This window comes from Otolemur garnettii, unplaced genomic scaffold, assembly GCF_000181295.1.
Source record: "Otolemur garnettii isolate 467f Iridium unplaced genomic scaffold, OtoGar3 scaffold00030, whole genome shotgun sequence".
In the NCBI taxonomy this organism is placed as follows: domain Eukaryota; kingdom Metazoa; phylum Chordata; class Mammalia; order Primates; family Galagidae; genus Otolemur; species Otolemur garnettii.
Genome location: NW_003852425.1, coordinates 8783181 through 8855269, shown reverse-complemented (window position 1 = coordinate 8855269; position 72089 = coordinate 8783181). Strand labels below are relative to the sequence as shown.

The 72089-nt window shown below is 37.3% G+C and overlaps 1 long non-coding RNA gene across 1 annotated transcript; it reads right to left on the bottom strand.

Moving 5' to 3' along the window:
• Positions 1-42344: 42344 nt before the first annotated feature.
• On the bottom strand, positions 42345-67634 carry LOC111725024. Its single transcript, XR_002773191.1, has 3 exons — positions 67606-67634; positions 51647-51832; positions 42345-42446 (listed from the first exon to the last, which is right to left on the bottom strand). It is a non-coding gene; the product is annotated as an uncharacterized LOC111725024 (long non-coding RNA).
• Between the last annotated feature and the right edge of the window lie 4455 nt (positions 67635-72089).

The following is a 72089-nucleotide window of genomic DNA, read 5'->3' as shown; positions in this document are numbered from 1 at the left end:
GACTGCTCACAGCTGTCTGTGTAGCACTGGCTTTGTTGTAACTACATTAAGCATTTGTTTTCTTGATTAGGTACAAATGGTTCCGTATTTTTATCCAAGAATTCATGAATCCATTCAGAATTAAAAAAAAAAAAAACACTTTGGATATTTATCAACCGAGATTATGTAGGACATTTGCCTGATGATCTTATAGAACGGAAAAGATTACTTTGCCAGATCTTGAGATAGTCAGGTGTGAATTTGCTTTTAAAACTTATATAAGCAGGTAAAATCTCTTGGTCACAATTCACACTGCACTAGAATTGAAATGATACTTAAATGTTGGCATTTCTGTTTTTCAAGTAGTTGTACATAAGATCTCTCTCACACACATACACACACAAACTGAATGTGTAATGTTCTAAAGTTTGACTTATTTGATATCATTGATATGGTACCAAGTTGTATAGCAGAGTAACAAAACCTTGTGATTTGACAATAAATCTTACACAATATTACCTCTGTAATATTGTTTTGTCTGTATATCTTTTTTTTAAGTTGCTTTTGTCTCATTGCTACTTTAAATGTTTTTGGTAAAATAGTGTAATATGAAAAGTTCAATAAAATGTTGAAGTAAAACCAGTATTTCCCCTCCTTATTGATGTTGGAGGACTACTCAGGCTGGTGATAAAAGATAAAGTTTATATTTTAGGCAGAAATATGCATGTAAAATTAAACTTTTTTGCCGACCATTTGAATTCTTCTCTAGCATCATAAAAGTGATGTAACTGTGATGTGTAGAAAACAATTTCTTAAAATAATTCTTTGCTGTGCATTATATGTTATAGAAGTCGTACACACTGCTATATTTGATACAACAGCCATGTGACATTTTTGGAGTTGTGCTTTTTAAGGAGAAACTAGATACAAAGAGGTTTTGACTTCTCCCACATTAGTCAACTGGGAGAGTGACAAGAACAGAAGCGAGTAGGCAGTTACAAACTCTGTCCCTCCATAGAAAAGAAAAAAACAACCAGAAACTGTCAAAACCACCTTCATCAGAACTTGGGAAAATAGTCAAAGGTCTGCAGCAACCAAGTAACTGCTGACTCAAGAAAAAAGACCATTTATTGGTAGCAAAGCCATTTATTTCTGGCTTTGACTTGCCTTGACTCCCACCTCCTCCCAGGATCCGTGGCATGACCATCTTGAAAACAGCAGCTCATGTGCCCAGTGCAAGGGCACTGTCCCAGATGGAATAGAGCAGACATTGCCAGAAGACAATAAAATGACATATTTATAGTGCTGGAAATACATGTTTTAAACAAGGTTAAGCAAAGCCAGCTGTGTGGCTCATTCCAGTAATTCCAGTTACTGGGGAGGCTGAGACAGGAGGATCACTTGAATGCAAGAGGTGGCGAGAACTCAGCTTTAAAAATAAAAGATTAATTAAGAAGTCTATAACTAGCAAAACCATCCTTCAAGAATGAAGTAGAAATTAAAATATTCCTAGATAAAGCTAAAAGAATTTATTGCTCCTAAGAAATAGAACTTCCTCATAAGAAATATTAAAAGGAGCAAGCTAATATGTTCCTTTTGGAACAAAGTTTGGAGAACGCTTAAGGAACTAAAAGTTGACCTGCCATTTGATCCTGCAATTCCTCTACTAGGTATATATCCAGATGCCAAAAATCATTTTACAACAAAGATATTTGCACCAGAATGTTTATTGCACCCCAATTCATAATTGCCAAGCCATAGAAGAAGCCCAAGTGCCCATCAACCCATGTATGGATTAGTAATTGTGGTATATGTATACCGTGGAATATTATGCAGCGATAAAAAAAGATGGAGACTTTATCTCTTTCATGTTTACATGGATGGAGCTGGAACATATTCTTCTTAGTAAAGAATCTCAAGAATGGAAGAAAAAGTATCCTGTGTATTCAGTACCATTATGAAACCAATATATAATCACACACACTTTCATATGAAAGCTAAAACACAACTATAGCTCAGAATAAAAGAGGGAAGAGGATGGTGAGGGGAGGGGAGGGTAATCAGTGGGACCTCACCTATAGTGCATATTGCAAGGGTACATGTCAAATCTATTAAGAGTATAAATGTCTTAACAACAATTAAGTAAGTGAAGTGAAGGCTATGTTCACCAGTTTGATGTAAGCATTACAAGTTGTATATAAAATCAGCACATTGTACCCTCCTCCCAAAAAAAGAAATGTTAAAGGGAGTACTTTAGGCTGCAAAAAATAAATAGACAGTAACTTGAAGCCATATAAAGAAATAAGAACAGAGGTGAATGTAGCCACATGGTAGTAAGTACAAAAGTCAGTTTTATCATGTGTAAGTTTGTAAATCTTCTTTCCTATTTAATTTAAAAAACAAATGCATAAAGATGTAATCTGCTGACAAGAACAGTATAAAAGGAGAGAGATGAAGATGTATAGAAGAAAAGTATATATCATTAAAATTAAGTTGTTATTCAGATTTAAATGTTACATGATTAAAATGTGAATTATAACCCCTAAAGTAAACACTAAAAACAACTTTAAAAATATACAGGAAAATGAAGAAAGGGGAATAAAAATGGAACATTATAAAAATATAACTTAATGTAAGAAAAAGACAGTTAAGTAGTGTAGGAATTGAGGAGTAAGAAGCATATAAGACACACAGATAACCTATAGCTAATAACAGAATTCTAACTTTATAATTATTTTAAATATAAATAAACTCTCCATTTAAAAGGCAGAGATTGGCAGAATGGATTTAAAAACTGGTATATTTGTAGTATGTCTACAAGAGATTCACTTTAGACAACAGACACAAAGAGGTTGAAAGAAAATAATGAAAAAGTATATTCCATATAAATAACTAAAAGAAAGTTGAGATTATTTCTTCAGTATTGTCAGAGACAATAGATTTTAAATCAAAAGTGGTTACAAGAAACAAAGAAGGACATCCAACAGAAGGACAAAAGGGCATGGCTCTTCTCACTATCTAATGAATTGCTTCCTAGCTTACTTTATATCAGGGACCTAGGAGGGAGAAATTTAGGTAGGTCCTTCCATAAGTCTTTTGTGTAGCTTTCCTTTCTCCAAGTTGGAAGCATTCTCTCTCTTAATTATTTCTTGCAACATAGGGACCTTGTAGTTATCCGCGGACATCTCTTAAGTTCTCTACATATTATACCAGACATTGTTTTCCTCTACACTCCTTCTATACATACCTAGACACAAACAAATAAATTAACATAGGCATAATGTTGAATAAATGAATCATAAAATTGTGCACTCATGCTTTTCTACATATTTTGGAATTTGTTCCCTTTTAGCTAAGAATTCCAAAATTTTCCAGTGACTTTTGGAAGTCCTCTCCATTTAATCTTTCATTTCACAAATTTGTAAACTGAGTCCTAGAAATGCTGTGATTTTAATAACATGTCAAAGAATGACAGAGCTGGTATTGCAAGTCAGTTCTTTCCACTCTCAGATTGCTCTTCCTCCATCCCCCAGATAGGGCTCTGCCTTTTATCTTTCATTTACACCAACTTCCTCCTTTCTAACTATACATATCTATGCATATCACACCTGAAACTGTTTGTACATTTCTATGTCACTTGCTACTTTCTTTGTTCTATCTTTTGTCTTTTTCACTTTTCCAGTTTCTGATACTGTCCTTAGAATTTTCCAAGCTTTTACTTTTTCCAGCCTTTACTTTTCTGTACCTTTACTTTTTTCTACTATCCATTGCATCAGTTGATTTCTCAATGTTTGTCTTCAGTCCCAATCTCACCTCTAATCTTCAGACCCATATCTCTCATTATTTCATGCACATTGGCACTGTATTCACCAATTCAATGTATCGAAACCTGAATTTGTTATTTTTTGTAATTTGGTTCTTCCTTCTCCATGGTGGCATCATTTTCCAATCATATGCAATCAGAATTTGAAATCATCTTCAGTTTCTCCCCAGATCTTTCATAGTTATTCAAGTATCAAGATTTAAAAAGATCATGTCAACAAAGAACTCAAGCAACTCAGCAAGAAAAAAACAAACAATATTATTAAAAAGTGGGCAAATGACATGAACAAGTATTTTTCAAAAAATGATATGTAAATGACCAACAAACATATGAAGAGATGCTCAACAGTACTAATTGGCAGAGAAATACAAATTAAAACCACAATGACATACCATCTTACTCCAATCATAATGGCCATTATTTAAAAGTCAAACAATATAGATATTGGCATGGATGTGGTAAAAAGGGAGAATGCTTATACACTGTTGATAAAAATTTAAATTAGCACAATCTCTATGGAAATCAATATAGAGAGTTCTCAAAAAACTAAAAGTAGATCTACCATTCTATCTGCAATCCTCCTAGTAGATGTCTACCCAAAAGAACACAAATCATTGTATTGAAAAGATACATGCACTTAAATGTTTATCACAGCACGATTGGCAATTGCAAAGTTATGGAATCAACTTAAGTGACCATTAACCAATGAGTGGATAAAGAAAATGTGGTGTGTGGTATACACACAGCTATTTTTTAAAACATGAAATAACGTCTTTTGCAGTAACTTGGATGGAACTCAGAAACAGAAAGTAACTCAGAAACAAAAAAACCATGTTCTCACTAGTAAGTGGGAGCTCTGCAAAGTCACACAAAGTAGTATAATAGACAGTGGAGACTCTGAATGGGGGAAGATGGGAAGAAATGAGCATGGCAAATTGCCTATTGAATACAATGTACGCTATCTGGGTGATGAATATACCTAAAGCCCAGACTTCACCCCTATACAATATATCCACATATCAAACTCTACTGTACTCTCTAAATCTATAGAAATAAAAAATGACAATTTTTTTTTAAAAGAACCTGCCTTTGGAGACTTTAGAACCTGGTTTTTAATTCTGGTTACATGCCACACTAACAAGTGATTAGTATCTCTGATACTCAGTTTCCTCACCTGTAAAATGAAGGTAAAGCCTTCTGTACTGAAGATTAAAAGGAATAATATCTGTAAATAACCCAATATTTTGAAAATCCCCCCTCTTCAATCGCTTCTTTACCACTTCAGTTCAAGTTCTTATCCTGTCATTATGTGAGTAATAGGTTTTCCCTATAGCATGACCTTTAAATGATAACACAACACTATGACACTATTCTTCTTACCTATCATTTTATTAATATGGCTTCCTGCTAAGCTACTTTCAGTGACCACTCAATGCCTATAAAATTTAGTTATTAGGTTCATAATACCCCCTCCAGGTGCTGATGCCTTCCCCAATGCTTGCCATCTCTTTCCAGCCTTTCTCTGACAACTGTCATTACCACCCTCCATACACAGTGGCTAGTTTAATGACTGCTTCCTCTGTGCTCACACCACTCCCAATCCTGCTTTCACATCTTTGCTAAATTTCTACTCTCACCAAGAATGTATCCTCTCATCTTATCTCTGAAATCCTACCCAACTTTGGTGTTCTTAACGCAAATCTTAAGTTACTCAAAGGGCAAATGTTGATTGAGTATATATACATACATATATATACAAATGTTGATTAGTATATATAGAGATATATATACACACACACATATATTGAGCATTTGACTTTTTCTTCAGGCTAGCTAGAGAGTTCTGAGCCAGCATAAAAGATCTATGGCCTGGATCTTGGGAAAAAGATAAACTTGGCATGATCAAGCTTAGAATAATAAAAGAGGCCCATTCTCACAAAGCTTGCTATAATTGCTACAGAAATATCCACGACACTGACATCATTCTCAACCTTTCATAAACCAAAGAGAATGTAAATAGAAAACTATGCCTGTTGCATAACTATATATATAAAAATATGTTTATATATTTATATATATATATAAAGTACTGTGATGACATAGCCAGGACGGAGCTATGAGAGAGACACTATCATATGCACAAGAAACTTAGCCTAGCTTTCCCCAGCTACTCCTACACTCCTCAGTCTTTCCTTCTTTGAAGGCTTATAGAAACCATCACCTTCATCACATCTTCTTACTTAGTAACTATGTTTATCATTCTGACAAGACTGTTCAATAGGTTTTTTTTTTGGAGAGGTAGTTTCACTCTATCACCCTCAGTAGAGTGCTGTGGTGTCACACAGCTCACAGCAACCTCCAACTCCTAGACATAGGCGATTCTCTTCCCTCAGCCTCCCGAGTAGCTGGGACTAAAGGCACCTACCGCAATGCCCAGCTATTTTTTTATTGCAGTTTGGCAGGGGCCGGGTTTGAATCCGCCACCCTAGGTATATGGGGCCAGAACCCTACCCACTGAGCCACAAGTGCTGCCCAACTGTTCAATAAGTTTCATTGACTATCAGAAGTGTGAAAAACACTGTCCTAAATGCTTTATAAGTATTATTTATTTATTATTTTAAAATGTTTTAAATATCATTTCATTTAATTCATACTTGGACACCATGAGATAGGCATTATCCTCATGCTATGTTATGTATTATGTTGTTATAATAATTGCAATAATCTAATTTAATATTACAATTATAATATAAGAACAATATACCACCCAACCCCATTAGCACATTTATTGGTATATATAAATATTCACATATACAAAATGAAGGCTGGGCACTATGGCTCATGCCTGTAATCCCAGGACTCCGGGAGACCCAGGTCAGTGGATTCCAAAACAGTCTGAGCAAGAGGAAGACCCTGTCTCTACTTAAAAAAAACAAACAAACAAAAAAAAAAAAACAGCCAGGTGTTTTGGCAAATACCTGTAGTCCCAGCTACTTGAGAGGCTGAGGCAAGGCCAAGAGGCAAGAAGTCTGCTTGAGCCCAAAAGTTTGAGGTTACCGTAAGCTATAATGCCCTGGCACTCTAGCCAGTGTGATAGAGTGAGACTATGTTTCAAAAAACAAAAATAATTTGTTTACCACAAACAAGTAGCTTGTTAAAAGATTATAATTTTATAAACAAAAGTGAGGCCATTTTGTTCATCCAATTCTTATATTTAGAAAATGAGTTTAGAACTCTAAGACTTGCCAGACAAAAATCCAACTTGACCCTAGAGACCAGCTAGAGATTTCTCTCAAGGAATGGCTCACAGCCTCAAAATAAACCTACAAGTGATAAGACTACTTTGAGAATCTCTCTACCCCCAATCAGATTCTATTGGAATCTGAATGAAACTACAGTAGAACCTCCATGGTTGACTACCTCCCTACATTGACCACCTCCTTAAGTTGACTTAATTTTCATAGACCAGACATGCACCCCAAGTATGTATAAATACAGTAGGCCTAGTTCCTTATGTTGACCACCTCAGTATGTTGACCAGTTTGTTAAGGTCCCTTGGGTGGTCAACTTATAGAGGTTCTACTTTATTTTTAAACAAACTTATAAAGTGTGCTAAGCAAACCGTATTTAGGGATATTGTAAAATCTTACTCATGTGATGTGACCTATTGATAGAAAGAAACTTTCCGTGCCACCCTCCAACATGCAGTGCCCACGGAAAATACGGGTTTGAAATAGCAACTTCTTTAATTACTGGTTCAGTCACAAGATTCCTGCATCCAACAATGGAAATGTAGATGTGCTGCAGCTGGTGAGCATCTGACCTCTTAGGGCTAGCTGAAGCGTTCTGAGCCAGCAGGAAAGATCTATAGCCTGGATCTTGGGAAAAAGATAAACTTGGCATGATCAAGCTTAGAATAATAAAAGAGGCCCATTCTCACAAAGCTTGCTATAATTGCTACAGAAATATCCATGACATTGACATCATTCTCAACCTTTCATAAACCAAAGAGAATGTAAATAGAAATCTATGTCTGTTGCATAACTTTGAAGGTAGCATTTTCTTAAATTAGATCCTGAAGCTAAATTAGGTTCTTTCTAAGGACAACAAAAAGCCTCTATTTATAACGGTTCTATCAAAAATTTCTAACCTCACTTAAAATAAAATTGGAATATTTATAGTGGCATATAACTTTGGACATCGTTTAGCTTACTAGAGGCTAAAATTCAAAATACTGACAACACCAAATGCTGACAAGGTTGTGGAGCTCTCACTCATTACTAGTGGGAATGTAAAATGGTACAGCCCTTTTAGAAGATGGTTTAACAGTTTCTTACAAAACTAAACATAGTCTTATCATACAATCAAGAAATCATGCTCCTGGGTATTTACCCAATTAAGGTGAAAATATGTCCATGCAAAAACTTGCACACAAATGTTTCTAGCAGCTTCATTCATAACTGCCAACACTTGGATGCAGCAGAGATATTCAGCAATCAGTGAATGGATAAACAGACTGTAGGACATCCATAAATGGGATACTATTCAGTGATGAAAGAAATGAATTATTAAGTCAAAGTTGTTAAGTAGAAGAAACATAAATGTAGATTTCTACTGGAAAGAAATTAGCCTGGAACACCTATATACTAGGTGATTGCAGTTATATGACATTCTAGAAAAGGTAAAATTGTAGAGACAGTAAAATGGTTGATGATTACCTGGGTTCAGGAGCGAGGACTAAGAAGAGCACAGGTGATTTTAGGGCAGTGAAACCATTCAGTGCAATTCTGTAATGGTGAATACGAAACATTATAAATTTGTTGAAAACCATAGAATTGTACAAAACAAAGAGTAAAAGTTAATGTAAAGCACAGTCTTCAGTAAGTAATACTGCATCAATATTGATTTGTTACATGTAGCAAATATACCACATTAATGCAAAATGTTAGTGGGGAAAACTATGGCAGGGAGGGGGACAGTATACAGGAACTCTCCATACTATTGGATTAATTTTTCTGTATATCTAAAACTAATCTAAAAAAATTAAATTTCTTTTTTTTATTGTTGGGGATTCATTGAGGGTACACAGAACCAGCTTACATTGATTGCTTTTGTTAGATAAGGACCCTCTTATAATTGTGTCCCGCCCCCAAAAGGTGTACCACACCCTTTGTCCCCCCACCCCCTACCTCCTTTCTCAGCTCTTCCCATCTCCCATCCCCACCATGTACTAGGACATTAATTATCCTCATGTCAGAATCAAGTACATAAGACTCTTGTTTCTCCATTCTTGTGATGCTTAACTAAGAATAATGTGTTCCACATCCATCCAGGTTATTATAAAAGATGTAAAGTCTCCATTTTTTAGTGGCTGAATAGTATTCCATGGTATATATATACCACAGCTTGTTAATCCATTCCAGGGTTGGTAGTCACTTAGGCTATTTCCACATTTTGGCTATTGTAAAGTGAGCTGTGGTAAAAGGATTATTTTTCTTCTGGGTAAATGCCTGGGATTATAGGATCAAATGGGAGGTCTAGCTTGAGTTATTTGAGGGTTCTCCATATTGTCTTCCAAAAAGGTTGCATTAGTTTGCAGTACCACCAGCAGTATAAAAGTGTGCCCTTATGTCCACATCCACACCAGCATCTGCAGTTTTGACACTTTGTGATATGGGCCATTCTCACTGGGATTAGATGATATTTCAGGGTTGTTTTGATTTACATTTCTCTAATAATTAGGGACGTTGAGCATTTTTTCATGTTTGTTAGCAATTCATCTGTCTTCTTTAGAGAAGGTTCTGTTCATCTATCTTGCCCAGTGATCAAAGGGATTGTTTGCTCTTTTTATGTTTATTAATTTGAGTTCTCTGTAGTTCGTAGTTATCAAGCTTTTGTCTGATTCAAAATATGCAAATATCCATTCCCAATGTGTAAATCATCTATTTGCTTTGGTTGTTTTCATCTTAGCTGTACAGAAGCTTTTCAGTTTCATTAAGTCCCATTTATTTTTGTTGTTGTTGCAATTGCCATGGAAGTCTTCCTCATAAAGTCCTTCCCCAGGCCGATAGCTTCCAGTGTTTTCCCCACACTTTCTTTGAGGATTTTAATTGTTTTGTGCCTTAGATTTAGGTCTTTTACCCACCTTGAATCAATTTTTGTGCGTGGAGAAAGGTGTGGGTCCAGTTTCAGTCTTTTACATGTAGATATCCAGTTCTCCCAGCACCATTTATTGAATAGGGGTTCTTTCCCATAGTGTATGTTCTTATTTGGTTTATCAAAGATTAGGTAGTTGTAAGATGTTTATTTTATCTCCTGGTTTTCTATTTGGTTCCAAATGTCTATGTCTCTATTTTTGTGCCAATACCCTGCCATTTTGATAACTATGGCCTTGTAATATAGCCTAAAATCTGGTAGGCTGATGTCCCTGGTTTTGTTTTTTTATTACTATTAAGTTTCTTAATTAAGAAAAGATGCCATTTATCTTTCAACACACATTCTCTCTCTCTCTCTCTCTTTTTTTTTTTTGAGACAGAGCCTCAAGCTATTGCCCTCAGTAGAGTGCCATGGTATCAGAGCTCACAGCAACATCCAACTCCTGGCTTAAGCAATTCTCTTGCCTCAGCCTCTCAAGTAGCTGGGACTACAGGCTACAATGCCTGGCTATTTTTGGTTGTAGTTGTCATTGTTGTTTGGCAGGCCTGGGCTGGATTTGAACCCACCAACTCTGGTGTATGTGGCTGGTGCCTTAGCCACTTGAGCTATAGGCACCAAGCCGCACATTCTCTTATGTTAAATACTGTATATAACCTCGGTAAAATTAACAAGAATAGAAAATTACTTTTGGAAATACACTATTAACTACATACTTTATTTATATTTTACAATTATCCCAACATCCTTTTTCTGTTCCAATATCCTATCCAAGATCTCCTATTGCATTTAATTATAAAAGTTCCACAGTATAACTTTGTCTTTCTGAAGACAATGGACAATTCTGAAGGTTACTAATCAGTTATTTCATTGTTTGATCCTCAATTTGGATTTTTCTGATGTTTCCTCATGCTTGAAATAATGTTGTGTGTTCTTGGTAAAAATGCCATGTCAGTGGTATTGGGTCTTCTTTCTTATTATCCAGAGATTTATAATGTTGCTGTGTCTTATGATTAGGTATGTCAAGCTTGATTACTTGGGTAAGATGGGGTCTGGTGAGTTTCTCATCTGAAAAGGTACTATAACTGTGGTTAATATAACTATCTTAAAAGAAATACCTAGAAACTAAAAATTCTGTAATATTTATCCTCAAATTTTTACCCATTAGTTTTAGTATCCATTAGCAAATCTTGCCTACAAAAATTCTTGCCATGATAGTAATTCTTGCCCAATAGTAATTCTCTATTTCCAACTTTTCTTTTAACTATATTTGTTGGAAAATTATAAAAAAGAATTTTTCCTATTCTGTTGTTTATCTATTACTTATTTATACTAGTCTAAACTTATGCATAGAAGGGTACATTTAAGTATTGAATAAAATTCATAAAAAGATATGATTCTTATGAATATCCATGTAACAAATAATATAACAATGATTTATGAAGCAAAACCTACTAGAGATGCAAACAACAGCTACAGATAGAATAATATAGTAGATCATTGTCAGTATAAGAAAAATAAAGTAGATAAAAATAAAAATTGAGAGAGGGTGGGGCAAGATGGCCAAATAGAAACCTCCAGTAATCATACCTCCATATAAATACTCAATTCAACAACTATCCATTCATTAGAACCAAAAATCATGTAAGCAATAATGATACTTGATTTTAACATTATAGCAAAGAAAGAAGCACTAAAGGGAACAGAAAAGTGATCTTGCATTGTCTATGTCATCCCTTTTCCACTCCCCCAGAAGTAGTGAGCCAGCATCCGAGAGAGAGAATTGTTGTGCCTAGGGAAGGACAAGGGAACACAGCATCGGGCATAATTCTGCTGGTGCCTATAGAAGGAGCATTTTGACCAGCCTGGCCAGAGGGAAATCCTTCATCCCCAAACCCAAATTCTGGCTAGTCCCACCATTGGTTGTCAAAAAGAAGCCCAAGGCCCAGATTAAATTACTAAGGCAGTTGGGCTACAAAGGCTATAGTCCTTGTGTAATTCCTGTAACTGTGCTGGCACAGTCAGTAAACTTGGGGTGCACATAACCTAGCAAGACATGGGCAGCTGCAGTCAGATCAGTGCCTTGTCACCCCTCTCCCAACTATAGATAATGTGGCTTGGGGAGAGTCTTCTTTCACCTAGTGGAAATAGAGAGGAGAACTCAGAGGCAGAGGACATTATCTTACAACTGGATTATCAGCTCAGCCACAATGAGACAAAGTACCAAGCAGACTCCTGAAGCCCTTGAATGCAGACTTTAGTTCCTGGATGTCATTTATGGACCCACCCTGAGTCAGAAGGAAATATGTGGCCCTGAAGGGAAAAATTTAATCCTAGCAAAATTTACTACTGCTAACCAAAGGCCCCTAGGTTTCAAATAAACATCAGAGGCAGCCAGCAACAGTCACTACTGGCTTTTGGTGAGACTAGGATGGCTTGAGGAATGGTGTGGTGGTGGTGGCCATGAAGGAATGCTCATGTCATTCCTTCCAGTAGCCCAGCACAGACAGTTAGGGAAGACAGAGACTTTGCCTCGTAAGCCAGAGAACTCTCTAGTATCTTACCCAAGTCCACCACAGGTGAGCCCACCAGGAATCTATAAGGGTTACCCACATTTGTGGGTTCAGAGAACCCCATTGCTGATCTGGCTATAGTGATCAAAGACTTAGGGCACAGCATTCAATTCTCTTTAAATATCTGGAAGGTCTTCTCATGAAAGATGTGTTCAAACAAGCCCAGAATATGAAGATTAATATCAATACCTAAGTCTTCAATGCCCAGATATCAATGAACATACATAGGCATGAAGAACATACAGGAAACCATGACCTCACCAAATGAAATAAATAAAATACCAATGGCCAATCCTGGAGTGATGGATATAAGTGACCTTTCAAACAAAGAATTCAAAATAGCTATTCTGAAGAAGCTGAGTGAACTTCAAGACAACACAGAGAAGGAATTCAGAAGCCCATAGAAAAAATTTAATAGAGATTAAATATTGAATATTGGGGAAAAAAGTAGAAATTCTAGAGTTTAAGAATTCAATTGACAAACGGAAATGCATAAGAGTCTCTCAATAGCAGAAATGACTATGGAGAAAAAAGAATTGGTGAGGCTGAAGACAGACTGTTTGAAAATACATAGTCAGAAGGGAGAGGGGGGAAAGAATACAACACACCCACAAGAGCTAGAAAATAGCCTCAAAAAAAGCAAATGTAAGAGTTATTGACTTTAAAGAGGAGGTGGAGAGACAGACTGGGATAAAATTTTACTCAAAGAAATAATATCAGAGAACTTTCCTAACCTAGACAAAGTTATCAGTAGTCAAGTAGAAGATGGTCATAGAACACCAAGTAGTATTAACTCAAATAAGACTACCTTAAGGAATTTAATAATTGAATTCCCAAAGATCATGGACAAAGAAAAGGCCCTATGGGCAGCAAGAACACACACACATACACACACGCACACACATACATAGAAACTTTAATGTGTCTGGCAGCAGACTGCTCAGTGGAAGCCTTGTAGTCCAGGAGAAAATGTCATGACACGTTCAAGTGCTGAAGGAGAAAACATTAAACCCAGAATATTACATCTTGTAAAAATATCCTCCAAACATGAATAAAACTTTTGGCTCAGCGCCTGTAGCTCAGTGAGTAGGGCGCTGGCCACATACACCAGAGCTGGCAGGTTTGAGCCTGGCCTGGGCCTGCTAAGCAACAATGACAACTGCAACCAAAAAATAGCCTGGCGTTGTGGCGGGTACCTGTAATCCCAGCTACTTGGGAAGCTGAGGCAAGAGAATTCTTAAGCCCAAGAGTTTGAGGTTGCTGTGAGCTGTGACGCTACAGCACTCTACCAAAGGTGGCATAGTGAGACTCTGTCTCAAAAAAGAAAAAAGAAAGAAAGAATTTCCCAGACAAATAAAAACTGAGGGACTTCATCACATCAGACCTGTCCTGTAAGAAATGCTAAAAAGACTTCTTTAATCTGACAAAAAAAGCTAATGAACATTATGAAGTCATCTGAAGGTGTACAACCCACTGGAACAATACGGACACAAATACAGAACACTCTACTGATGTAAGTATGGCTTACAAACCACTTATACCATCAGTAGAAAGACTAAAAGACAAATCTATCAAAAATAACAACTTTTTGAGAGATAGATTGGATTAAAAAGTATGGATGGAAACAACAAAAAGTGAAAAAGTGGAGAAGATGAAGTTAAAGGGCAGAATTTCTGTTAGATTTCCCCTCGCTTATTTGTTTGTAAGCAGAGTTGTCCTTTGTTTAAAATAAGGGATTACATAATATTTTTCCCAAGCCACATGGTAACCTCAAATCAAAAAACCTACAACAGGTACATAGAAAATAAAAAGTAAGAAATGAAAACATGCTGTCAGAGAAAATCAATATAAACAAAGAAACACAGAAAAAGAAGAACACAAAACAACAAGAAAACAAATAACAATAAGGCACAATAGTCCTTACCTATAAATAATAGCATTAAATGTGAATGGATTGTTAAATTCTCCAATCAAAAGACAAAAGACAGAGAGTGGTTGAGTGGATAAAGAAATAAGAGCAATTGTATTAATATGTTGCCTACAAGATACCCACTTCACCTACACAGGTGCACAGAGATTGAAAATTAAGGGATCTGAAAAGATATTCTATGCAAATGGAAACCATAAAAGAGCAGGAGCAGCCATACTTCTGTCATGTAAAATAGATATTAAGACAAAAACTATAAAAAGAGACAAAGAAGGTAATTATGTAAGGATAAAGGGGTCAATTCGGAAAAAGCATGTAACAATTCTAAATATATATGCACCCAACACTGTACCAAATATTATCAAAGTAGATATATAAAGCAAACAGTATCAAGGCAAAATAAAGTGGTAGATGTCCATGTAATAATCAGTGGAGACCTCTGCACTCAACTTTCAGCATTGGACAGCTCATCCAGACAGAAACATTGGACTTCATCTGCACAATAGACCAAAGGGACATAATAGATATTCACAGAACGTTTTATCTGATGGCTGCAGAACACAAGTCCTTCTCCTCAGCTCATGGATCATTCTCAAGTACAGACCACACTTTAGGCCACAAAACAAGTCTCAAGAAAAAATTAAAAATTTAAAACCATATGAGTATTTTCTCTATAATAAGACCAGAAATAAAAAACAAGAGGAACACTGGACACCATAAAAACACATGGAAATTAAACAATATGCTCCTGAATGACCAGTGGATCAGTGAAAATGAAAACACAACATATCAAAACCTGTGGAATACACCAACAACACCAATAAGAAGAAAACTTATACCAATAAGTGCCGACATCTGAAAAGTAGAAAAGCTTCAAATAAACAACCTAATGATGCAGCTCAAAGGACTAGAAAAAGAAAAGCCATCAAGCTGAAAATTAGTAGAAGAAATGTCAGTAATAAAGATCAGAGCACAAATAGATGATATTGAAACAAAAAATACAAAACATTAGTGAAACAAAAAGTTCATTCTATTAAAACTAAATGAAATTGGCACTTTTAGCCAGACTAAGAAAAAGAGAGAGACCAAATAGGTGAAATCAAAAATGAAAAAGAAGGCATTATAACTGATACTGCAGAAATCCAAGGGATAATTAGAGACCACTATGAGCAACTATATGCCAAAAATTTGGAATACCTAAAGAAATGAATAAACTTCTAGCCACATGCAGTGTACCAAAATTGAACCAGAAAGAAATCCAAAACCTGTATAAACCGGTAACAATTAACATCATAGAAGCAATATGAAAAAGTCTTCCAACAAAGAGCAGCAGCGTAGAACCTATGTCTTCATTGCTGAATTCTACCAATTATTTAAAGAAGGACTAATACAAATCCTACTTAAACTATTCCAAAACAGCCAGGCGGAGACGTGCTTCCAAATTCATTCTACAAGGCCTATATAACCCTGATAACAAAACCTAAGACATGATTTTTAAAAAGAAAGAAAATTATAGGCCAATATCTCTGATGAACATGGACGCAAAAATCTTGAACAAAATATGAGTGAACAAAATTCAACATCACCTAATAAAGATTATTCCTCATGATCAAGTGGGCTTCATCCCAGAGTTGCAAGGATAGTTTAACATACACAAGTGATAGTGATATATCATATCACTAGAACAAAGGGCCAAGACAATATGCTCATTTCAACTGAAGCTGAAAAGCATTTTAAAATATTCAACAACCCTGCATGATAAAAACTCTTAAAACCTGTGAATAGAGGAACTTAACACAATAAAAGCCATAAATGATAGACTCATAGCTAGTGTCATATTGAATGGGGAAAAAGTGGAAGCCTTTCCTCTAGGATCTGGAACCAGACAAGGATGCCCACTTTCACCGCTAATATTCAACATAGTACTGAAGTTCTATTTGTAGCAATCAGATGAGAGAAATAAATAAGAAAATAGAGGAATTTAAAAGAAGTCAAATTATCCTAGTTCATAAATGACATAATCTTATTGTTGCAAGACTTCACTCAAAAATTATTAGAACTAATAAACAAATGCAGTAAAGTTGCAAGATAGTAAATCACTGTATGAATTTAGTAGCATTTCTATATGCCAAGAGTAAACAATCTGAAAAATAAAATAAGAAAGTAATCCCATTTATGGTAGCTACAAATAAAATATGTTGGAATAAGGTTAACCAAAGTAAACAAACTCTATCATAAAAACTATAAAACACTGATGAAAAAAATTAATGAAAACACAATAAATGGAATGATTATTCCATGCTCATGCATTGGAAGAGTCAATATTGTCAAAATGTCCATACTACCCAAAGCAATCTATAGATTCAATGCAATCCCCAACATAATACCAATTACATTCTTCACAGAAATAGAAAATAATAATCCTAAAATTTACACAAAATCACAAAAGACCCAGAATAGCTAAAACTATCCTGAGAAAAAAAGAACAAAACTGGAGGAAATCACATTACCTGACTTCACATTATACTACAGAGCTATGGTAAACAAAGCAGCACAGTACTGGTATAAAAACTGACATACAGACCAATGGGACAGAATAGAGAACCCAGAAATAAATCCGCACATCTATATTTAACTTATCATTGACAGAGATACCAAGAACATACAGTGGTGAAAGGATAGTCTCCTGGGAACATTGGATATTCATATGCACTAGAATAAAAGTATACACTTATCTTGCCATATGCTAAAATAAAATCAGAATGAGTTAAAAACTTTTAAGACCTGAAAACAAAAGAAAACGCTGGGGAAATGCTTTAAGACATTGGTCAATGCAAGGACTTCTTGAGGAATACCCCCCAAACGCAGGCAAGATTGGACAAATGGAATCATATCAAACTAAGAAGCTTCTGCACAGCAAAGGGAACAATCAGCAAAGTGAAGAGACAAGCCATAGAATGGAAGAAAATATTTACAAACTACTTGAAAGGCATAAGCTGAGGCACCCAGAGATGAGACCGGCCAGGAGAAGTTTAGGTCAGATTTACTGAAAAGGGAGGACGACCCTCCTGGACAGGGCAAAGATGGCATCTATGCGCCGGGGCAGTTAGAGACCCCTTTTATATGTGGCCCTAGGGAAGTGGGCAAATGTGCCTGAAATGCTTTGGTGGATTAGGGTCCTTTGGAGCAAACTTCCTAGAGGATGGGGCTAACTAAGTCCTTCATGTTCTTTGTTTCAGGAGAAGAGAAGGAGGATAGGAGGAGGGCAGAAGGGTTCATATAGGGATGTTTGTCAGGCCCCCCAACACTATTCATTTCAAAGGTATTAAAAACTAGAATATATATAGAGCTCCAACATCTCAATAGGAAAAAATTTAAATAATCTCATTTAAACATGGGCAAAGAATCTGAATAGACATTTCTCAAGAGAAGACATAAACATGGTCAACAAGTATATGAAAAAAAGTTCAACATCATTAGTCACCAGAGAAATGCAAATCAAAACTATAATCATCTATCACCTCACCACAGTTAAAATGGGTTTTATCAAAAAAGGCAATAACAAATGCTGGCAAGGATGTGGAAAAAGGAGAGCCCTTGTACATTGTTGGTGGGAATGTGAATTAGGTCAACCACTATCAAGAACAGTATGGAGGTTCCTCAAAAATTGCAAATACCATGTGACCCAGAAACCCCACTGCTGGATGTGTATATAAAGGAGAAGAAATCAGTAAATCAAAAGCCCATGTTCATTGCAGCATAATAGCCAAGATATGCAATCATCCTAAGTTTTCATCACTGGATGAATGGACAAAGAAATTGTGTACACACATACAAGGGGATATTATAGAGCTACAAAAAAATGCTGCAATCCTGCCATTCGCAACAACACGGATAGAACTGAAGAATACTATGTCAAGTCAACCAAGCACAAAAGGTAAATCTCACATGTTCTCACTCATATGTGGGAGCTCAACATTGAACACAATTGATTTCATGGAGACAATAGGAGGATGGTTTCCAGAGGCTGAGAAAAACAACTCTGTGGAGGAGAATTGGGCAATATTTAACAAAAAATAAACATGCATTTACTATTTGACCCAGTAGTCTCATACGTAGTAATCTACCTTAAAGGTAGAGCTCCAGCACAACGCGCACATGTATCTTCATGGTTAGTTATTTTGGCCTTGTAATTTAAAAATATTGAAAACACAAAAATGATCTTACAACAAGTGTGATTGAATAAACTATAATATGTCCATGTGAGTTCTACATAGCTATAAAAAATGAGAAATTCCTCCATGTGGTCTGATTTTTATATATGTCGGTAAGTACAAAAATCCTAGTTATATAAGGAAATGGAGTAAATGTGTGGACATATTTGGGGAAAGAGGAAATACCTGTCATTGAAATGTTTTAAGATACAGTATTTTAGCTATTTAGTGAGCTGAATCCATACCTGTTCTATCCATCCAGAGCTATTCAGACAGCTTTGGGTGCCTCCAGGTACTGAGCTCAGGATACTCTCATGAGAGCTATCTTAATCTTTCACTGCATCTCAGTAGCCTATCTGGAAATGAAGAAATTGAAGGGGACCCAGAATGGATCTCATTCATGATCAAGGGGAAGGAAATCCTCAGTTTATCTCTTCACTTTATCTTCACCCAGGGTCTGCAGATAATGACACGCCTTGAGAAAAATCTTTGAAGTGTTATATTGAAAATTTCAACAGAATTTATCAATCAATTCAAAAGAAAAATTTACTGAGCACTAACTCCATGTCAATCACCATCCTACTGCCTGTAAGATATCACCCAACAAAAACAAATTCCCTGTGCTCACGAGGCTTATCATCCCACAGTGTGGGTTTATCTATATATATACCTACACCTACATCCATATCTAATCTACATCTACATCTACATGAATGACAACTTGCATTAGTTTGGTTTGGATGCCATAGGAAAGTATCATAGACTGAGTAGCTTAAACATCAGTAATTTACTTTCTCACAGTTCTAGAGACAGAAGTCTAAGATAAAGGTGTCACAGGATTGGTTTCCTCAGCAGCTTCTCTCCTTAGCTTGCAGATGGGATAATTGCCTCCTGTTTTCTCACAAGGCCTTTTTCTGGGCATGTACTTCCTTTAGTGTCTCTCTCTGTCTCTCTCTGTCTCTCTCTCTCTCTCTCTCTCTCTGTCCTAATCTCCTCTTCAGTATAAAGACACTTGTCAGATCATACTAAGGCTCATCCTAACACTCTTTTATTTTTTTAAACTTAATTTTCTCTTTAAAGGTCTTATTACCAAATACAGTCATATTCTAAGGCACTGGGCTTAGAACTTCAACATATTAATTGTATAAGGGACACAATTCAGCCCATTAACGCAATCAGAGGTGAGCTATAATTTAAAAGAAGACATTCAACATACCCCACTTAACTTGTTACATACATATAACATTAATGCACAATTTCTCAATACATTTCTAAAACCTCTCTTTTCATTTGTAACCTATGGGGAGAATATCTTCTTTAATAGGTATGGTATTTTAATTTAATAATGTCTTAATTAATCAACTCTACCTGAAGAAATTAATGTGGTTATGAACAACTGTTAGAATTTTCCAAAATGGGAAACATTTGTAAGTGTTTTGTAGTTTTATCAGTGGAAAATATTGGATGCAAGAAACAGATTGACTTGGCCAAGAGTATATTAAATAATAATAACTATTTTTGTCTATAATGTGAAGCCTGGATATAGAATTGCAGGGCTAGGAGAGAGGGAAAGGAGGGGATAGGGGAGGATGGGTGCAGGGAGGGTGATTGGTGGGATCACACCTATGGTTCATCTTATAAGGGTACATGTGAATCTTTCTAATTGTAGAATATGAATGTCTTAACACAATAACTAAGAAAATGACATGAAGGCTATGTTAACTAGTTTGATGAAAATATTTCAAATTGTATATAAAAACAGCACACTGTACCCCATGATAGTATTAATGTACACAGCTATGATTTAATTTAAAAAAAGAAAGAAAGAAATTGCAGGGCCAGACCAACAGCTCTTTCTTTCTTTCTTTCTTTTTTTTTTTTTTGTAGAGACAGAGTCTTGCTTTATTGCCCTGCGGTATAGTGCGGTGGAGTCACACAGCTCACAACAACCTCCAACTCCTCCGTTGCCTCAGCTTCCTAAGTAGCTGGGATTATAGGTGCCCACCACAACACCCAGCTATTTTTTCATTGCAGTTTGGCAGGGGCTGGTTTTGAACCTGCCACCCTTGGTATAGGGGGCTGTATATACCTGAGCCACAGGTGCCACCCACCAGCAGCTCTTTCAAATTTACCATCTTTAACATGTGTGCCTTCAGCCACGTGCTTGTTGCCTCACAGCTTGCAAGGTGGCTGTCGTACCTCCATTCTCATGCCAAGTTATAGTATACACAAAAAGGAGAGAAAAGAAATGACACGTGAATAGGGGCACTGCCTGTGAAAAGAAGGAAATGATTTTCTTGAAATCAGACTTTCCCTCATAGGGGTATTGCCTGTATAAAAGAAGAAAATACTTTTCCAGAAATCAGCAGACTTTCCCTATGTCTCACTGGCTCCAATCGTATCAGGAAGTAACTTCTCACCTCAAGGAATTTTGGGAAAACATGGAAGTATTTTCAGCTGTGCACATTTGTGCTCTGGGTCCATCCAAAACCAAGATGTTTTGTCTCCAAGAAAGCAGGAAAGACAAGAAATTAAAGAGGCACCTCGAAGTGCCTGGCCCAGCTGTGGGATTGCTGACATGGAGCACACCATCTTGTGAATAGCCTTCTTGTATTTGTGGACTGTCCCACATTTGGAATCCAATCTATTTAAAGTGGAAGTCAAAACTCACTTTCCTAGTATCTCTTGCATCTAAGACAGAGACATGTGACCTAGAATCTATAGTTGATGAACCTGTGTGAGATGTCAGATTAGAAAATGAAAGAATGCCATAAAATCCATCTTTGGTGAGTGAGAATGTAACCCAGATGTTTTGATTTTCAGGAACATTAAGGATGGGCAAAATCATTGTTATGAACTGTGGTGTCTGTTTCCAGTGGTGGCACATTGGGATCACTGCTGAAACAACAGCACAGTGTGGCTTGTGTTATTTCTTGCTACATGGCTGCAAGATTTGGCCCTTTGGCTCACTCATCAACATATGCTGTAAAGTATTTAATATAATTTAAAATACTAAGTTTCTGCTTAAATTACGTAGAATGAGTTTGTTTAGAAATACCAATACAAAAATCAATGCTAGGAGAATTAATCCTAAACAAAAGAATTTCCTGGACTGAAGCTGTCTTCCATCACATTCTCTAGCACAGATTTTTGTTTCTTTCCTTTTTGGCTGGAATCGAATTAGTAAAATATTACACACACACGTTTGTTAACCATTTCCCCTTTAGGTTGTGAGTGCATATGGGCAGGGATCTTATCTCTCTTATTCTTCATTTGCTTTCTAGACTCCAGCGTAGACCCTGGCATAGACTCAATAAATATTTATAGGGGTAATGAATGAGGAAGGAACCTCTTCTTCCTGTGATACTAGAGAAAAGAAATAAGAAAGGGGGTGGTGCCTGTGGCTCAAAGGAGCAGCACCAACCCCTTATGCCAGAGGTGGTGGGTTCAAACCCAGCCCTGGCCAGAAAAAAAAGAAGAAGAAGAAGAAATAAGAAAGGGAAAAAACTTAAATACATTTGAGGTGAAGTGGTGAGACGTTAAAGATATTTTACAGGAAATTTTAAAATGTATTCCTTTTTTTATTCTCTAGAAATTAGAATACATAAAACAAAACTGAACTTTCTTTCATGATTTGGGATTCTCTTTACAAACATCAATTATGCTATGCCTTAGTAAGACTGGAATAGCACGGAAATGTCACTTCCCTGAACACTGGAGTTTCCATTAGCCATCCTGCCTACTTCCATTTTCCTTCCTTAGTTGACGCTCAGCTAAATTCATCACCACTTTTTGTATCATTTGTACTTTGAGAAGGTTTCATGTTCTGTTGGGAAGAAAATGAATTTTGGATTTAGACAAATCTGTGAATTCTAGCTGCACTCTTTATGACTGATTTGATGTTGAGAAGTTATTTAAGCACTGAGCTTTAGTTTCCTCTTTGATAAAATAAAAATACTAATACCAATCAAGCAAAAATGTTGAAAATACAAGAAAACATGTATAAGGTTGTGATATATAGTAGGTCTCAATAAATGGCAACTGTTTGAAGAAACCAAGTCTTGCTCATTTTAGACCCGTTGGCATTTAGCACATTTCTTTGCTTCATTAGGTATGTAGGAGCTGTTTGATGAATTACATTCCCTTTGCTGTCAATGAAATGTTTTCCTTTTATTTTTTACAACTTCTTTCTTGCCAATGTTGCTATCACTTCTTGAAATCATGACTCTCTCTTTGCCTTATCTCTTGTTTCATTTCTGATTTTCTCTCTTCAATTATAGCCATGTATTCACTGAACTATTATAGTAAAATTTGATTTGTGTATTAATATCATGAGCCAGAACTTGCCCTGGATGAAAAATCATGCAGACATTTTTTTCTCCTCTACCTTCTCCAAATGTCATTTTGGTTTTGTTTCTTTGGCATCGCATCTTGAGGAAGAGATTTTTTTAGTTTTTTTGTCTTTGTGGTTATGGATGTCAGTTGAGGGTACTTAATTTAATTATGCCTTGCTAATTGGATAGGACATCTATAATGCAGTCTCTCCTGATTTCCTATTGAAATACCTTCTAGAAAAAATAAATACCTTCTAGAAAAAATAAAATAAAACTAAAAACAATGAAAATAAGGATTGTCAGCCAACCTATTGCTAGAATCTTAGAGGACTTTCTACTTATTAAATGTTATGAAACATCATTGTACCTTGCTATCAAAGGCTGATCCATAGTAAATAAGGCAATTCTGAATGTCCGAATGTAGACAGGAATACCATTTTTTAAATTCTCATTGTCTTTTCAACCATGTTTTTGCAGGTTAGTCAAGGAAGAAAAGTTTATTATTATCTATTGATGGAGTACCAGTGCTAACAAATGCCCTGATTTGCCAGGAAAAACTCCTATGTAACATCGTCATTGAGCTCAATAGATAAGTCCATAGGCTTTATAGACACAATGAGCTCCTCACGGAGCTTCAGAAGCCTAGAGTTCTGGAACTGGCTTCTGTGAGACTCAACCCCAGGCACATCAGAAGGTAAGAGGTTATGCAGCTTTAATTTTGACCTTGGACTGATAAATGTTATAGTTTGGGAATAACTTACTTAAGGAAAAGTTATCTTTTTGGCACTTTTCAGGTAGGCATGTATTTGTTTGTTTATTTATTTATTTTTAGACAGAGTCTCACTTTGTCTCCCTCAGTAGAGTGCTATGGTGTCATAGGTCACAGCAACCTCAAACTCTTGGGTTCAAGTGATCCTCCTGCCTCAGCCTCCCAAGTAGCCGGGACTACATGTGCTCACTACCATACCCGGCTAGTTTTGTTTTAGAGATGGGATCTCGCTCTTTCTCAGGCTGGTCTTGAGAAAGCTTGGATTGCCCAAGCTCAGGCAATCCACCTACCTCAGCCTCTAAGAGTGCTAGGATTACAGGTGTGAGTCACCACACCCAGCTGGGGAGAGAATTTAAAGGATAAAAATCTACTTTCCAGGGAAGCCAATATATAGAAACAGAAAACTATAGAATTTGATAGAATTAATAAGGATTAATTTTATACAATGAATAAGCCATCAATATAATCTTTTAGAGTAAGCAAGCAAAAAGAATGTACAGGAAACTTATGTGAGGAAACATGAGCTCCACACACGTTCTGAAGTGGAAATTAAAAGTCTTTATTCAAAGGAGAAATCAAATCCTGTTCTTCCATTCCTTGTTCATTGCAGGTGTATGTAATGAGATGTCAGGGATGGTTCTTATATGGTGGTATTACCTCCCTACCTATCATGGTTCTAACGAGAGGCTTTTTGCTAGGTTTCAAGGTCTCCATTTAGATAGGACTGTCCTGGATTGCATTGTCATGAACAGTGCACAGCATCCCTATTTCTTCACATTGTCACTAATACGTTGAGTCAACGAAGAAAACCAAAGGGAAACTAGAAAATACCTTGAGACAAATGAAAATATGTAAAACGTAGCATTAGCCTATAGGATGCATCAAACACATGTAAGAGGGAAGCTCATAATGACAAATGTATACGTCAAAAAAACAAGAACAATCTCAAATAAACAACCTAATTTTACACCTCAAGGAGCTAGAAGAAAAAGTCTTAACTTTAAAAGAAGTTAGGAATTTTAATTATTGGATGGATATATTAATTATTCGACTGAGATAGTTTGGACATCTTCTGGAAGCAATTAATAGGCTATTGAAAAAGCTTATAAACTAACCACCAGAACAGCATGGCTTCCATGTTCAAAACTGCACCTGTCCTGCTGGAGGATGACTTAGGATCCAGTTATCAGGGGTCTGTGTTGATTTATGAGTTGCTAAAAATATTTCTGCATAACCTTAATTTCAGTCTTGTCTCTAGATGTTTGAGGACTAAAAAAAGAAAGAAAAAGCATGATATTGAAGTATATGACATCATCTTATGAATTGGAAGAATATTTGGAGAAGCAAAATTATTCCTCTTAAGCTAAGAAAAAATTAAGGTTGTATCAAAATCTTAAAACAAGTATCCTTAAAATGATCTATATTATGATTTTCTTTCTTACTTTTGTGTTGAAGTCACTTGAAATTAGAGAGCCTGGCGAGAGGTCCAGAAGTGACACCCACTAAGTAAGTTAAAGTTGCTAAACTGTTAGGTAGTTAGTTAGAAACGGCTCCTTTGGGAAGGAGAAAAAGGCCTTGCATCTTGGTTCTGCCCACCTTAGTTATGTCCCAAGGGATTACTCACACCTGGAGAGGAGGGAACATCCTACTAATCCACCAATCAGAACTTAGTGTGCCAACTGAAAAAGGACATAGAAGACTCTAGCCTAGCAACAGATACAATAGTCTTGAAGGTGACTTAGAACAGCATTAAGGCTAATTATCATGTCATTAGCTTAAATCTGTATTGTGGTCCACACCCCCAAGGGGCTTTCAGAGAGGCTCATGGGAGGTCCACATGAATTGTAAGGCTCTGGTTCCAAGGCGACCTCTGAACTATGAGGTAGGCCTGACTGAGGTGACATAAAAGAGAACCCCCAGCCATAAACTTTGCCTCTTCACCTACTTAGTGTGGCAATGGAGTACTATTTGCTGTCTATGGCAAACGTATCTTGCTTTGTAAATTTTCTTACTCTGTAAACGTTTCTTCCTCTTTCTCAGTTAACTTTGCTTCACACTTGCCTTACTGTGGAGTGTCTGGTCATTTTTTTGACCAAGAGTGCTCCAAGAACTAAGGATCCATGAAACCCAACAAAACCTCAGTCTTTTTGCTATAAAATGGGAGTATTAATGGTACATTCTTTACTGTATTTTAAAGTGAATTAAATAACTTAATATCCACATATTATGTATTATAATGTTTCAACAAATGTTATTTATTATTATTTAATAATTGCTTCTTAAGCAATAACAACCAGGCAATGAGGCCTTATTTCTTCTGCTTCTTATAAACTTCTAGAGAAGAAATATAAAAATGAAAGAAGAAAAAGGAGTTAGGAAAGTAAAAGGTAAAAATTACTAGTTCAGTTTACTAGTTTTAACTCACATTATCTGGGATCGTATCAGACTTTAAGGGGAAACTTTATGTATTAAGGAGCACATACCAAACCTATTCCAATATTCTTTTAATCCACTAAGTACATTTTCCTAAATATCCACTTGGCATTTATTTAAGCTATACTTTTGGGAGCTATTCACCTATTTCTTTACTTAAGTTGTAATGTATGCAGCTATCTTACCTTACATGATACTTCAGGATACAAAGTCTGATTTTCTGTTTCATAGCAGGTTTCTCCTCTTGTTAGAATTTTCAGGCCTTCCCTTTCATAAAAGCTGAATAAAACGTGACATCTTCCTTAAAGCCTTACTCAAGTCCTTTAGGCAGAGGCAGTTGTCTCCTCTCTTGTGCTCCCCTAGAGAAAATTTTATAACTATTCCCATTTCATTGTATAACATTTATCTAGGTACTCCTTTCATACATTAGATAGCAATCACATCAGAAGTATAAAGTTTCAAATTTTCTTTTTACTTTATCTTTTGCAGAGATAGGATACATAAATATTAACTGAATGAAAAGAAATAAATTTGATCCTTTGCTGTGGAGAAAATAGAGACACATGGCATGTTGAAAATATGCTAAGATATATAACTATATATCAGTGATGGCGTAGATCTAGATACGCATATAGATGATACAGAAATACAGATATACAGCATTTAGTAAGAACTTTCTTACAGTCGTGCCAGACCTCTTTGGTCACTTCCTATGGTGAGGTAAAGAAGGCTGAAACCAGTGACAAGTCTTTTTGCTCCCAAGTCAATTCCCAGCAGTTTCTTTTGTCAATTGCCCTTGGCAGTGACTCCCAGCACAGACTCCTGACAGCTGCTTCCATCTGTAAAGGCTCTTTTTTCAAGTGGCTTTCACTGCCAATGAGTCCCATTGCTACAACTCTGGGCAACGGTAGCTCTTCCTATTTTGAAAGACTCCTGTCTTTTTCCTTCTTGTAGGCTGGTGCCTGCTCTCTTAGTACCATTTCTAAGGGGAAAATCAAAACAGGGTCCACACAGAAGCCTTTGAGCAATTACATAGTAAACTCAATCTTTTAAAAAAAAATTAAACTTTTTTTAATAGCAGCTATATAGTTACACAGGATAAAACCACTTTTTAAAAAGAAATGTCAATGCTATTAAGATTTATAAAAAATCCTAAATCATAGAACATTGTGTCATAATCTCAGTAATGTTCTGTGATCTCCCCAGTGTTTTCTGAGGTTTAGATCCCCTTTGGAGTCGTAGCTGCCTGAGGACACGCTACTAATGCTCAGTAATTAAATGAACACAAGCCTAGTGTTCATTTAATTAAACAATAATGATGAGGACTATAGGAGGAAACAGTTGAAATGAAAACTTCCCTGAGAATCCAGGTCCCAGGATTACTTTACTTCCCAATACACAGCTCCACCTTCTTCTGGTAAAACACCCCAATGTTCTTCGGGGGATGCTTCCCTCGCTTGGTTTCAGTGCATGTGGTTAAGGTGGAGACAGATGGCACCCACCAACCCTCTGGTTGCACAGGTCCCATGTTGACCCAACCAACAGGATTCTATGAATTTTTTTCTGTATATCTATATGTGGATTAAAAAGATAAACTGTCTTTTTATTGGTTTTGCTAAAGATAAGAAATTACATGAGGTTCAGTTGCTGGTGGCAACTACAAGGGGGTGGCCTCGCTGAGAGTGAGTGTTCCTACACATGTGTGTGAGAGTCAGAGAGACCTCTTCCCCCATCCATCCCTCTCCCCTTCTGCCTCCTCCCTCCCTCCTTCATCCTCCTCCCCCTCCTCTTCCTCCTTCTTCTTTGTCTTCATCTTCATCTTCTAAGCTTCTTTGATTTTGGTTTCTATAACTTCTAACCAAGATGGCTCAATTATTTAGTTAGAAAATGAAGGGACTTTATGGGAGCTCCAGATCCCACTTGTCCACTTTTGCCTGTGTATCAACCATATAACCTTGGGACCTGGATTCTCAGGAGAGTTTTCATTTCAACTGTTCCCTCCTATAGTCCTCATCATTATTGTTTCATTTTTATATTTTATTATTTTTTCCCTGGAAATAAATGGCATAGGGGCACCAATGAAAACTAAGATTTCCTATCGTTATCGTGGGCCTTTCAGTATTCTTTTATAAATCTTAAATTACCAAAAAAGTTTATTTATAGCTACATTTCTACACAGAATTGTAAAAATTAATTAACATTTATAAATATATATGTATCAAATGATGATATATTGTTTACATACTATATAAACTAGAATGGGTACAAAAATGTGTGACTTAAATACTACTAACACTATGACTAAATTTTTAGTAAGTATGAGTTACTTGTGGATGGACACAGCTCCCCCAGAACAGCATGATCCTTAGAAAAAAATGCTTGTGTCCTGATAGCATTTAGCAGTTTTTATTGCACAAAAAATGTCCCTTGTTGTCTACTTGATCTGGTCATCTTTCTTCAGAAAGTTCTAGTTATAGCACTTAAATAAACACATGATCCCTACATGGAAGAAAAAATGGCAGGTGTTCATCTAGCTCACGAAAGCCACCCAAAAAAGTAAAAGAAAATTTCCAGAGAAATGATTTATTTTATAAGAATCATAAATGGCTTCATTTTACGTGTGCTGACATACACTTAATACTATGTGATCTAGTTGGAATTTCATAATATAGGCCTGTTTTCTCATCATTTAGCATTTAAGGTTTAGAAAAGGCCCACTGGAGTCATTTCCTTACTCATGTATGAGTTGTGGTGCCAGGAAACAAGATTTATTCTTTCCTGGGAAGCTTTCTAGATCCATTTATTGTTTTTAGAAGAAAAATAGGCAAAGAAAAGGACAACAAGAACTTAGAGACAACCCTATCATCTTTCACATGAATAAGCAAACCAGGCCTCAGAGAGCTGCACTGTTGCACTGATGTTAATTTGCTGCTGTAATCCACTGACCACCACTTAGTGCCACGTTTTGTTGCAATGGAAGTATTAAGCACAAAACCCAGATGAGATTTTGTTTTAATATTCACATACACAACTTACTGTGTATTAAAAACTGTAACAAATCAATACTTAGAATGAGGTCAAGTTAAAAATAGCAGGTATAATTCCTTTAAGGTAGGTTTAAATAGAAATAAAACATTACACATGATAGGTATGTAGCTATGGCTGTAACTTATGAGGATGGTATAAAAATAGTTAAAATCTGAAAAATAAATATCTACATGAAATATGATAGGATATATTTGCCTATATATTTTATAATCAGAAAAATTCTTGCAAAGGTATAAACATGAAATAATTTTGTCATATTTTGAGCAAATGATTCTGTTGAAAATAATAAAAGTATGTGAAAATATAGAACATAAAATATTCATAAATCATATAGTTAATTTTTAAATATTGAACGTCAGTTTTTCGAGAGTTTCATTTTCTTAAACATTGTTGCTTCATCTCATGTTTTTTGAACCACATCTTGGCAGGAGTATGTAAGACATTTGGCTAACTGAGAGAAATTAAACTTAGGCATTAGTTAGTGATAGTTCATTTTGGAAAATTGAACTATTTGTTCATTTGCTAAGTAATTATTTATCGAGGGATACCTATAAGATGGCCACTATTCTAGGCAATGGGGTTATAGTAGTGAGAAAAAAGTAAAAATATGTCATTATGGAGTTCACGTTAAAATGCAAGAGAATGGTAATAAAGCATAGATAGACATATGATACGTTTAAAATTAATAATTACCATTATGAAATGCAAAGCAGAGTAAACTAATCAAGAATGACCAGTGGGAAGGCCATATATGAGCAGAGATCAGAATGGAGAAAAAGAGTGAGCCTGATGAAAGTCTTCGGAAAGAACATTCTAGGCAGAAGGAAAAGAATGTGCCAATCACTCCATGCTATGATTTGAATATCTGTCCCTTCTGAAACATGTGTTGAAATTTCATTGAAGTAGGGTATTTAAGAGTTGATTAGAGCCTTCATGAATCAGAAACTGGGTAACTTTCACTATCCTGGGAGTGGATTAGTTATCATGAAAGTGAACTCTTGATAAAAGGATGAATTTGGACCCCATTAGTTTTCTCTGTCTCATGTACTCATTTCTACCCTTCACAATTCTGCCATGGGATGACCTTCAACAGCTGCCAGTGTCATGCTCCTGGACTTCCCCGCCTCCAGAGCCTTGGATCAAATAAGTCTCCTTTCTTTATAAATTAATCTGTGGCATTCCATTATAGCAGCAAAAATGGACTAAGACACTCAATAAATCTAACTTTTCTTTTCTACCCCTTAATGGGTGTCCACTTTAGACTGTCCTTATCATTCCCATTAGCATGTACCAAACAAAATTTCTACTCAGATATGTGCTATGCATGACCACACCTACTTCCAAAGTCCTTTTACATGTCTGGTGTATTTAATATGAATATCTACCTTGTGATATGGGAAAAGCATTTTTTTATTATCCTTACTGTATAGAAAAAAATTAAGTTCTGTGGAAGCTAAATAATTTGCCTAAAGACATTCAGATAATAAGCAACAAAGCCCAGCCCCAGATCTTTGGTATGAGAAAGAAATAAAGGAAGAAAGACAGAAAGAGAAAGAAAGAAGAGAGGGTAAGAATACTTTTTAAGATTTTTTTTAAGGTTAGATTTTTTTTAAGGTTCTACTTTAGAAACATCTGGAAACAATGTAAAAGCAAAAAAGAGAGAAAAATTTTTATATATGTATCTCCACTTTAAAACATACGCAGTTGTCATGTTTATTTAAATAATATTTATTGAGTTCTCACTATGTTTCAAGTACTGTGGCAAATGATCCCGCAGAAGTCTTACATTTTAATCAGGTGAAGGAGGTAATAAGTAAGGCAAATCACTGAAATTTGTAACATGTCAGATGGTGTTAAGTGCCAGATATACAATATAATAGGTACATGCCACGTAAAAACACACTATATTTTTAATGCAACAAAATAATGGACTATTATTTATGTACATTATAAGTAAAAGTAATGGAAACATGTGACTTGAATAAAACATCTGTACTTTCAGGTATGAGCGCAAAAGTTATTAGGAGCCGTAAGTATTTTGGTCCAAAAGAATAGAATTTACTGTAATAACAGTAAATTGCCATATATAAATGCTTTTGGGATCTGGAGTGGAAAGGAAAGTGATATAAAGAAAAATTATAGTATAGTCCAAATTGTCTAGAACAAAGAGTTTTAGACTATCTCAGCAAAACCTAAAAATCAGGGATGAAGGTTAGTGGAGAAGAATTGAAACATCCATTGAGGTAAGAGAGGGTAGAGGAAGAGAGCAGGGAAGATTAAAGTATTCTATGGTCTTTCATGTTTGGGGACGCTGAAAGGAAGGACGGGGGATAGTTTATATTACAGGAGGATGCATTTGTATTTTATCTTCAAACAATATTATAGAAATTAGCATGATAGTAGAGAAAGAGAGGTAGACACTGAAAACACAAACGAGTAAAGTAGGATTTCCAGTAAGCATGAGGAATCCATAAAATAATAACAAATGAATCAAAGGAGCAAAAAATAGAATTGAAAAAATAGAATCTGATGGAAAGGATAGGTGGGAGGGTTTCCTTTTTCCTCCCCTCACACTTGAGGCAGTCTGCAAGGTCCCCATCTGTCGGAAAGCCCTTCTACCCTGACGAATCTAGGTGCTGCTGCCATCCACAAACTGAGAGCTTCCTGGCAGCAGAGCCCAGGCTACAGGCCCACGCAGGGTCACTTCCTCCCACCACAGGACCGAGCTGAGACAGTGGACACCACATTGCCTATGCACACACCAGGTGTGTCTGCCTTGTGGGGGAGGTCCCTGCCCTTCAGTCTCCCTGTCACTGGATCTCACAAGAACACTCCCAGCACCCACTGGGACTATGACAACCAGAAGGAATGTGGGGACACAGGACAGCAGTAGTATTTTCAGAGTTTTGATGCATTGGGCAGGCTGTCCCAAAGGGACTGAAAAGTGTTTCAATGCATTTTTTGGCCAGAGGAGGTGGAATAGAAACTCTCCAGCACCTAAAAGCAGCTGGCTCATGATCTGAAGCTGTCTGCATCTCTCCCAGTGGAGGGAGACACTAAGCAGAGAGGAATCCCCGGGGTGGGATAGTGGACCCACCTCAGAGCAAAATCTGGACTGGAGCCCGGGAAGAGACATGGAGATTACGGCCTCCCCTCCTCCAACTGCCCAATGCTGTGAACATAGCTCCCTCTGCACCCAAGCATGAACTCTGGCGTGGGTGTGCCGTGGGAGAGCCACTCAATGTGCCTACATCCCTATAGCACTGACTTTGCTCACTGCACCTGGGCTCTATACAGAGAGTAGAGTTTATTTCCCTCCCTTCTGAGACAGGCAGCTTTTTTCTGCAGTTGTTCTGATCAAGGAATCTCAGCTCCTGAGTCTCTGGCTAGATCCACAGCCAATGCTCCCCAGCACCCACTTCGACCACAGCAGTTTGGGGGATCCTAGGAGAATTTTGGGTCACTTGGAGCTTGGGCATTCAGGGTGGACTGAGGGAGAGTACACCACATTAGAGAATCCCTTAGGACAAAGGAGACTGGGGTACCTACAGCCCTCCATCAGGGGACTTCTACTTCTCCCTTCCTGAGCCCAGAGCTTCTGAGACAACTGTGCATTTCCCTCTAAAAACCCACATCAAGCACCTTTGTCTACACCAAGGATAAAAACTACTGCCTCCATTGAGGGTGGCTGGGGGTAGTGTCCCCCTCCCTGAGCTGCCTGTCTCTTCTGAGAAGAGACTACCCTCCCTGGAAGCAGGTCTCTGGCACAAGTACACCTCCCTGCTAGAGTGTTTCAGCCACAGCCCACAGCTTGTCTGGTAGCCCTTGCACACAGCAGGCTGAGCTGCCTCCCCCAACATTTGCTACAGCTGAGTGGTAGCTGGGAATCTCAATGATTCTGTGACCGCAAAACACAGACTTCTGTTACTGCCAAGAGAGGGAGGTGTGAGAAGCTGGTACACCCAACAGTGGCCTGCCTCTGCCGATCCCATCAAGAAGGACCCACCCCTCCTGTCACAGTCTCACAGTACCTCTGCTTTTTCCTACCTGAGAATTCTCCCAAGTAGGAGATGGCAACTACTCACTTTCACAGTCATTGACTGAACTCAAAAAGTCTTGAGGGCAAGTTTCCCAGACTGATCTTGGTCTAGTCCACCAAGGACTCACGCATGCCACCCAGAGGCCTGGGAATTATCTAACTTCAACACTTTCCCAGGGATCTGAAGTCCAACTCACACAAATTTTCCAGCAACACCACAGTGGATACCTACCTGCATGAGCCAAATAGCAATGTACCCCTCCATCTACGCTGAGCAACAGAGTTCTCTGCAGAAGAGAACAGATGAAACACAGAGATGTCTGTTTTGAGTTGAGGAAAGAGGTTCTAGAAGGGAAGGAACCAGCATAAGAAGTCTTGCAATATAAGGTAAATACCCTATCAACACACCCAAATGATTATACTAGCTCTTCAGGAATGGACTCCAACCAAAAGGAAATTTTTGAAATATCAGACATGGGATTCAAAATATAGATTCTAAGTTTGATGAGAATGATTAGAAAGTTGAAAACAACACAAAGAAACCAAAAAAACAATTCAGGACATAAATGAAGAATTCAACAAAGTGACTGATATTAAAAAATATCAGAACTTCTAGAAGTGAATCTTAAATACAGTGGAAAGTTTTAACAACAGACTATACCTCGCAGAAGAGAACACATCAGAGTTTAAAGACAAGGCTTTCAAACTAACCAAATCTTTCAAAAAAAAAAAAAAAAGCATAAAGAAAAATGAAGAAAATCTCCAAGACATACTTTGTAAAATGCCTCAAATGAGAATCATAGGTATCTCTGAGGGATAAAAAGAAAAAGAAACAAGCATGAAAAAACCTATCTGAGGTAATAATAGAGAAAAGCATTGCCAGTCTTGCTAGAGAGTGAGATATAGATACAAGAAAATCATCAAAAACCTGAAAGAGTCACTGCAAATAGGATATTCAGAAGTCACTTAGTCATCAATCTGGATAAAGTCAAAATGAAGGAAAAGAAAATCCTACATGCTGTAAGATGAAACCATCAAGTAACTCAGAAAGGAAAACCTATCAGACTAACAGCAGACCTATCAGTAGAAATCTTACAAGCCATAAGGGATTGGGGCTCCACTTTTAGTCTTCTTAAACAGAATAACTGTAAGCCACAAATGCCGCATCCTGCAAAAATAACCTTCATAAATGAGGAGAAATAAAGTCTTTTCTGGAAAAGCAAACACTAAGGGAATTTGTCACCACTGGACTAGCCCATAAGAAATGCTTGAAGGTGCCCTAAAAAACATTTCCCAAGATAGATCATACGTTAGGCCACAAAAAAAAAAAAAAAAAAAAAAAAAGGTCAAAGTCATGTTCCTAAGCTTGGATCAGGAAGAAATAAAACTTTCTAATTATGAGAGTAATATACACACACACACACACACACACATGCACTCATACATATACAGCAAGTGTCTTTTTTGTTACACAAATGTACTGTGTGGTGAATTCTGGGCTTTTAGTGTACGTGTCACTAAATGATGTCCATTGTACCCAATACATAAGGTAAGTCTGTGAGAGACCAGAGAACACCAGCAAATGGACCAATGCATATTCTACAGGAACCTCTAAAGAAAAAAAGGGAAGGCTTGGCGCCTATAGCTCACCCGGCTAAGGCGCCAGCCACATACACCTAAGCTGGCAGGTTCAAATCCCCAGCCTGGACCCGCCAAACAACAATGACGGCTGCAACCAAAAAATAGCCGGGCGTTGTGGTGGGCGCCTGTGGTCCCAGCTACTTGGGAGGTGGAAGCAGGAGACTCGCTTGAGCCCAGGAGTTGGAGGTTGCTGTGAGATGTAATGCCACGGCGTTCTCCCCAGGGGGACAGCTTGAGGCTCTGTCTCAAAAAAAAAAAAAAAAAAAAAAAAGAAAGAAAGAAAAAAAGGGAATAAAGGGCAGAGAGAATATTTGGAAAAATGGTCAAAAACCTAAATTTGATGAAAGACATGAACTTATACATCTGAAAAGTTCAGCAAATTCAAAGTAGAATAAAGGCAGAGAGATTAACACCCAGACATTATAATAAAATTTTAAAAAGAGAGAATCTTGAAGCAGCAAGACAGAAGTGAAAGGCTTTGCAATGTAAAAAGGTTTTAAAACCTATCTCTTTCTCATCAGAAACCATACAGTCCAAAAGGCAGTCGAATAATACTGTATATTTAAAGTTCTGAGAGAAAAATAAAACTGCCAAGCAAAAATACTGTATCTGGCAAAGCATTCCTTCAAAAATGAAGAAGTAAAAACATCCCCATGTAAAAAGAAGCCAAGGAAATTCTTTGATTGTAGACTTGCCCTCCAAGCAGCGCCAAACGAAGTTCTTCAGGTTGAAATGAAAAGACACTAGACAATACCTCAAAGCCATATGAAAAAATAAAGAATGCTCCTAAAGGTCACTACATAGATAAATACAGAGCCTACTAATTTGGGGGGTTTGCAATACTTCTTTTATTTTCTACTTGATATGAAAGACAAGTGTCTATAATGACCATTATAAATTTATGTTAATAGGCACACAGTGTATAAATATGTAATTGTAACTACAATAATTTAAGGGGGGGTGTTAAGTAATGGAGCTGTAATCCTCTGTTTCTCTCCTAGGCACTAGCCAGCATATATCTTTAATTGCTTCCCAATTGCCTTTCTCAGCCTCTGCTCTCCCTGTAGGCTTGACCATCTTCAAGCTCTGTTGCAAGTCAATTACCTTGTGATAAAATTAGGAGCTACCTATTTTATGAACGGATTTTCCACTTAAGGAAATTTTCTGAGCCAGTTTGGAGACAATGACAAGCTTCCCTCTGAGTGACACCTCCCTCTAGGAGCTGAGCAGTTGCTTGAGGGAGGGGGAGGTAGTCTGGTATTCTCTTGGCTCAGAACCACCATTTTATGAGCTGAAGAAAGAGTAACCAGAGACCAAAGATTTCAGAATGCTATGCTCATGCTATTGCCTCCATTCTGCAAATGGGGGCCAGGTGGAAGAAGAGAGCCCTTACACCTCTCCAATGCACTCACCTAGAACTTATTCTCAGCAACAGGTAACTGTTTCTGAAAGATAAATGATTATTTAAATAAAATATAAGGTTGCATTACAGTTATTATATATAAAAGGTAAAATAAATAAAAAGAGCACAAAGGATGGGGGAAGTTAATGTGATTTTTACTAGCATAAGTTTCTCTACTAGTGTAACATTAATTCTAAGTAAATTGTGACAGGATAATAATACATACTGTAGTCCATAGAGCAATTAAAAATGTATACAACCAAATATAGCTAAAATTTGACTATAGAATATAAAATGGGCTCGGCGCCTATAGCTCAACCGGCTAAGGCGCCAGCCACGTACACCTAAGGTGGCGGGTTCGAATCCCCAGCCCGGACCCGCCAAACAACAATGATGACTGCAACCAAAAAATAGCCGGGCGTTGTGGCGGGCGCCTGTGGTCCCAGCTGCTTGGGAGGCGGAGGCAGGAGACTCGCTTGAGCCCAGGAGTTGGAGGTTGCTGTGAGCTGTGATGCCACGGCACTCTACCCAGGGGGACAGCTTGAGGCTCTGTCTCAAAAAAAAAAAAAAAAAAAAAAAAAAGAAAATAAAATGGTTTGTAAATTAAACAAAGAAACACAAAGCAGATGGCAATAATAGAAAATAAATAGCAAATATATCAATAGATACATTAAATATAAATGTACAAAAGATACCAATTGAGAGATAGAGATTAATAGACTGGATAAAAACAACCAACAGCCGACTCTATGTTTTCTGCCTTATATAAACTTCAAATATAAAAATATAAATATGAAAAGCAAAGATGAATAAGACATATCATATAAACAGTAAGCATAAATCAGCTATTATGGAAATACCAATATCAGGCAAAGCCGACTTTGACCTGAGCAGAATTATCAGAGATTAAAAAAGAATTCCATAATGGCAAATGAATCAATTTCTCAGGAAGACATAAAAATCCCGAATATGTATGAACCTAATAATAGAAATTCAAAACTAAAAAACCGAAGGAAACTTTTGATTTTTTGATAACTTTCTGTATACTGATGCTATTTTTTTGAGTTTTCCCCAGGAACAGTAGAAGCTCCTTGCAGCCAAGAGGTAACTACAGAGCTTCCCACCACCCGACTGTCTGGAGAAAGACAAGGTAAGCGACATGTGCCACCACAGATTGTGCTCAGGAGCCACTGAGCCTGTGCACAGGCTAAAAGAATGAACAATATTAACCCCTCACTCCTTACATTACTGAAATCTCCACCCTGGGGAGGGATTTGTCCACCAGTTTTTGTTCATGAGATGTATATACTAGCATGATTTCTCCCTGGGCTTGCGTGCCCCACACTGTACCCAACATGTGCCTTGGGACTCTCTCCGCTTATGCCTTACTCATAGGTAGCACAGGCTACCTCCTCCTCCCAGTTAACTCCTCCTCTGAAACAAATCATTTCTCCCTTGACAATCCTTGCTGTCTCAGTAATTGGCTTTCTGTTTGGCAACCCCCCCGCCCCCCGGCCTGTGGGTTCATTAACAATATGGTTACCCAAAACTGTAGAGGAGGAGATATTAGTGGTTGCTAGGAGACAGGAACCTGGGGTGGGTAGAGATGGGTAAGAATGCAAAGAAGCATAAGGAAGACCTTTTGTGTTGAAAAAAGTTCAATATCTCTTATTGTTGTGATGGCTACATGACTCTATCTGTGGGATAAAATTTCTGATTTTGTTAAAGCCAGAAATAGAAGAATGACCTCAAGAAAAGTTTAAGAGAATATTTTTTCTTGTCTTCTAGCTCTACAAGAATAGTCTCAGTGTTTCACATACGTCTCCCTTATCCATACCAAACCGTTATGAAATATTTTGAGCTACCTCTGCACATCACTCACAGCAGCAAACAAATAAACACACAAAAAACAATGGCCAAATGTCCGGTGACTATGAGAAATTATTAGATTCAGAAAGAAGTGTGGACCTAACAAGTGAAGTCATTTTACATAATTATATGTATAATGTTGGAAAAGCTTTGAATATTTGTGGCAAGCATACTTCCACATTCCTAACTCACCCAGTCAACAACCATGAAAGAAAAGGGAGTTCCCACCAAAAGCTCACAATTCTACTTGTCAAGTGATCCCAAGTGACATCATTTCATTCCCTGAGTCAGCAATAGAAACAGAATTGTTTCTGTTCACTTCTAGGTGCCCCCAACCCAGCCCTGTTCTGCATGCCCTGGCTAACTTAGGCTTTTAATTCTTCCTTAAATGGAATCATTCCTCTGTTTTCTTGTATTAGGTACATTTTGTTACTTTTACTTATCTCTTCAAAGTGTTTTATTCATGTTTTTGCATGTCCTTGGGGTCAAATGAAAGGAAGTTATTTATCAAGTATTTTATTAATAAGATTCTATTAACAAGTGTCTTGCAGTTATACACCAAGGGAAAGGAGACAAAGGTGAGGAAGAAAGCAAAAGGGTGACAGAGGGAAGGCAAAGTTTAAGTTCAAGTTCAAGTTCAGCTGTTTTGTGAATACCATAATGCTAGTGGCCCCAGAGGACTTGAGCTGTGGATCTGCCTCAGTTAGCTTAAACACTTGTTTTTTAAACAGTTTGAAAAAACTAATTCAGTAGAATTAATTCAACAGTATCTCAAAGAATGGGGGCGGGGGAAGTATTCAATGTACTTAATACTATTACAAAACCAATATATAAACACACACTCATACAAATGATAAAACACAAAGAGTCTAGCAAGGTAGCGGGGAGAAGAGTTTGAGGGGAAGGGAGATGGGAGGGTGATTGTTGGGAAGGAGGGAGGGGATTTGGTGGGATTTCACCTCATGTGCACAGGGCAAGGGTATATTTCAAAATAACTAAGTAAATTTTAAATGTTTTAAACACAAGTAAGTGAGGTGATGATTATGTTCATCAGTTTGATTTAAGCGTTCCACATTGTATATCAAATCATCACATTGTACCCCATAAATGTATATAGTTATGATTTAATTAAAAATTAAAATATGTCAATGAGAATTAAAAAATTAATTCAACTATTAGTAATTTTACATAGTTGTACAAACATTACAATAGCATCTTTTTAAAAAGCTTTACATACATTTTAGAAACCACTATTCAGTATTACCAATATTACTGGCTGAAACTTGAATGGTTTGGCCAGGGTTTGCCTTATAGATCAAAGAGGTACCAAAATTACATAAGTCATCATTATGACCTTGGGAAACGATTAAGGCAAAATCATCTATATGGAAGTAAATTCAGAATATTAACAGGTGACTGTTAAGCAGATAAGGAAATAAAAGATGGCAGAAAATAAACTTGCCTATTTATAGATAAGAAACAGGAAATATGGAATATTTGCATCAGATGTCTGCTTTTAAAACTAGAATCCAGAAGGACTTCTTTCCCAATTCAATTAGACCATCCTAACACACACACATCTCATACAGTAATATAAATAAAGACACATTCTGAGGTCAAAGTAGATAGATCAGGATGAGGAAATGTATATGGATTTACAAGGGTGCACAGAGTTAGTGTCTTCTGTTTTCTTATTCTATTTACTTATTAGCTTTCAGAGAAATCAAACATTTTAATTAATCCCTAAAAAATAGAAAGGATGACATTTATTTTTATTTCAAAATATTTTGTTCTTTTTACCTGCTTCTCTATCACCTAGATTTTTATCAAATTTTTAAATTCTGATAGTCTTCTCACTGCCAAGCATAGTGATCCAAACAGCATATTTAAATGCATTCTTGTTAACTAAACTAGATTAAAATGCCAGGAACACACATTAGGACACAGCTTGTCAAAAAGCCCCTAAGAGAAAAGAAGAGCAAGCCACGATAGGTCCAACAAGGAGTGCAATGGAAGTTATGAAATGTCAGCGAAAGAGTGAGAACATAAAAAGATTAAGTGAGTAAAATAAGGTGAGGTATAGTCAGAAATTCCTTAAGTTTCAGGCTTAGAAGTTGTGTGCTTCTTGAATTATTGAGAGATGATGAATGATCCAGAATCTTTCATGTCTTTATCAAGTGAAAACATGTTTCTTTGTAACTGAAAGTCTTGCAGCTCTTTGTACAAATGCCCGTGACTCACTTGGTAAACCTAGCAATTGATTTTAAGTCAAGGGAAATTGTTTCGCCTCCAGGCCACTTTCACTTTTCATGATGAGGAGAAGCCAAGGTGATGCAACCCAGGAATAAAATTATGATATCAGAATACGTTCTCCGGAAAAGCAAGGGCAGGAGTGAGCCGAAGGTGCACACGGCGATTGTACACTGTATTTCAGGCTCTTGTGAATGCTCAAAAATTTGGTAGGTGCTTGATTGGAGCTTGGGTGCGAAGCCTGCTCAAAAATCGCAGAAAACACGGCAGAGAAGGCTTTAAAAGCTAGGTCTCCACATGGTTTAGGAATGTCTATTGCTTCTTTTGTTAAATAATCTTTTTTTATTTAATCATCTGAAATTCAGACAGCCTCAGAAATAATACAGGTTTGTACTTGCCACAGCCCACAACACTCCCTCAAATCTCAGAATCTTTCTTACCCTCCATTTTCCAGGTTTACTTTCTCATACCCTTGATGCTCCACTATCATCTTGACCAATCTCAATATATATGTTTACAATGCGCTGTAGGCTGGGCTCAGAATTCCCTGATGTATTCAGGTCTAAGGGACTTTGTCTCTAATCCACAGCTCATTCTCAGTACTACACTCTGAATCTGGCTGTCATCTAGAACCACCTGCCCCATATTAGAAATTATATTTGGGAAATATTTTCTTTCCTTAAGGAAAATAATAATTGGTCATGGTGGACAATTTGAAGAAGTCACTCAAAATCTTATATCAGAGTCACTTGGTCCAATCTCCATCTCCTCCTATTTTAAGTTGAAAATTTTAAAATGGGCAATAATTATATATATTTATGGGGCACAATATGATATTTTAATATATGTTTACATTGCAAGGTGATCAAATCATGCTAATTAGTACATCCATCACCTCACATCCCTTTTTGTGTGTGTGATGAAAATCTCTCCTCTTGACTAGGGAACCCAGCAGTGAGAATGGGCTTACTCCTTATTGGGTTCTTCCATCTCTCTCCAGGGATTTAAGTTTGTTGCTATCTATTTCTACTAAGCCAGTTTCAACTCCCTCATCATTTTTCATCTTTCAAATTTTTTGACTTTGTTTTTTCTGCTGTGTCTTGTTTTCTTTTTCCTTCCAGGGTTGTATCTTTTTGTTTCTTTTAGTGGTTCTCAGGAGGAAGCAGAGAAAAGCAAGTGTGTTTGATGTGCCACATTTAACGTTCTAAATTTCCTATCTCCTCCCCGTCCTTTTGCACTGCAATCAGCCTTTCCTATTTTCTTTATCTTGGTGGCATTCTTCTTCCCCCTTTGAGACTCTAGTGCCCTTCTACCTCCTGTGTCCCATCTGTGCTCCCACTTACTGGGCACAATGTAAGGGTATGTGGCACACCTCCTGAGTGAGGGACACAACTCCAACAGGGGCTTTACCCAACAAATGCAAACATTTGAACCTCTTTGTTTATACTTTCACATTAATCAGAAATAATAAATAAATAAATACTAGAAAATGAGCTAATATAACTTAGGGTGTGTTTTCCTTAATGTCTCCAGCTTCTCATGATGTAACACTTTCACTACCGTTTTATAATTGCCTGGAGTTCTCTTTCTTAAAATTCCCTTCATGTCCTGGTCAAACAGGAAATGATAGTAATATGAACGCTGTACACATGACGAGGTTTGAGTAATGATGCATTAATGTGAAAGCATCTGCATCAACATGTTCCTTCAGGCAGGATATACATGTCATTTTCTTTTTCTCTGAACATGATACAAAAATTTACACTTCTATTTAAAGAATGTAGGATTTTCCCACCAAATAAATAAATGTATGCTTTGTGTATTTAAGGAATATTTTGGAGATTTTGAAGTCATATCGAGCCATGTGGCTTACCTAGTCAGAAGGACACTTTGATATGTAGAATTCCGTAAGTATGTTGCTTATCCAGCTCTTTCTTTTATGGACGTTCAAGTCTTGAACATGATGGTCAAGAATAGCATTCACTTCAGGTCCTTAAGAGAAATTACCTTAGAGTTTATGGAAATGAAAAATAATAATGGTACAAATCAAATCTATCAAGTATAGAACACAAATGTCTCAACACAGTGATTAGGTAAATGAGGTGAAAGCTATGATAATTAGTTGGATGTAACCACTCCAATTTGTACAAAAAATCAACACATGGAATCCCAGATAGGCATATATGTATTCATGATCTATGTATATATGACTTACTAAAAGGAAAAAAAGAAAAAGAAATAGCTGTCAGACATAATTGATCCACTCTTTTGGAATACTGTGATGCAAGGGTAAACATATATGAGGTTCCAACCAGCCTCTTCCTGGTTGAGACCCTCCAGTGGATTCAGCAAATATTCTTTGTGATCACCTATCATACTTTATTCATGGTGACAATTACTTGATTCCTGTATTAACTTGTTTTTAAAAAAATAGGTAGTTTTTTTCCTCAGTCTCTGCTAAAGTTACTATTAAGTATAACTTTAAATATAATCTTTATTAATTGATTTACAGGAAAACCATTCTTTAACTCAATCTTCTGAAAATTCTGCTTTCCACCTTATTTCTGCAAGGACATTTGCTGCGCTCCATTCTGCAAAGTCAGTGGTTTCTGTTTGGATCCCCACAAGCAACTTATCACCTATGTTTCATGATATGACAATAATAAAAAGTATCGAAATCTCCTTTTAACAGCAAAACATTCTTTCTTGATTGGGGACCGCATAAAAAATATGAGTCCTCCACTGAATAAGGACATCATGGCATTTTCAATATTGTTTATGCATTAAATGTTACCCCAGACTTCCTCACTTCTCTGGGAACCGATCTTCAAACACGTAAAAACAGAGTTATAAGCTTCTATAATTCATTACTCAGAAATTTGATCTTGAAGATAAAACATAATGTCATCTACAGGTAGGTGGAGGTGAGGCAGGACCTGTGTCTTGGAGGGATGGTGCTGGTCTTCTCAGGGGTGCTTCATTTTGGGATCAGAAATGCTGGAAATAAGCCTCTTATTGCTGGTGGCAGTGCCACATTTTCTTCTCGGAACTATACTTGTCTCTGAGCCGTATCTAAACGCCTGACCGGGCCTCCTGAGCGTGACTGCTCACTCTCTTTTTCTACTTTAGTCAGATAATGGGTCAGTGAGTATTCAGGCCTATCCCTGAGACTTGGCTGCTGCCTTTGTTCCAAGACACAAAGCTAATGTTTTACAAATAATTCTACATTTGTCATCACATTTAGCTAATATTTAGTGTTAGATTTTGTTTCACAATTTTTTCCCGACAATTTCGCTCTTTCCTAGAAGGTTCTGGGATTAGGAAATGGAACTAATGGGTCCAAGCAATGTTCTCTCTTGTTTTTCATTCATTTGTACATCTTATTTCTTCTTTGCATACACAAAATAGTTTATTTTACTCTCTTGCTTGCGTAGTAGAAATCAGTGGCTCGTGTTACCCAAGTTTATGATACAGGTGCAACCAAATAAAAGGTTAGGTTTAAAATTCTTTGGTCTCCATGTTTGGTTCCCTAGAGGAGATAGTTACTGGCCTTTCTGGGTGACTGTCATGGCTGAAGAAGCTGATTCGTATTATACAAATAAGCCTGAAAAACTGTGGATCACTTTGAATTAGGAGACTGTTACCAATGAAAGGGAATCATTAGAGTATCACAAACTACCCAAAAAATATTCACTTCTTTGAATATTTATTTGAAATATTCATTCAAAGCCATGGAAGTGGAGAAGCACATTTAGACAGTGTGTGTAAAATAACAAGAACAGTGGGCCTTGGGTAACATTCTGAAATACTTGATATTTAAGGAGAGTGAGAAAACTATGCCAAGGAGTTTGAAAGAAGACAGGAATTTGATACATGTATCACACATGTGAAAGAATAGAATACTTCAAGAAAGAGACAATGATGGAAAGTATCAAAGGCTGCTGGAAGGTTAAAATATGTTAGCCTGGGATTTAGAGTCACCACTTTCATGGCTCACCCAAATAGTGAGATAGTTTGAGACAGTGCCAGGATTATAACAGATTATTTGGGGGTATTCTTTATAATGATGGAAAATATTCTTCCTGATTGAACAGATGGGTAGCTTGGGGAAAATTTTAGGCCACTACTCTAAGTCCCACCTTTAACCAAAATATTTTTTTTTCTTTTTTAAAAACTTCATTCAAATTAATATGAGGGTACATTTTTCTCACATCCAGTGTAAAGTTCCATTTATATAAGAGCCCCTCACCCAGGAGGTGTGTTATACACCCTCACAATGTGCATATCAGGTGAGATCCCACCTAATGCCCTCCTTCCTTCTGCCATACCACCTCCCCCCACACCCTCTCATTTCCCACTACCCCCAAACTGGACAATAATAGTATTTTCTTGTTATTAGGAACATGTAATTACATGTTTATATATTGATTTCATATTTGTATGGAATATATTGGATACTTATCTTTCCATTCTTGTGATACTTTACTAATAAGTAAAGTATCAATTTCAATTCCATTCAGGTAAATGTAAAAGATGTAAAGTCTCCATCTTTTTAATGGCTGCATAATATTCCATGGTATACATATACCACAGTTTGTTGATTCATTCATGGGTTGATGGGCACTTAGGTTCCTTCCACAACTTGGCAATTATGAATTGAGCGGCAATAAACATTCTAGTGCAAATGTCTTTGAGGTGAATGATTTATGTTCTTCTGGGTAGATACCTAGTAATGAGATTTCAGGGTCAAATGAAAGGTCTACATTTAGATCTTTGAGGATTTTCCATACTTTTCTCCAAAAGGGCTGCATTATTTTGCAATCCCACCAACAGTATAGAAGTGTTCCCTTCTCTTCACATCCACACCAGCATCTGGTGTTTTTAGACTTTGTGATGTGGGATAATCTGGCTGGGGTTAGGTAATATCTTAGAGTGGTTTCGATTTGAATTTCTCTGATGATTAAAGACAAAGAGCATCTTTTCATGTGTTTGTTTGGCCATTTGTCTGCCATCCTCGAAGAAGTTTCTGTTCAAATCTCTTGCCCACTTACAGAGAGAGTTGTTTGTACTTTTCTTATTGTTTGATTTGAGTTCTCAGTAGATTCTAGCTATTAGGCCTTTGTCAGATTTATAACTTGCAAAAATCTTCTCTCATTGTGAGGGCTGTTTCCTTTGTTTGTGGTACTCTTAGCCATGCAAAAGCTTTATAGCTTGAACAAGTCCCAATGATTTATTTTTGGTGTTGCCACAATTGCAGGGGGTGGGGAGGTCTTCCTCATACATTTTTTTTCTCAAGACAATACCTTCAAGTGTTTTCCCCACACTCTCTTCTAGAATTTTAATTATTTCATCTCTTAAATTTAAATCTTTATCCAACAAAAATCAATTTTTGTTACTGGTGAGAGGTGCTGGTCCACTTTCAGTCTTCTGCATGTGGATAACCAGTTCTCCCAGCATCATTTGTTAAATAAAGATTATTTTCTCCATTGCATGTTTTTATTAGGCTTATCAAAGATTAAATGATGATGTGTGGCTGGGTTCATCTAGATTCTCTATCGTATTCCATAGATCTGTGTCTCTATTTTTATGACAGTACTATGCTGTTTTGATCACTATAGCCTTGTAATATAACCTGATGTCTGGTAACATTATGCCTCCAGAATTGTTTTTATTTCTAAGAACTGTATTTGCTATTTGTTTTTTTTTTTTTTTTCTTTCTGGTTCCAGATGAATTGAAGTACTATTTTTTCAAGATCTTTAAAGTATGACATTGGTGCTTTGATGGGGATTGCATTAAATCTATAGATTGCTTTGGGTAGTATGGACATTTTATTTTTTCATTTTTTTTTTCAGTATGGACATTTTAATGATGTTGATTCTTCCCAGTCTTGAATATGGTATGTTCTTCCATTTGTTGACATCTTCTGCTATTTTCTTTCTCAAAGTTTCATAATTCTCTTTATAAAGATCTTTCACTTCTTTTATTAGATATATTTATTCCCAGGTATTTCATCTTCTTTGGTGCTATTGTAAAAGGAATAGAATCTTTAATTTTGTTCTCAGCTTGACAATTATTGGTATATATGAAGGTTACTGATTTGTGGGTATTGATTTTGTAACCTGAGATGCTGTTATATTCCTTGATCACTTCTAAGAGCTTTGTAGTTGAGTCCCTGGGGTTCCCAGGTATGAAATCATATCATCTGTGAAGAGGGAGAGTTTGACCTGCTCTGCCCTCATTTGGATTCCTTTGATCTCCTCCTCTTGCCTGATTGTGATGGCTAGGACCTCCAACACTATGTTAAGTAGCAGTGGAAACAGTGGGCATCCTTGTTTGGTTCCAGATTTGAGTGGGGATGCTTTCATGATATTGGCTGTGGGTTTGCTGTAGATAGCCTCTATCAGCTTAAGGAATGTTCCTTGTAAGCCCATTGTCTTGAGTGTTTTTAATCATGAAAGCATGCTGGATATTGTCAAAAGCCTTTTCTGCATCAATTAAAAGAATTCTATGGTCTTTGTGATTCTATTTATGTGGTATATTATATTTATAGATTTGTGTATGTGGAACCAACCCTGTGTCTCTGGGATAAAACCCACTTGATCATGGTGTTTGATCTTTTTAATGTGATGTTGTATTCTATTTGCTAATATCTTGTTGAATATTTTTGCATTGATATTCATTAATGATATTGGTCTATAGCTTTCTTTTGTTGTTGGGTCCTTTCCAGGTTTGGGGATCAGATTGATATTTGCTTCATAGAAGGTGTTGGAGAGGATTACTTCTTTATATTTTGGGAATGTTTGTGCATTATAGGAACTAGTTCCTCTTTGAAGGTTTGATGAATCTTATAGTAGAAGCAGGTAAATGCTATACTGACATTACAACCCAAATTGGGCAGCTGGAAGATCAGAGGGTAAATACCCCAGTTAACATCAAATGCCATGAATGTGGGAAGGTAGGCCATAAGAGAAAAGAGTTTAAAAGGGAAAAGAACACTGAATGCTAAAGAAAAGGAACAAAGAGCATGTAAACCTCCAGGTGTATGTCCCAAGTGTAAAAAAGGCTTTCACTGGGCAAATGAATGCTGTTTTCAACTTGACAAAGATGGAACAACTTTATTGTAGGGAAATTATCAGTTGGGCCAAAATCAGGAACCACTGGTAAATGAAAGAAAAATAGTTTAATATTTTCATTTTAAACTATTCTCAGAAAAAACAGTATAATTCAATTCTATGCCATGGGAGCACTCTGCCAGCTTGGTTAGACCTGTGGTGCCTCAGTGTAAAACTGGGGAAATTAAACCAGACCAATGGATGATGATGAAGAATAATTAGATTAAATATGTTTGTGGAATATTAGGTTATCCTGCGTGGTGAAGGGGTAACCGACCTCTCATCAGCGTCTGTGTACTATAACCTGGTCCAGCTAAAGGGCCTGGACACGGCCCAAATGGGAAAGGGACACTCTGAAGCAAGTGAAGCCTTTGGAAGATTATGAGAGTGAGAACAAAGGGAGGGAAGAGTAACTAAAAGTTAAACCACCTTTGTGCTAGGGAGCGCCATTTGAAAAAGGAGCTCAATTGGAATCAATTAGCAAAAATTCTGCTGGAAAAGCAGCTTGAAAGCAGAAAAAACTCTGCTATGGAGGAATTGTGAAGGGTGGCACCACTGAGGACCACAAGTAACAGAGCCTCTGAGAGGAACTGTGATGGGTGGAGTCATTAGTCCACAAGGAAGTCTTTTGAGATCTATGGAGGGTGGATTTAGGACCCTGTGTAGCAAAGCCTTTGGAATAGTGAGAGAAAAATCCTTGCTTGCAAAGATTGCAAGGAAAGCATTATCTTTTGTTCGGTTTGTTTAAGTAAATATCAAAGGAAAGTTCTATAGTTAAAAAAAAATGGTAAATTCTCTCAGCAAAGATTTTGCAGTTTTCTCCATTTAAAAAGATCTTTAAGGGAATTAACATTATAATCATAGGTTTTCCCTAGCCGGCTGCTAATAGTTTACATCTTAAATGGACTTCCTCATTTAAAGAGCTCATACCTGGAATGCTGAACTCGGATAATTACCATCTTTTGCCTAGAAAGAAAAGGGCCAGATAACAGGAAGAACTTCCCTTAACATATTAAAAACTATTTTGTTTGTATATAAAAAAGGGGGGAAATGTTGCATCCCGTATAGCTTATGGTTAGGAGGAGTGAGTTATAGAAAATACCTGTAGTGAACACCTTGATGAAAAGGGCATGGAGAGGGATTTAGTTCTAACAAGCATGAGAGAGCTCACAAGATGAGAGCAGTGGTGAATTGGCAGTCTCTACACCTGTGGCGTTGAGCGGCATGAGATCAGCCTTAAGTTAGGCTGGAGGAGAAGGCAGTTGGGAGCATGTGAATTCTATCACGGACAAGCTTACTCTGACTCTGTCTCCTCTTCTGCCTGCAGAACGCCAGCACGGCATCTCTCTGCTGAAGATTACCAAGCTCTGCTAAAGACTAAGATCTATCTGTTCTAAGACTGCTTTACTCTCTCTAAGATACACACACGCTCTCTCTCCAGCTAAAGTAGATAAGCCCTCAAGCACCTAAGAGAAACTGTTCCTGAGAAAGGCAGCTTAGCGGTCCACGTCCTACCCAAGCCAGGCCCGAGACCTGGCCAGTCCCAGGCCCTGACAACTCAGTTTAGCAGGTATAGGATCCTGGCTTGAAATTGTTTTTTTAAAGAAGGTTGAAGGTCAATGACCATTCTTTTCTGGGTTGGAAAGTTTCAGCTGAAAGGTCTTCAGTCATTCTTATACTTTTCCCTTTGTAAGTAATACTTTTCTTATGCCTGCCTGCTTGCAGAAGTTTCTCCTTCATATTAACATTGGCAAAATTAATTACAATGTATATAGGAGATGCTTTGTTTGAATTGAGTCATGCTGGGGTTTTGAAACTATCTGCTATCTGAATTTCTGTGTCTCTTGTAATACTTAGGAAATTCTCTGCCATAATGTTTTGGAGCTAAGAATTTGTGCCTTTGGGACCATCTTTTTGTCCTTCAGGTATCCCTATAATTCAGATGTTTGATTTCTTGGAATGATCCTATAACTGCCTCAGGAAATATTCTGTTCTTTTCCTCCATTTTTCTGCCTCTTTGAAAGCTTGGGAATGCAAAACCTTGTCATCTTTATAGGAGATTTTTTTCTTTGCTCTGCTCAGCTCTATTTCTGAGGGACTCTACTGTATTTTGAAGTGCCTTGAATACCTTTTTCAATTCCTTAAGCTCTGCTATATCTTTCCTCATTGTGTCCATATCATTAGTGACTTTGTCTTTGAATTCATTGAGACAATTTCTGAACTATTTTTTGCTTCTGTTTCCATCTTTTCCTCCAGTTCTAGTATCTTACTTGCCATCCATATTCTAAATTCTATTTCTGACATTTCAACAATTTCTCTGTGGATGGGATTCTCTCTTGTATTTTCTTTGATGTCCCCACAAGGTTTTGATCTGCTCTGATTTTTCATGTTGCCAGAGTTGAGCAGCTAATTCCTTCCCATGAGTATTTTTAGCTTCTTCTTTTTCTCTTGTTTAATATGTTAAATATGCTATTTTGGTTGAATTGATAGGGTGTCCCTGATGAGTCCACTCCCCACCTTTGCAGTGCACTAACACAGGCAGAGAAATGGTGAATCCTCATTCCTAGACAGTGTCTTCAGGGGGACAAGAATCAGTAGGCAGTACTGGCCCAGAGTTCCAATCAAAGTCTCTCTGCCAGTGCTGGCTTCACCCACCAAATCAAGGTCATGAGGCTGCCCTGCTGACAGTGCTGGCCCAGAATTCAAGAGAGATGCTTATGCACTGGGCATCATCCAGCCAGTCAAGAGCTGAGGGCTGAAGCACTGTAGACAACATAGGCCCAGTGGTCAAAGTCACAAAACACTGGGCACCACCTATCCAGTCAAGCTCGGGGGGCTGCTGCCTGGTGGGGGGCACAGGGCTAAAGTTCAGATAAGAATCACTCAGGCAGTAGGGACAGCCCACCCACTTGAGCTCAGAGAGCCTCCACCCAGTGGAAAGTGTTAATCCAAAATTCAGTACAAAGTCCCTTAAATCCAGACCCCACCTACCCAACTGAGCTCAGAGAGCCTCCACCGAGTGGAGAGTGCTAATCCAAAGTTCAGTACAGACGAGATCAGGAGCATTCAGGGTGGTATGGCCTTAGACCCGAAGTTCAGTACAAACCAATTAAACCTCAACCCCACCCACTCAATTGGCTCAGAGAGTCCACCTGGGGGAGGCCTGAGGCCCAGGTTTTGTCCAAAAGTCACTTAAACCTCCACCCCACCTACCCAATTGAGCTCAGAGAGCCTCACCTGGTGAAGGACAGCGATCCAAAGTTCAGTTCAACCTCTGCCCTGCCCACCCAACTGAGCTCAGAGAGCCCCTCCTGGAGGAGGCCAGAGGGTCCAAAGTTCAGTCCAAAGTCACTTAAACCCTGGTGCTTCCCACCCACCCAAATAGAGCTCAGAGAGCCTTGCCTGGCAGAGGCCAGAGGTCCAAAGTTCAACACAGTCACTTTGACACCTGGCTGCCCATCCAATCAAGCTCAGAGAGCCGTGCCTGGTTAAGGGGGCAGGTCCAAAGTTCAGTGACAAGTCAAAGTCATTTAAGCACTGGCCCCGCCCACCCAACGGAACTCAGAAGTTGTCCTGAAGGACAGAAAACAGAGCTGCCTGAGAATTCCTGAGGTGCTAGAAATGAGTGGTTCACCCTTGCCCCACAAAAGCTTAGGTTGCCATGCTACTGTTCACACACTGCCGCTCGATGGCTGGCAGACTTCCCAGCTTCCCAGGGAGCTCATCAAACACTTCCCAGCTTCCCAGGGAGCTCATCAAACACTTCCCAGCTTCCCAGGGAGCTCATCAAACACTCCGGACCCTACTAGGGGCAGTCCTTCCAGCAACTAGGGTGGAGGAAAGGTGGGTGGGTTCTCAGGATTGCAGGAAAAATATTTAGTCTTTTGTGCCAGACAGAATGGGGCCCAGCCTCAGTGGTGGGACCTCAGTAATGAAGGAGGACTGAGACTTAGCAGCTGTTCTCCCATGGGATAAGGTCAGGAGACTTTTGAACCCAGTTCCCGGGCTGATTGGTCACCCACCACAGAGCTCCTGTTTGGGGGGAGGGAATTCCCTTCTTCTGGGAGCTGGACTCCTACCTGTTATTTTTCTTCCACTTTCTTGTGTCTGCCAGTTAATTCAGCCTGGGTGACGTGTACCTCATGCACTCCTCTTCCAGTGGAGCGCCTCTCATTTGCTTTCCAGCCACTTCAGTCCAATATCTCTCCCTCTGGGCATGAGCCTCTGGTGAAAACTGCTTCTAGTCAGCCATCTTCCCACAATTCCTAACCAAAATAATTTTAAAGACACAAAGTCATTGTAGCCCTAGAAGGGTTAAAACTGTAAGAAAGGGATATGAATGTAGGATAATTGGGGACATATTTGTTAGTTAAAATATATAGATCTGTGAATTATACATATGTTCAACGTGTTATGTTTTCTTCAAAGTAATGTAAGTAAAATATAGTTCAGAAGAACTACCACCATGAAATGTATGTCACCAGAAATCTAAAATTATTAGGACTGGTTGTTCATTGAGATATTATAAATATATTAATGCGATAGCTATACAATTTCAGACCTTATTTCTTACTACCTTCAGAAGAAATATGGTAAAGCTGTGGTTCTCCTTCCTAATGCCATGACGTTTAATACAGTTCCCCATGTTGGTGTGACCCCCAACCATAAAATTATTTTCATTGCTACTTCATAACTGTAATTTTGCTAATGTTATGAATTGTAATGTAAATATCTGATATGCAGGATGTATTTAGGCAACTCCTGTGAAAGGGTCGTTCAACCCCCGAAGGGGTTGCAACCCACAAGTTGAGAACCACTGTGGTAAAGAAAGAAAAGTTTGCTTCTCTCATTGTTTTTCTGTGAAACTTTCCTCTCTGGAACTAACTTCTTACTTGATTTCTCACACCCCTCCAGAGAATTAGAAAAATGTGGTGAGTTCATTTGTTTTCCTGTCAACACATTTTCTTTGTATTGGGATTGCCCAGCCAAAAAAAAAAAAGAAGCATAAAATTTTGTTTGGGATATAATTTTTAATAATTTACACATTACTGTGTTTCTTCATATGAAGTTTTGCATTTTTTTAAGTTGACTATTTTTAAAACTACTCAGTCCTAAAATAACTGAATTAATTCCTTTTGTAACAATGTAGATGGAACTGGAAACCATTCTCCTTCGTGAAGTATCATAAGAATGGAAAAACATTTGGGAGCAAGAAACAATTATAAGAGGGATTTTACCTAACAAATACAATCAATGTAACCCAGTTTCTTGTATCCTGGATGAATCCCCAACAAAAAAACAAACAAACAAACAAAAAAAACATGGAAAAACAAACACTGCATGTACTCACTATTACAGAAGAACTAGTGTAACATCAGTCAGGTACAGAGATGCAAGTACTGGATGGAAATCAAGCAGGTTGTGGGGGGGATGGAAGGCTGCAATGTACACAACCTGGGTAATTGGCTTACAACTTTGTCTCAGCTGTACAAAAGCAATCCATGTAAACAAAATATTTGAACCCCTGTAATATTCTGAAATTAAAATAAACTGTATCTATGATGATAATAATAGTAATAATAAGCTTATATTAAACCAAAGGCTAAAAGAAATCAAGTCAGAAGAAGTTTTAAATAGAGTGTTAGTTTATTGTAAAATTTGATCTGGAAAAAAAATTTTTTTTTTTTTTTGGAGATAGAGTTTCATTAGGTTGCCCTCGGTAGAGTTGTGTTGTGTCACAGCTCACAGCAACCTCAAACTCTTGGGCTTAAGCAATTCTCTTGTCTTAGCCTCCAGAGTAGCTGGGACTACAGGTGCCTGCCACAATACCCAGCTATTTTTTGGGTGCAGTTACTGTTGCTTAGCAGGCCTGGCTGGCTCGAACCCACCAGCTTCCATGTATGTGGTTGGCACCCTACTCACTGAGCTATGGGCGCCAAGCTTGATCTGGAAAACTTTTTTTAAAAATTAGGATATTTTAGTAAATTAAATACCTATAGTCACCAATGTTGTTCAGAAAATAGCCAATGCCCATAAAAGCAATGAAAAAGCATGGCAATTTTAAATCTCTAGCTTATAAGACATTCAACACTACACAGTCTCTGCTCTTTAAAATAGAAACTCGATCTGTCCCATGACAGTCTGTGTGTGAAATGTACTTTGATGTCTTTTCATGTAGAATTATTTTTAACCCCCCAACTAACACATGATAATGCTAACATTCTTGGCGAGGTCCAATTGTCTGGACTAAAATGAAGTCTAGTGTCAATTCCAAGTTCCTGTGTGTTTGTCTGTTAGTTTTAGAGTTAACTCGAGATTATTCAAACTGCCTCATATTTGACTTGAAGAAACATGCTAAAGACATCAGAGATGTTTAAGATATTCTGATAACATTTTTATCAAATGTACTTGAATTTTTAAATTTGCATGTCAATGTTTTAATGTCTATCATGATGACTATTGTAGCACCTAGCATCCTATTGCTCAACAAAAAGAATTTGACAAAACTTCCAGTTCATTGATTTGATACTGAAATGTAGACTTTATCTTAGCCAAAAGGCTGAGAGGCAATGATTTAATATTGTAAAGTATTTTGTTATGTAACTTTTTTTCTGAAGCAAACTAAAAAGTCTATAAAATATTCAGACTGTGTATTGACACAAAATAGATAGCAGACACTTAAATATTTGTCTCATGAATGTACAGTCTGTCAAAATCACCAGTTATTACATTGAAATGACTCAACTGACTTCTCTGATTATTTTTCACTGCATCCATTGGTTGTTTTAGAAATCTGTGCAAGGTTCTGTTTTTGGAAACATAGCTTTCTTACGGCTCTGCATTCCAGAGTATCAAAATATTTTGAAATTACTCAAGAGTACTGTCATCAGGACACAGCAATTATCACATTACTGTCAGGATATTCTGGTAATGTTCTCAGACATATTTAATTGTAAGTATTTCTCAAAAGTCATAAATAATGTTGTGATTCCAGATTCATTTCAGTTTAGCAGATGTCTTATGTTCTTTGTCCACCCACAAACACATACATCCCTTAGTTTGAATATTCCTCAGTTCCCTCAGGTTCCCATAGCTATTCTCTTTATCTGCTCTCATCCCTAGATCTATCCGTTCCCCTTCTTTCAGCTTCATAATATCATATTTCACTGTGCTCCCCTCCATTTCCATTTTATTTTGAACAAATGCCTTACATTCTTGTACAATCCTCTCTTCCCACTAATATTTATATTCTACTGATAGTACCACTTTCGCAATATTTTCAAGCAAAGGTCACTTTCCCCTTTTTTTCTTTTGTCTCGTTGCCTGTTGCTATTTCTACTTTTTCTACTACATATGCACGGCTCCCTTGGCTTTGGGACTCCCTTTTTCCTGTACCATCATTTCGTCATTTCAACTTTCAATCGTTACCTAACCACAAGCAAGCACTGCCCTCCTTAAAGACCTTAGTATTCGACTCATTCACCACTCTTTTTCTCTGTCATCACTCCACATAACTTCAGCACACACATCAATAATCTTTCTAATAACCTATTTCACAGATTTCCTTGATGTCTTTAAACCATGACTTTTATCTTCAGTTTTCAGCCATGAAGAAGCATGGCCACAGTTTGGACCATTATCACATGAAATGGGTTTAGAAGGATATGCTGGAAATTAAATTCTTTTTTTTTTTTTTGAGACAGAGCCTCAAGCTGTCCCCCTGGGCAGAGTGCCGTGGCATTACAGCTCACAGCAACCTCCAACTCCTGGGCTCAAGCGAGTCTCCTGCCTCCGCCTCCCAAGTAGCTGGGACCACAGGCGCCCGCCACAACGCCCGGCTATTTTTTGGTTGCAGCTGTCATTGTTGTTTGGCGGGTCCGGGCTGGGGATTCGAACCTGCCACCTTAGGTGTACGTGGCTGGCGCCTTAGCCGGTTGAGCTATAGGCTCCGAGCCGGAAATTTAACTCTTAAGTGCATTCACTTGTCCTTCCAATATTTTCCATCTACTTATTCCTGTTAAACTTGATTTGGGCCTTTATCCTGACCCCTCCTCCATTAACTGCTCTCTCAACTCTGAGTCCATTATCTCTCTCCTGCCCTTGGTATCCTTCTTACCAAGATTAGACCCAAGACTAACAATTTCAACTTTCCCTCCAGAAGTGCTCTGGAATTCCTTACTAATGCAACACACATCTCAGGTGACCACGTTGCTATTGCCAACTAATTAAAAACAGCACTCTATTTTCTTATCTCTCTGTCCTGGAGATTCAATGACCCCTGGAGATACTCTACAATTTTATTTAGTCACCTCCTTTTCAAAACTGAATCCACTCAATATTAGCTAGGACCTCAAAATTGTTCAATAGTTTTTATTAATTTATGCAAAACTGATTACATGTCAACTTACCCCCCTCATGGCAGTTATATACATAAGCCTTGTTTCACTTTTATAAAGCCTCAAGTTTCACTTTCTTATCCATTGTGACTTTCATTGCATTTTATATATTTAGTTTTATGACTAAATATATAGACCTAGACCTTAGTCTCATTGAGAACTGCTCCACTTCTTCTCTTTTTTTTTTTGTCTTTTTTTCTATTAAGTTAAATACACATAGATCATGAACACATTCATGCACATGTGGGGTACAATGTGCTGATTTTTTTTTATTCAATCTGATGTGGTTACATTAAACCAATCAACATAGCTTTCACCTCATTTGCTTGATTATTGTGCCAAAACATCTATGTTCTACACTTCATATATTTGACTTGTACCCTTGTCATATGCTCCATAGGTGTGGTCCCACCTTTTACCCTCCCTGTCAAACCTCTGCTCTCCCCTCCCTTCCCACTCCATTTCTTTCCTTCAGCCTGGGCTATTTGTGTTCTATCTTTCATAAGAAAGTGTGAGTAAATATAAGTAGGTTTCATAGAAGTACTGAGTACATTGGATACTTTTTCCTCCATTCTTGAGACATTTTACTCAGGAGAATATGTTCCAGATCTCTCTATGTAAACATAAAGAGGTAAAGGCTTCATCTTTTTAAGACTGCATAGTATTCCATTGTATACACATACCACAATTTATTAATTCATTCATGGGTCGATGGGCACTTGGGCTTCTTCCATGACTTGGCTATTACAAATTGAGCTGCAATAAATAATCTGGTGCAAATATCTTTTTTGCAAAGTGATTTTGAGAAAAATGTGTATTCTGCTATTACTAGATTAAGTATTCTAGAGGGTCTGAAATTTAAGTTTGTAAACTTAGCACTTTGTACTTACATTGGCAGCACTGTACAAACAACTCTGTAAAGTCTCATAACCTTGGTAAATCAGCATCTCACAGCTGTGTTCATGTTAACATGTAGCAGTTTCTTGCTGAGTGGAATTCATTTATTGTTGTGTGCTTTGTGTGCCAAGGCAAGAATGTCAGAGCTTGAATTAGAGCAACAAAGAAACATTAAACTTCTTGTTAAACTTGGCAAGAGTGAATGTAAAATCAGGGACATGTTAGTTCAAATTTATGGGAATAATGACATGAAGAAAACAGCAGTGTACAAATGGATTAAATATTTCTCTGAGGGGATAAGAAGTGTCACTGAGGAAGAAAGATGAGAAGGCCCGTAATGAGCAGAACTGATGAAAATATTGCAAAAGTTTATTAAATTGTGTTTCAAAATTGACAGCTGACTATGAGAAGCATAGCAGATCAAGTAAATATCAATAGGAAAACAGGGAAATCTTAACTGAAAATCTTGACATGAGAAAAGTGTGACTCTTGCATCGTGACAATGCACCAGCTCACACTGCACTGGCTGTACCAGAGTTTTTAGCCAGCAAACAAATAACTGTATTAGAACACCCTCCCTGCTCATGTAATCTGGTCCCCAGTGGCTTTTTTCTTTTCCTAAAGATAAAAATAAATGGAAAGGAAGACTTTTGATGACATTAAGAACATTAAGCATAATATGACAACAGCCATTCCAGAAATAAAGAGTTCCAAAATTGCTATGAAGTGCAGATTAAGCACTGGCACTGGTGCATAGCTCCCTAAGAGGAGTACTTCAAGGGTGACTATAGTAATATTCAGCAATAAGGTTTGTAGAACTTTTTCTGGGATGAGTTTGTGAACTTAATTGTCATATTTCATATAAAATATCAGTGATAACCAGCTGATAGGCTGTGCTATTCAGTTCACTTATGTCCTTCCTAATTTTATGCTTGATGTATCTGCCAATTACAGATAGAGAAGTGTTAAGGTTGCCAGCTACACTACTAGTCTTGTCCATTTATCCTTGCAGTGATGCCAGCTCTTCCCTCACTGTGATGCCCTGCTGTTAAGGCACATGCCATTAAGGATTATTACATCTTCTTGGAAAACTGACAGCTTTATCATTATGTGATGTTCTTCATCTCCGATAATTTTCCTTATTCTGAAGTTCCCTTTATCTGAAATTAATGTAGCTACTCCAGCTTTCCTCTGATTAGTGTTGTTATCACAGTGTATCTTTCTCTATAACTTTGCTTTAAATCTGTTTCTTTATAGTTAAGATGGATTTCTTGTAGACAAGATATCAGTTGGCTCTTGTGGACTTTTTTACTTTGACAGTATCTGTCTTTTAATTGGTTTGTAGACCATCCTGTTAAATTAAGTATAGCCTAAAGATGCTGTCTACATATTTTAAGTTTAAAAGTTTCTCCATACATAATGACCTAACTGGATGTGTAAACCCATTCTTGTCCCAATCACCAAGTTTCAGCCAATCATCCATCTCCTCAAACTGTGTTCAAGGAGGCAAACACCAAGCTGTAACCCACCCAGCTGTCACTGTACCTCACGTCTGTTTTCTATACCTCAGTTTCTTTATTCGGTTTATAAATCCTCTCCCACCACCGGCAGCACCAGAGTTGCTCTAAACCTACTCTGTTTGGGGGGCTCTTGAATCATGAATTGGTCTTTGCTCAAACTGTGCTAAACAAAATATGTCTAAAGTTTTTCTGTGAACAGTTTGTAATTAGTGATTATCACTATGATTGGATTAAAAACTACCCGGTTTGTAACTGTTTTCTATTTATTGCAGTTCTGTTCTGTTTCTTTTGTTTCCTTTTACTCTTTTGCTGCCTTTTCTTGCTTTAATCAGACGTTCTATATAATTCAATTTTCTCTCTCTCTTTTTCTCCATATTTATTACAATTTTAAAAATTTATTAGTGGCTGCCTTACAGTGTGCAGTATACATTTACAGCTAATCTCAGTCCACTTGCAAATAACATGGTACTGTTTCATGAATAGTGCAGTTATATAACACAGCGTTCCCAATTCTTTCTTCCAATCCCTTATAATACTACATCATTCATTTAACTTATCTATGAGCTATAATCACCAAACACATTGTTATTATTATTTGTAATAAGTAACTATCTATTATATCAACAAAAAATAAGAAATATAAATGATTTTATTTATACCTTTATTTATTCCTTGCTTAGCACCTTTTCTTTCTAGATTTAAATTCCATTTTTCTTCTCTCTAGGATTTACTTTTAACATTTCTTGTAAAGTAAATTTGCTGGTAACAAATTCCCTCAATTTTTTTTTTGTCTGAGAAAGTTTTTATTTCCTCTTCACTTTTGAAAAATAATTTCAATGACTAGAGAGTTCAAGGCCGGTAGTTTTTCTTTTCAATTCTTCAAATATTTCACTCCCTTCTTTTTTTGTTCTCATAGCTTCTGAAGAGAAGTGTGGTATAATTCTCTGAGCTTCCTATACTTGTGATTTGATGTGTTATTAATTTTGATAAATTCACAGTCAACATTATTTTAAATACTTTTCTTTCTTCTCTCTCTCCCTCCCATCCTGCCTTCTTTCCTTTTTTCTTTCTTGTGTTATTCCTATTATGTAATTTTGTAATTGTCCCGTTGTTGATATTTTTCATTCTTTTTTCTCCTTGCCTGTCACTTGGAGAAGTTTATACTTACATATTTTCAAGTTCAGTTATTCTTTCCTCAGCTATGTATGATGTACAGCTGAGCCATCAAAAGCATTCTTCATTTCTGTTACAGTGATTTTTACTTGTAGGATTTTCTTGTGATTCTATTTAGACAGAGTTTTTATCACCCTGCTTACAATATTTATCTTTTCTCACATTTTATCCACTTCTTCCATTAAACTTTTTGGCATATTAATCCCAGTTATTTGAATTTCTCTACCTGATAATTACAAAATCTCTGACTCTGGTTCTTATGCTTGTTTTGTCTCTTCGAAGTTTTTTTTTTTTTCACATGCCTTGAAAACATTTATTGAAAGATGTGTGTAATGAATGGGGTAAAAGAATTGAGGTGACTAGGCTTTTCATGAGAAGTTTTATGTTTATCTTGCTGAGTTTGTTAGTGTTTAGCTATTAGTGTTAGCTATTTGCTATAGCTGTGGCATCAGAGGCTAAAATTTCCTCTACTGTCTTTATTTTTGTCTCCCCGATGGTCTTTGGTTTTTCTACAGACTCCTTGTTAAATAGGGTCCGAAGCTGTCAGCTGTAAGCTCCCATCACTGTACAGGAAACTACTGATGTAGTGGAAGGTATGGGGAATGAGGTGCATTTCACAATCCTAGGATTAGATCTCAGTCTTTGAGAAAGCCTGTGTTCCTGAGCTGTGACTTTCATAAGTGCTTTTCAGCATTTTTTAACTCCTCCCTTAGGTGAGGCAGGAAGCCTGGAGAAAGCTTGATTTCTGGATCTCTTTCCCCTGACATCCATGTTTAGAGTAGCTGGATTTGGTAATTTTTCCTCGCTCAGGTCAGTTAGGATGTGGTAAAACCTAAGTTACTCAGGTTCTGATAAAAGTTTTTTGGTGTAGACCATTATTAAGGAGAGCAGAGTGCTCTGGATGGATTTCTAAATGATTACTTTCCCTGCCAGAACCATAAGGAGATTTATCTTCAGTCTTCACAGCAAGAACCTGGTGGGGCTTCTGTAGGTAAAACTCATAAGAGTGTAAGGTCTTGCCTAAAAATACCTCCCTCGGAATTTTTCATTCTCAAGCTATTCCACACCTAGTCTCTGGCAATTTATTAAGTGTTTATAAGTGTTCTACTGATACCGTCTCCAATTGCAGCATTTACTCCAGGGCCGCTGCTCCCAGTAAAGGAAGGACTCCTTGTATCCATCTGTCTCTCTTTCAGGTCAGTGCAACAGTTTATCCTGTGACTTCAAGTCTTTGGAGGACCTAAAGACTTCTTGATTTTCAGTTTGTTCAGTTTTTTTTCTTGTTGTGAGGACAGCAGTGATGACTTCTAAACTCTCTGGATCTCAAATTTAGAACCTACAAAGGAGACTCAACTGCTTCTTTTTAAATTAATATATTTACTTTGCTCATACTTATTCATTTCACTCACCTCATGTGTGCCATGTTATCATTGTTTATAAGCTATGCCTCCACATGCAACATTTCTCTGTAGTTATGAAGTTATGAATTAAGTAGGTAGCAATAGGGAAATTCATAAAGAGGAAATACCCACTGAAAAGTCCTTTCTTCTTGCTTTAGTAAAAAAAAAAATAGCATTTTGGAAAGACTTTTCTTCAGGATTTTTTTAAATCTGTGATGCTTTCTATACTTTGTTGTTATAATTTCTTAGCCTCATTTTTTGTGGCATAATAAATTTTAGGGCTTGGTACAAACTTTGAAACTGAGCAGGGAAATGGCAGAGTACACCTGTTCTAGAACTTTCATTACACTATGAAGAGTTGTGCTCAGTCTGGCTCCTGAAAGACAGAGATCAACACTCCACTTCTCTGTAGCTTGGGCACAATTTTTTTATATTCATATATGATAATACACATTTTTAAATTTCTGTTGCTGCTACAAATCTTGGAAATTCTTGAGAGACGGAACCATATTTTGTCTGCTCATGTTCCCTAGCTCCTAGCACAGCAGCAGCAGTCTCATTCAGTTAAGGTTTCTTGAATATACAGATGAGTAGCAAATCTATTTCCAATGTTACAAAATATCATTTTCATTTTTTGCCTTAAAATAACATTTTCTCCTTTGTAAAGAAAAAGTCTTCAAATATCCTTACCTAATCATTCTTTTTATTCAGTGGTTTTAACATTTTCTTTTTATTTGTTTTAATTTTTATTTGTCTTTATTTACTAACTTACTTTGAGACAGAGTATCACTCTGTCACCCTGAATAGAGTGCCCTGGCATCACAGCTCTTAGGCTCAAGTGATCCTCTTGCCTCAGCCTCCCAAGTAGGACTACAGGTGGTAGCTACAACGCCCAGCTAGTTTTTCCTATTTTTAGTAGAAATGGGGTCTCACTCTTGCTTGAGCTGGTCTCAAACTCCTGAGCTCAAGCAAAACATCAGCGTTTGGCCTCATCTAGTGCTAGGATTACAGGCGTGGGCCACAGTGCCTGGACAGTTTTACATTTTCATGTTTGGGTTTTCTTTGTTAATTGCATGTTTTATCTTAGGGTTATCTCATATGTGATTGGAATTCTGATGTTATATTTCTTCTTCCTAAGAAAATGCACACAATGTTTTATTTGTAGTTGTCATGTTTCAAAATTTCTTCCAGTTTTAAAATTTTTTGAAATTTACACAGAGAACTTTTGTTCTAAAAGTAATAAAGCATATTTCAAGATTCTTTTTTTTCCTCCCCTGTTCCTTCTCTTCCTCTTTCTCTTCTTCTTTCAATTCCAAGTATATCATTAATAAAGTGTACAAATCTTAAGTTCACAGCATCATGGAATTTCATGTATGTGTGGACCTGCTTTGGGACTCTTTATTTCCTTTGATATACGTGTCTGTTCCTGTATCAATGTACCTTAATTGTTGTCCATTTGTAGTAAGACTTGGTTTCTATTCGTGTAAGTCTTCGATTGTATTCTTGTTTTTTCAGATTTTTATATTCCAGATCCTTTGCATTTTCTTTCTTTCTTTTTTTTTTTTTATTGTTTGGGATTCATAGAGGGTACAAAGAATTAGGTTACACTGATTGCATTTGTTAGAGAAGTCCCCTCTTATAATTGTGTCCAGCCCCCAAGAGGTGTGCCATACACCACGACCCCCATTCCCCTCTCCCCAATCCCTCATTCCCTACCCCCGCCCCCATGTATTAGGTTGTCTACTGCCTTCATATTAGAATTGAGCACATTGGATTCTTGCTTCTCTATTCTTATGATGCTTTACTGATAAGAATGCGTTCCAGCTCCATCCAAGTTAATACAAAAGATGTAAAGTCTCCATCTCTTTTAATGGCTGAATAGTAGTCCATGGTATACATATACCACAATTTGTGAATCCATTCCTGGGTTGGTGGGCATTTAGGTTGTTTCCACATTTTGGTGATTGTAATTTGAGCTGTGATAAACAGTCTAGTGCAAATGTCCTATTTCTTTTTCTTCTGGGTAGATATGCTCAGTAATGGGATTGCAGGATCAAATGGGAGGTCTAATGTGAGTTCTTTGAGGATTCTCCATACTTCTTTTCAAAAAGGTTGCATTATTTTATAGTCCCACCAGCAGTGTAAAAGTGTTCCCTTCTCTCCACATCCACACCAGCATTTGTAGCCTTTAGATTTGTGATGTGGGCCATTCTCACTGGGGTTAGGTGATATCTCAGGGTAGTTTTGATCTTTTGCATTTTCACATTGAGTTTAAAACCAACCTGTCAATTTTGTCAAGAAAAAAGATGCTGGGATATTTTGTGGGAATTACTTTGCATTTTTAGGTAGTTTTCAGAAAATAACCTGAAAAACAGCATCTTAACAATAGAAATCACCTAACCAGGATGTCCAACTATTTTTTTTTCTGCTACACATTAATGTGTGGGCCACACATTAAAAACATAAACACTAACAGAAGCTGAAGAGCAAAACAAAGTCTAGCCATTATTTTTGCCATGTCTGACACCACAGATAAGCAAAACAGGACTCAGATAAATCTGCATGTGGCCTACAGGCTGTAAATTGGACAGCCCTGAATTCTAATCCATGGCAGACTTTTTGGTATTCTTTTCCTCCATGCTCTATTTATCCAAATCCTCGCACAAATCTTCTAAAGTACATTTAAACCAAACATCCTCTACAAATCTTGCCTTCCCTTCTACAAGTTGCTATGGCACTTATGGGCACTGTGCCATAGCCTATAAATAACATAGAATTTTGCTTTCAGAATAATATACTTCGTAACAAAGAAAAACAGCATTTGCATTTCTATTAAGAATGAACAGTTTCTTCCAGGGCAGTGTGGCAAAGTTTGATGACTAATTAAGAAAATGGCTTCAGATAAGAAGGAATTCCATTTAGACGAGAATGTTTGGCTTTGCTCCTTTGATGGTTGCAAGAAGAGGAGATAAAATTAAACAAAGTTTATAAATACCTTAAGCCTCTTTTCCTCCTTGATGATAAACAGACATACTGTATCTTTGGAAGTCTGTATCAAAATCTGACTTAAGAATTTCTCTAGTCAACAAAATTACTCAAGTCGCATCTGTGCTTTACCATGCAGTAAGAGCAGGACGTGGGAGGCAAAATACAAAAATAGAGAACCGGTGAGGCATCTACCTATTAGTACGTGTTACTAAAGGAGAAACGAAACCTGGGTTTCTTCCCAAACCAAATATCAGGGATCTCTCGAAAAGCGACTAAAAAGCACCATGATATCCAAGATAAGAGGGAATTGTATCATAAGGAGCAAAAACTGAACTGTAATACTCCCTAGCTTGCTCCAAGTCCAGCATCACCTCCCCTCCTTGTTCCTCATCACCTCAAACCACAGTAAAGGGAACAACACAAATATCAACTGTAAGGCTAGACTTGGACCGTTTTTATGTATTTACATTATTAAGAATGTTGACGTGGTGCCAGTCTTCACCAAGCCCCTGATAAACACCTGTGCCGTACCTGCGCGCGTGGGGGTATGAAGTAGTGGCTGTTTGGGGCTGAACTGTTGAAACGATATCAAACTCATATGGTGTTCTAACCACCAGTACTTTAGAATGTTGCTGTATTTGGAGAGATGATCTTTTAAAAATCAATTAAGTTGTTTTTTTTTTTTTTTTTTTTTTTTTTTTTTACTTTTTTAAGTAAAAAAAGATCATTAGGGTGTGCCCTAATCCACTAAGACTGATATTCTTTCTGTAAGGAGAGGACATTAGGACACAGAGAGAAGATGGTAGGAAGGAAGACACAGGGAGAACAGGGCCATCTATTAACAAAGATGAGAGATTTCGGAAGAAACCAGCCCTACGGATACCTTGATCTTGGACTTCTACCCTCCAAAACTGGAAGATTATGCTATAGCAACTCTAATAAACTAATATTCTGGTTGTGGTATAAAGAGAGCCAACATTGTATTTGAGGAGAGTAGATTTTAAATAAAAAGTGGCTTCCAAAATTCAGAAGGAAAACATTGAACAAAATAACTTTCAGATAAGCAACAGTCCAGCAAACCAATGTTATCAGAAAAAGCTGAGTGCGATGGCTCATACCTATAATCCTAACACTCTGGGAGGCGGATGTGGGTGGATCACTTGAGCTCAGGAGTTCAATACCAACCTGAGCATGAGTGAGAGCCTATATTTACTAAAAATGCAAAAACTGAGGCAAGAGGAGTGCTTCAGCCCGAGAGTTTAAGGTTGCTGTGAGCTATGATGCCATAGCCCTCTAGCAAGAGTGACAAAGTGAGGCTGTATGCCAAAAAACAAACAAACAAACAAAAAACAAAAACAAAAACAAAAACCAGAGAAAGCTATCTAAAAAGCCTGATTTTGTTTTCCAAACGAACATGAAGGAACAGAAAAATAAACGTGTATATACTCCTCTTATTTTTAGTAAATTAAATTAGCCCTTGCTGCCCTTTGCTATTTAAAAATATATTGAATACCAAGCTATATATTGGCATATAACATAGGGTTCCAACTTGTGATCTGAAGTCATAGGGCTTTAATTTCAAAGTACATAGTTGTGGCTGACACTCAGTAGACTTGGCTCCTGAGTTTTAGATCTTTACCAATAATCCAGTTGTCACCATTTAGTCATTTTAATTTCTTAAGATCCCCCAAAGTAGAGAGGAACATGGAGTTTCTACTCCTTACCTCTTCAATTTGGAATTTGGGCTTCCCCACTCCCCCATTTCCAGTTTACTGATTATTTAATGCATCAAATTTTAATTGAATGCCTATGCTGCTTTTTCTAGTAGCATTATTGATAGAGCAAGAGCAGATGCGAGTGTGTGCACCTGCACACGCCCCTCATGATTTTAAATTTTCAGAGAAAGTCAAACATGTGGACGAGAATGCCCTACTGAAGGCAACTGGAATCACAGACATTCCCTAGATACGCTCCTTTGCCACATTTCAGGAGCTGCGTTCTCCTCTGTGACTCCCAGTCAAGCCACCCACAACAAGAGACATGTCCTTGATTGCACTAACTACCTTATTTTTTGAGAATTCAGTGCACCCTTTTAAAACCAAACTGAGGTGAAATAAATACCTCCTGGGTTTACTGTGCTTAGAATTCACTGAAATCACCTAACAACAACCTATTTCATAATGACTTTTATAAGGTTTCTTCGCTAAACCTGTGATAGTTGTTTCATCCTCCCACTTTTTTCTTCTGTAAGCAAATTTGATACTTTTTTTGATATTTTCCCTTTAGTAATTACTTATGTACCAGATATATGCTTCCCCAAATAATTTTCATATTAGAAGGTTGAAATTAAATATATTGGGCTATCAACTAATCAACTACTATGTAAACCTTGTAACCACAAAATAGATAAACACGTAATTATTTACCTATTCTGCAAACACTTAATGAGAAACTACTATGTACCAAATATTGTGCTCGGCTCTATGGATCAGAAGAGTTTACTGAGAGACAAATGGCAGCCTCGTGGAGTTTTAAATATTGCTGAGAATATGCAAAGTATGTAAAATATTGAATTCATCTACTTCTTGTAGGTATATTTTTGCCTACCATATCTTGATGCTCCATTTTTAATGCATACACATTATGTGTTTGTTTGTTTTGTGGAGAATTGACCCTTTAACAGTCTGTGATGCTCCTCTTATGCTGATAACTTTCCTTCCTGTAAAGCCTATTCCCTCTGAAATTAATACACCTCCTTCCCCTTTCTTTTGATTAGCATTAGCACACTAGGTCTCTCTCTGTTCGTTTACTTGTAATCTGTATGTGTCTTCATATGGAAATTTGGGTTGTTGTAGACAACATGTAGTTTTGTCTTAATTTTTAATGAACTACAATCTCTCTTTTTTCTTTTTGAGACAGACTCTCACTTTGTCTCCCTCGGTGGAGTGCTATGGCATCACAGCTGACAACAGCAACCTCTAACTCTTGGGCTCAAGTGATTCTCTTGCCTCAGCCTCCTGAGTAGCTGAGAGTACAGAGGACGGCCACAATGCCAGGCTATTTTTAGAAATGTGGTCTCGCTCTGGCTCAGGCTGGTCTCAAACCTGTGAGCTCAGGCAATCTACCTGCCCTGGCCTCCCAAGTGCTGGGATTATAGGCGTGGGCCACCACGCCCAGCCAATCTCTATCTTTTAATTGGTACATTTAGACCATTGACTTTTAAAGTCATCATAAACAGGACTGGATTAATAGCTACCACATATGTGGTTATTTATTTGTGTCTGGTTTTGTCTTCCACTCTTTTACTGCCTCTTCTGCATTTAATTGAGCAATTTTTATGATTTCTTTTCTTCCTTAGCATGTCAATTATACTTATTTTTCTATTTTTTAAAATGGTTTATAGCTTGTAATAAATATTTACAATTAATCATAGTCCACTTGCAAATAACACTTTTCTAATTTACAAGTAGTGCAAATTTCTTGTAATAACGAAATATTCCTACTTTTTTCTTCCTGACTCTGGTATCCCTGCTGTTATTCATTTCATTTATATACAGGTGTGCCTACACATAGCATGCATAATATGTGCTGATAATTATAATTGTAAATAAACTGTTATATTTTAGATCAATTAAGAATAAGAAAAGTAAAGTTTCTCTTTTACCTTCACGTATTTCTTCTCTGATGCACTTTCTTTCTTTATGTAGATTCACATTTCTGACTAATTATCATTTTCCTTTTTTTCTGAAGAATTTAACATTTTCTGCGAGCATGCCTGCTGGTTTAAAAAAATTACTTCAATTATTATTCCACTGGGAAAGTCTTTATCATTCACTTTTGAAGGATAATATCAGAGGTTTGATGTGTTTTTTATTTTTGTTTCTATATAGGTATAGTATTTTTTCCTCTAGCTTCTTTCAAGATTTTTTTCTTTATGTTTAATTTCTGCAGTTTGATCATGATATACCTAGATATAGTATTTGTTTTATTTTGTTTTAGTGTTTACCCTGCTTGGTGTTCTCTGAGCTTCCTGGGTCTATTGTTTGATGTCTGACAGGTAAAATCCTCAGCCTTATTGCTTTAAAAATTTCTTCTGGTTTCGGGCAGTGCCTATCACTCAGCGAGTAGGGCGCTGGCCCCATATACCCAGGGTGGCAGGTTCAAATCCAGCCCTGACCAAACTGCAACAAAAACATAGCGGGGTGTTGTGTGTGTGTGTGGGGGGGTGCGCCTGTAGACCCAGCTACTTGGGAGGCTGAGGCAGGAGAATTGCCTAAGCCCAAGAGTTTGAGGGTGCTGTAAGTTGTGACACCACGGTACTCTACTGAGGGTGACAAAGTGAGACTCTGTCTCAAAAAAAAAAACAAAATTCTTCTGGTTTCTTTATTCTTTTTCCATTGTTCCCGTTATACATTTGTTGTACTTTTCATAGTTGCCCTACAATTCTTGGATCTCCTTTCTTTTCCTTCTCTCTCTTTGTGTTTCTACGGCCATATGCTTGTGTCTGGAGATTCTTCTTTCAGCCCAAGACCAGTGTACTAATTGAGCCCATCAGAGACATTCATTTCTATTATACAGTTTTCTATCCTTAGCACATTTTTAGTTCTTTCTTAAATTTCCATCTCTCTGCTTACATTGCTCACCTCTTCTTATATGCTCTATGCTTTATTATTTGAGAATTTAGCACATTAATCATAGTTTTTCTAAATTCCTGGTCTGAAAATTCCAACACCCCTGCCTTATCTGAGTCTCCTTGTGTTGTTTGCTATGTTTCTGTAAACTTTGTATTTTACCTTTTTGTATGCCTTGTAATTGATGTTTTGTAGCCTGACATGATGTAGTGGGGAAAAGGTACTGCTGTAAATAGTCCTTCCGGAACGTGGTGATAGGTGGAGTAGGGAGTGTTCCCTACTGGCATGATTAGGTCTCAGTCTTTTAATGAGACTGCATCTCATTCCCATTCCCTGCTTTGATAGGACAGCACGTTGAGAGTAAGCTAGAGCTGTGTCTCATTCTCAGTCCCCTCTACTTCCCATTCCCCGCTTTGATAGGACAGCACGTTGAGAGTAAGCTAGAGCTGGATATTCTTTTTCCCCATGTGGAAATCTAGAGGAGTTGAAGTTCAGTATTCTCCTTCTCCCACATGGAAGTTTGGAGGTGGCTGAAGTTGTATATTTCCTTTCTATGGGTCAGTTAAGCTCTGGGAAAAAAATGAATAGTTAGGTTCTTATAAAACCATTTCTCTTTATATCTTGAAACTATTGTTAAGAATGTCATAGTATACTTCAAAATGGTTACTTTCCCTTTCCCCTTTTGGAAGCAAGAGGGGATGTTTCTCCAATATTTATTGTGAGAACCTTGGTTGAGCTCTTAGAGGTAAAATTCTCAAAAGTGTGGGGACTTTCTAATGAATGAATACTGAAAATTTTAATTTTCAGACTTGTCCACACTGACCCTCCAGTAGTTCATTAATTCCAGTTTGGATTTTCTTATGTAGGCACTTCTGCCCATGAGTTTTTCTGCTTATGGATTTCTGCTCCAGTAAGTTGTAATTCTCTACATTTGCCCATCCACCTCTACAATTTTGAGGGAAACATTCTACTCTGTGACCTCATTTCTCCAACAGATCCAAGAAAAGTTGTGGACATTTTCAGTTTGTTTAGTTTTTCACCTGTTAGGACAGAGTAGTGACTTCCAAGTTCCATATATTCTGGACAAGAAACCTCACTGCATTTTGTAAGCAGATAACCTCTCTAGTTTTGTGGGTTCACAACGGGACAGGAATTCTACCTCAGTATAAATCATATCTTGAGACTCATCTCTATCTTATTTAGATGATATATAGATGTGGGTTTCTGTATTGGTATGATCAGGTCTCAGTCTTTTAGTGAGACCTAATTGAACTTGGAGTAGATACTTAAATAGGTTAAAAATTGGGGCACCGTTGGGATGGTGTGAATGATTTTTCATATGAGAAAGACATGAAGTTTGGAGGACCAGAGGGAAGTATGCTATGGACTGAACTGTGATCCCTCCAAATCCATATGTTGGAGCTCTAACCCTAAACATGTCTGTATTCAGAGATGAGGTCTTTAAGGAAGTAATTAAAATTAAATAAGGTCATACGATGTCCTAATAGACTACAACTGGCATCTTTGTAAGAAAAATAGGAGACACCAAATGTTTGCAGGCAGAGAGGGAAGGCAGCCATCTGCAAATGAGGAAGACAGACCTCACCAAAAATCAGTCCACTCAGCACTTTCATCTTGAACTTCTCGTCTCTAGAAACTATGAGAAACTTAATTTCTGTTGTGTGAGTCATGAGTTGGTAGTATTTTCATGACATCTCTGGTAATCTAAAACAGGTTTCAAATGAATGGTCCACATATTCAATGAGGTTTTTCTGCCCTGACTGCACTGTTAGTACTCAGCATTTCCCAGCATCATATGACCATTAGTATTTCTTTTCAGTTTTCTGCCTATTATTAGCCTATTTCTGCTAGACTTTATGCAGTCTTATATACTTGCCCAGCTCAGTTCTAAGCAAAAATCTACAGGAAAAAACAAAACCCACATAGAGTCATAGGACTCCCTTTTACAGAGTTCTCTTTTTGTAATACTTTGCTATTTCAGGTGGACTGAATTCTAATCTCTGTGATTTTATCTTAGTGCAACCTCCACTCTGCAGTTGATTTTCACCTCCCAGTTTACCTCTGCTCTGGAAAGTACCCTCAGGTGGAAAGCTGGAGAAATATGGAGATCACTTTTTTCTCCCCCTTCTCTGAAGGCTTGGAGCTATGCAGTGTCTGAAAACTATTGCCACATATATTTTGCCCGGTTTTGATGTTGTTTACAGTGGGAGAGTTATATTCAATACTTGTTATTCTGGCAGGTATAGAAACCTGATTTTAATAAGGATTTTCCCCTGAAAAGTCATATCATATAAGAGATGATGTATGTTCTTGCTATACCTAACAGCTCATCATCACACCCAGGAAGTTCTTAGGAAATATTTGGCAGCTGTCACACATCATGCACACACACACACACACACACAAAAACTCCCAAAGTTTATATATGCAAATCTGTACTATACTCCATGTACAAACAGTGATTGTGAGTGATATGATACCATCCAACAGGTTTTAGGTTTTAAGTAATTATCCGAGTCCTAAAGTAGGAACGGTGACAAAGAAACAATCAGAACTAAGTTTAGATCTCCAACCATAACTCAGTGATAATAATCCAACATTATTAATATTTTATTTTAATGTTTAATTTTTTTTTGAGATACAATATCACTTTGTCGCCCTCAGTAGAGTACTGTGCGTCATAGCTCATAGCAACCTCAAACTCTTGGGCTCAGGTAAACCTCTTGCCTGAGTTTTTCATTTTTAGTAGAGACAAGGTCTCACTTTTGCTCAGGCCAGTCTCAAATCTGTGAGTGCAAGTGATCCACCTGCCTTGGCCTCCCAGAGTGGTAGGATTATAGGCATGAACTACCATGACCGGCCATCTTTTTTTTTTCTTTAATTTGTACAGATAGCTGTAAATATTTAACTTATGAAGCAGAGAGGTACAGTGAAGGTGATGTAAAATTTGGGGTCAAAAAATATGAATTCAAATTCTAGCTCTTTGTTCATTAATTTTATGTCTATAGGAAAGTTATTTGGCCTCATTCTGTCATTCTTTTATTTCAAAAATGGGCTGGTAAACTTGCAAGTGCTATTTCAAGGCTAAGTATTATAGAAAAAGAAGTTGGTGTAAGGTAGGCATTCAATAAACCTTAAATCTTATAAGAAAAAGACAGAATTGGCTCAGTGCCTGTGGCTCAAGTGGCTAAGGCGCCAGCCACATAAACCTAAGGTGGAGGGTTCGAATCCAGCCCAGGCCCGCCAAACAACAATGATGGCTGCAACCAAAAAATAGCCAGGCGTTGTGGCGGGCGCCTGTGGTCCCAGCTACTTGGGAGGCTGAGGCAGGAGACTCACTTGAGCCCAGGAGTTGGAGGTTGCTGTGAGCTGTGATGCCATGGCACACTACCCAAGGGGACAGCTTGAGGCTCTGTCTCAAAAAAAAAAAAAGACAGAATTGTAATCTTTGAGTATTTTGAAGATTTTTAAAGTTTTTTTTTTAAAAAAGGAAAAC